Genomic DNA, 72,089 nt, shown 5'->3' with positions numbered 1-72,089 from the left:
TAAATTTTAAAGTAGAATTTGTTCCTTAATCTAAAAAGGCATAATTTCTCTCGATTCACATATCTTACCAGACATATTGACATCCAAATGAATTTTGGAACAACACCAACCAATGAAATTTTCATTTTTAATAGGTCGTCATTGCCCAACATTGTAGTTGCTTCAACTTTACTATTGACTTCTGAATATTTGAGAGTGGAGCAAAAATCCGTAACTCCAATAATTTCAAAGATACTTCACGTGTATTAGGCTCATGTGTTATAATTAATTTTATTTTAAAGATCAACTAGTTGAATCGCTGAACAAATAAAGATTTGGTTGATAGTTAATATAATGAGATCTAATGGTGGAACAACTCTCAATCGTCTAACAATAGATTTGATGGTGAAGAGTGGTACATACTGGCATCTAGGGGAGTTCATCTCAAAGGGAAACACCTTACAGAGTAATTAAAAACTAATATTTATAAAATATTTTGATTGTGAAATGAGAGATGGATTTAGGCATGTGTTATTGATGAGCCACGGTATTGGCCCATGGTATGGTATGGTTAATAATATCCATGTTAAAGTGGGGTGAGTATATGGTCAAAAGTCTTGTTAATTGTAAGTATTATTTTGATTGTGAAATGAGGGATAGTTTTTGGGCATGTGGTATTGGTGAGCCACCATATTGGACCATGGTATGGCATGGCTAATAATATCCATGGTAAAGTGGCAGTGAATATCCATGGTTAAAGATCATGATTGTAAGTATTAAGTTTTTTTGTGCTAATTAATGAAATTTAAATATAGCTACAAAATTATTATTTTAATTTATATGATGAAATTGGTCTTAATTTATAGCTACTATTTATATATTATATATTTTCAGGCGATAGAGGTGTAGATATATCTCAAAATTAATTATAATAGGTGTAGATATATATATCAAAAATTATTATAATATTTTTTCTTTTAAATTTAAAAACCAAAAGTTATAAAATTAAATTCAAATAAAATATTTCGAGTGTGAAATGAGAGATGGCTTTTGGACATATTTTATTGATGAGACATGTAATGACCCATGGTACTATAACAAAGTCTATTTACAAGTAATAATATCTATGGAAAAGTGGATATGAATATCCATAGTTAAACATATTGTTATATTGTATGTTTATGTTCTTATTAATTAAATTTAAATATGGTTACATAATCATTATTATATTTTATAAGGTAAGATGGATATTAACTTATTGTTGCTACTGAACTAGAAATATAGGAAGACAAAATTGAATGAGAAAAAAGTGGTAGTCCTCAGGTGAGGAGACCTTGAGGCTTCCCACAATGCTGAAAAATTCATTGAATTAACAACAATCAATTACAACCTTATAAAGATGCATAGGACTAGGATAGTTAGAACTAATTCCTAAAAATTAGGAACTAATCCCTAATTACAACAAACAATTAAACAATTATCTGTTTCTCCATTATTTTCAAGTTTCCCCCTTAATGGAGAAAGGATTGATTTCCAAACCTAGCATCTCTCTAAACAATTCAAATTTTATCTTCCCAAGGGGCTTTGTGAAAATGTCAACAACATTTTCACAAGTATTACAATATTCAATACAAATTTCCTTATATTGTATCTTCTCTCTAATAAAATGAAATTGGGCATCAACATGATTTATCCTTTCATTAAAGAATGGATTATTTTCCAACCTGATTGAGCTATGATTGTCACACTTGATCACTGTAGCCTTCTTTTGTTCTTCTCCAACATCTTGAAGAACTTGCCTCAACCAAACAACTTCATAAGTTGTTGCACACAAATCTTTGTACTTTTCCTTTATAGATGATAAAGATACATTAGGATGATTCTTGCTGCGCCATGAAGTAATCCCATATCCAATACTAAATGCATAACTTGTAGTAGATATTTTATCATCTGGATTACTGACCCAATATGAATCTGAGTAACCAATCAGCTCAACATCAATTGAATTAGTATAGTTAAGAACAAAATCAATTGTACCTTTAAGATACCTAACTACTTCTTTCACTGCTCACTAATGGATTTGTAGAGGTCTAGTCATAATATGACAGCACACTAATTGAATATGCAATGTTAGGTCTAGTGGTAGTAAGATAATTCAGACATCCAACTATCTTTCTATACAATGTACCATCAACCTCTTTTGAAACATCATCAAAATGAAGCTTCAGATTCTGTTGCATAGAAAGAAAAGAGGCTTTACACTTATCCATCTTAAACGTTTTAAGAACTTCTCTGACATACTTACCTTGTGAAAGAAAAGTCTAACCAACATATCACCAAACTTCACGACCTAAATATTAGTGCAACTCACCGAGATCTTTCATCTCAAATACTTGTGACATATGCATCTTAATTTCATTAATTAAATTGAATGAATTTCCTGTAGTGATTAAGTCAACAACATACAAAGAAACCAATACCACATACCTCTTTGCATTAAATTTAGTATACAGTTTCCGATCACTTTGACTTCTGTTGTAGCGGCTACAACCACTCTCAAAAATTTTGCCTCAGCTTCATTTTGGAGCCTCCCTACCAACCTTTCACAACACATTGTCTTACTTCCTCAAGTACACAAGCTTCGGTGTTTTTCTTGCACTAAGGCAGCCTGTCAATCGTAGCTTGATGCATTCCCCTCACAGGCTGTTCATCCGAACTTGGTCTAGCTGCAGGCTAAGTAGATCCTCCAAGAAATTGTGCATTTCTGGAGGGCAACCAGCCTTCCCTCCAGAAATTAAGCAATCATGTTTGGTAGCATGCTGGGCTCCAAAATTGTGCAATTGTTCCAGTCAACCCTCAGAGTGAAAATTGCACAATTTTCACCAGCAGGGCAGCTTAGCCCAGAATTTACACAAATTTAGGCAGCAGTCAGCTACTCTCCTAGAAATTGTGAAAATCTCCTGGGAAAATAGCCTAGCTCCCAACCATAAACATGCATTTCCTTCCAGCATTTGAGCAGATGCATGCATGAGCAGTTCGATTGACCAGTTCCACCCGAGACCAAGGAAACTTGACTTACATGCATGGCTTTCTTTTTCCTAGAACAAAATAGGGACCATGCTAAAGTAATCCCATGATTGAGGGAGCTATTTTTAGTAGTCAGAGGTTACATGCAAAGTTCATTTAGAAACTTCCCTCTAAGTGTCGCTCTTTCCTAGATTTGTGGCATGCGTGTCATGAGCTCAACACTTATTTAGTCGATGCATTAGAGCTCATTATTTCACATCGATCTTGGAGCTATAACATCGCACAACACAATGAGGACTCTTTGACACATTTGGGTAAGCTATTCACGGGTAATTGGCCTCAACTTGGCTTTTTTCAACATTTCTGACGCTTTTTGCGTTTTCACTTGTGTGTGTGTTGTTTGCTTGATTTCTTTGAACACTTGCTATCATTTTCATGTATACTAGCTTGTACTACCACCATTTCAGTTTTCGTTTCTATCTCACTGTTGTTGCATGCATGAAACTGTTTTGCACGAACAATTGTCAATTTGGCGACTCGCTTCACTCACATGCAGGTTGATCTGTTTACTGAATCTTTCATTCATGTTTACATGCGCTATCAATCTCTTCTATTTTCACTTAGTGTCACCATGCATTCACTTTCATATTTGCTTTCAGTTTCCCGTCGGCAAGTCGGGCCAACCTTGTCCCAAACTCTGCCTTCACTAAGACAACATTGCGCAATCCGGGGAAGGAAGGCTCTGTCTTCCTCTCAAGAAATCTGCATTTCTGCCTGACCACTGTCCTCCAGGACCATTTTGTGCATTTCTGAGGGATAGTGATTGTTGGCCTAGAAAATTGTGCAATGCAGTCCCTGAGCCTGTAGTCAGTCCCAGCTAGAATCATGCATTATGCAATCTCAGTAGTCAGCATTAAGCAGCCAGTCTGGATTGCGCATTGCACAAATCCAGCAGCCAGTCTTGCCTAGCAAACAACCCAGACTACCTTTTGCATAGTTCTAGTAGCCAGTCACCCAGCCTCCTGTTGAAGCCCCGAAAATCGGGTCTACAACAAGGGGGATACCCACCCGGTCTGGACCTTGAAAGCAGCTCCTTTTCTGTTTAGATTGGTGTGTTCGACTGGGGATAATGGGACCAGTCTCCCAATTTATGTGTGTGTGTGTGTGTGTTGAGAATTGATATTTCCTTTCTAATAATTTCTAAGTAAAATGCTTTTATTCTAAATCTAATTTAACAACACGCAATTGTATTCTAATGAATAGAAATATCTAATTCTAAAACTAACCCGGGATTTAATCTTACAGTTATGCGATCTAAAATAATTTCTAACAACAATTGGTAATAAAGATCATTCAATCGTTATGAGAAAAGAATTCAATAAAGATAAACCGTTTCATATAAAAATTTAGCCGAAACAATTGTGAAAAGCATATCGCATAATAAGTCACTCATATATTAAGCGTAAATAGAATAGCCATCACCGTACAGAAGTGCCAATAACTCAAGCATTCAAGCATTCATATATAAATAACTGAACATAAATATCACCTTAACACATAAGCAAAAATCGTTAAGAGGTAAAAGTACCATTGATAACAAGTTCTACTCATGAGCTTCAACAATAATGATTTATCTCCTCCTAATTCAACATCTACTAAGAGTACAAAAGTGCAATTTCAGTAGCAGATATTAAACAAAGATATCAATAAATCTTGCTCCATTCATTCATCAAAACCTCCTCGGAGGGTGCAGAAGTGCATGTTCTAAGGAAACATTTTTGACAAATTTCAGGACCCTTCTCTAAATGCATGAGAAGGGTTGAAATACTACTAGCTAAATCTAAAAATAGCTTATTACAAAAATATAGGAGGAGGTTTAAATGACCATCCTCATCTAAGGCAAAAATAAAGAAAAACTAATACTGGATCTGGCGATTAACTATCTATGTATCTGTTCTCTGTGGTCGCAAGCATTTAGCATCAGCTTGAGGAGAGTTGGTTGGCCGACCTTCGACTTAAGTTGCCCTGCGAAAACATAATCGATAAGAGTTGGTGCCATCTTCTCGGTAGAGTTAATGAGGCATTTGAGAATCATGCATTGACTGTGTGGTTTTACCAAGTATCGCCAGCAAGAATCCCAATTCAACTTGGTTAAACTCTTGATAGACTCTGCTCTTTCTTTAGCCTTTTGTCTCCAGCTTGTCTATAGATGTTGTGCATATGATCAGATATTTACATACCACTTTAAGGATATCTCTGATAAATACCACTGGTTTTTAGAGCTCGGGTTTTGCCTTTAGCCTTTAGCACTTTTTCTACAATTTTCTAGGCTTACATGTGACTAATTGATCAGAGGCTTTCCTTCTCAAGGGGTTTTTCCTGACTAAGCGCTAATCGTGCATCGGAAACTTCTTTCGTTTCTTGATCCGGGCGTCCTTGGTGATATTTTTCGCCTCTTGCGCATTTTTGTTAGAGGATATATAAACCTTAAATTTTGTTTAGTGAACGACCCAATGAGTCCTTGGCTCTGAGTCTTAAATTGTCTGTTTGTTATCTTAGCACTATCCAACACCCATTTGACCATGTCCGTGTATGGAAGAATCTTGGGCCTTACCGCTATCCAGTGCAAGAATGAGCATGCTAGTTCTGTAATTGACGCCTCAAACGACCCACGTGAGTCTGCAGTTGTCGTAACCCTCATTACTCTAGGATTTTCTTCCTCAAGTAGACTGTACATGCCTTCCCAAGTAGTAATGCTGACGTCTCTGTTACAGATGGTGTCTGTGTATAATGGCATCATTTCTTTGTCTTCAGAACTTGGAGCTTTTCCCTTCTTTCCCATAATATTCTGAACACTGCTATGTGTACCTCTTTGCTTTTTGCTCTTGCAATTTACAAATAAGGAAAGAGTAATGATAAGAAATAAGGTGACGGGAAAGCTTTAAATGCCGAAATCATATAAAATATATCACCCTACGTGAAATGACTTTTCGATCAGATCCAAACCATATTTCATTAATGATCATCAACTAACTCATTAAATTAACATTAATGTGCATAACTGGGCATCAGTTTACGGAAAAACTTTTCGAACGACGAGCCCTGCAGATCTGCGACAAAGCGATTTTGCGATTTGCTTCGCAATATCGCAGATTGCAATATCAGTAATCCATTGTGTTTGGCAATCATGTATTCCCATATGTTTCTACAAAATACGATTTACGAGATGCGTCATCGCATATTGGCGGCTTGAGGTATTTAACCTTAAGTGATACTTGAGGCATATGAAAACTATGATGCGATGAGTTTCTTCAGTGTGTGATATCGCATCACGATTTCACAATTTTATGTGTTTGTTTATAGGATGTTATCCATTACCTTTTTTGCGATGCAACACTTTATTATTGAGAGAATGGTTTTGTTCGAACTTATCATAAAACTTAAGTATTTTTAGATTTTTGCGGGTATTCTCCTAATTTTATGATAGTAAGAAATATTCAAAAAGGGAATACAAGTACTAATTTATTTTTAAATTTATTTTGATAAAGGGTCCCCACTTATTTAGTATTAGTAACAAAAGTAAATAAGAAGGGGGGTTGTTGTTGGCCACAACACCTCCCAAAAGAATTTATGCAATCTTGCCTATTAGTTCCCTAGGCATGTGCTATGGCATTCCCCGAACTTGCTTTGGTTTTCACTGAAAATTTTCTTGCCACGCATGTTGCTTGTCTCGAGATCTTTCAGGTGTTCATCTGCCTCTTAGCAGTTTAGTATCAATGGCTTCCAAGAGAGCAGGATCAATGGCCAAGCAAGCACGGGAAACTTCCCACATAGTTGGGTGATCGCGCTGGACCAACTGGCTAGAGAAGGAAAACCATGTAACTGGTTCGGCATATTGGCTCATAATCTGAAGGAATGGGTAATGAAGGCTCGAAAATCACCTGGAGATATGCATGCAGATATTTACATGTCCGCCTACATCTTAGATGAAATTTATGCCTGAAATAAGTTCCCAGGCTTGGAGTGGGCATGGTCATCGGCGGAGATTGCTGTGAACACATATGTCAAGCTATCCGAATGTCGCTTCAGAGGAGTAATCACATGATTGACTGATCATTTTTTCACCCCATTCTACAAGATGATATTCAAACAAGATCCACCCTACATGTCAAAGGAAGCAATGGAGGCACTAATAGACATTGCTAATTGGTATGCCTCACTGTCCAGCCTTTCATCTGAATGTTCAGTGCAGAGAAGCCTCTGCATGTTCTACCGAAGTTTTCCTTGGACATACTTGTCATGCAGGAAGTAGCATATCACATCTCGGTAGGATTGACAACTAGACTACACCGGAAGAAGAAGGCACCTTGGCCCACTCTTCCATTACGGATTGGGTTATATGAGATTTGGAGTATCAAGCAAGTGGATGTCGAAGCCAAACTGATGAAGAAGTATCCTCTTGACCTCCAAAGCTACAATCCGTATGACCCACATTGCATTGTGAAGGATCACTGCATGAGAGTACAGTTCAACTGGATCCATGGAGCATTTAGTTGAGCTGAGGAGGACCCATGGAGATATTCCTACAGTTTCTCTCGACCCAATGAACAAGTCAACTTCACTGTGGAGTGGTTAGCGAAGAAACATGAAGCAGCATCATGGAGAGCTCCAGCACCAGCACCACTAGTAATAGTAGAGGCAAGCATACCATTGCGTGACAAAGGTAAGAGGAAGATTGTTGATTGCATGGAGGAGGAGTAAAGCTACAAGTTTCGAGCAGATCCACTTGTGTAGACAACAACTTTGACTATAGAGGCAAAGACGCACCAGCATGACATGCGAATTGCACAAAGGCGGAGGGATAAGAGAAGAATGGAAGAGGTAAAGAAGGAGTTGCATGAGCTGAAGGAGCAACTCTGAAGCAAACAAGAGCTACGCAAACAAGAGAGGGAACCATAGCAGCAAAAGATATAGCAGGGGGCACAACATGTGCAAACAGATGAAACATCGCCCGTACAGGTAGTGGATTCATTAGAGAAGTTGGCATTAGGGAAACCGTGTGAACCCTCGCAAGAGCAGGACTTCACTCAAGAGATAGAGAAAGCACTCGAATAAATGGATATGGAAATGAAGCAGCAGGAGTCAGAGCAGGACATCAGCCTCATGCCTCAACACTAAGAGGTCGACACACCAGCTTCATCACATCCAGCAGATGAGAAATTCTCAAGTGACCAAGGAGGCACTGAGATCCTTGGTGATCAACTGGAAGGAAAAATACACAACATCTCATTTGACAAATCTCAACATAAAGTTGTGCAGTCTCGCAAAGTGTCAACTCAGGAGGATCATACATCTCCTGCACATGTCGAGCAATGAGTGATCGTGACTGATGTGTGAAAAAATCCAATAGCCTTGGCTGATGAAACCAGAGTGCATGTCGAAGCCACTAGCTCAATTTTTCACTTTCTGATAGATGAGAATGAGCAAATGGCGAAGGAACTACAGACGGCCACGAGAGGAGGAGAGTTGGTGACAGCGTCTGCCCAAGCTGAATTAAAGAAGGAAATAGTAGATGAAGTATTGTCCCTTGACACAATTATGTGATTGTTGTATTCCAAGTTTGGTACCGTGCATAAGGCATTCGTCCATATAAATGGATGGTAGTAGCGATGTGCTAGAATATCACGTATCTTGACGAACTTGCATGTTGTTGTTGATGACATGAAAACATGGATGATGAAATACAAGGGAGCCCCATTTCACTTGCCTATGATGATGACGACCAATGTGGTTGAGCTGAAGGCACGTATTCGGAATCAGATTCGAAACTATGAAGAACTCCCGCAGCTCATCACTAGCATACAGGCTTCCCATGCATGAGTATTCAAGAGTATGGATGTTGTGGTGCGCACACATGTGATCCCATCTATTGGGACTCTCACCCAGGTGAAGACAAAGAAACAGATCTGGCTAGAGCTTGACTCATACTTCGATGAGTTGATGTGCATTTCCACCGGCCCAGACTTTCCCATTAGTGCAGACATCATGCACAAGTATATTACTGGTCCGACCACATTGAATATAATGATGCACATGCTTTCAGACGAGTTGGACAGAGGAGCCCAAGCAGTGTACTCAAATGCTATGAAGGCAATATTTAGGTTCCAGACAGATATCACCGCAGAGCACACGGACACCACCAAGGACTACCGATCTTGGCATGAGTATGTTACTATCGATTAGCATGAAGATGTTGAGAAGTTGGACTTCCATGGTTGTCTAAGTTAGAGCGATCTCTAGCATGGCTTGCTTAAGCCATTTCGTTTCACATGGGTACATGTGCATTGTAATGTAATGTCTTTTCAAGTGTAAGTCAAGTGTCAATAGTTGGATGTAACAGTCATAGAGTAGATGAAGAGTCATGAGAGTAGTTGAACAGTCACAAAGGGGAATGTCAAGGGTCACCCCACCCTTTGCTATAAATAGTCCCTCATAACTCATTGTATGGGCTTTTGGTCAGCCAAGATTCTAATAGGAGTATCTAGAGAAAGCTTGGACAGTATTGTAATGAGCCTTGGCTTCTCCACTACGCAGAGCTAGTTCATCTCTTTGGAGGAGCAGGAGGTTGTGGCTGTAACATTCTTCTATTGTAACTAGTGGTTGGACATGGATGTATTGTATGTCTGGAACTTAGGCTTCTTTATATAATAAGAGTCGACATGTTTCATGCATATGTTGTATTATATTCTATGCTATCTGGTTTACTCTAAATGATATATGTATTGGTTTCTTACGCATGCATGTATAGACTATTCTGTATAAGTATGTATCAATCTTTCTTAAATATGTTGTTTGTTTAACCATCACTATAGATTTCTCGCTAAATTTCTTTCCAGCTTGTGATTCGTCTTCGCTCGTGTGTTCCCTTTCAAGCTGAGTACTATTATAGGTTTCCAAGGGGTGCACTCACCTCACCCTCAGTGTGTTAGAACCTCTCATGCACCTTCCTTGACTTACTGCAGCTGTCACACCTTTGCTACCAACAGAGTTATCTTACTTGCCTCTATATGAAATCACGATTAAGGCATTATAGTATGACCCACTGATGGTATTCCTACACCAGACGATCTGAGTTCTAATTGGGACTTCTTACTAGGGAGATCCCCTAACATGTTAACAGGTCCAGCATCGTTAACATTGTCTGGATAATCTTCGGCAAAATCACATAATCAATCATTTGTCGACGCGTTTCGAACCAACCAGTGTGGTTCATCGTCAGGACAAGTTGAAGAACTGATCTGGCTTAGCTTGATTAAATAGCGTGTGCAGAGACTCCAACGGCTAAATTGCAACGGCTAATTTTGACCTGAGGATCAAAGTCAAACCTCTGATTTCTATTAATAGAAGCATATAATTTATTATTATTAGTTAATTGAATAATAAATTTATTGTTTAAAAATAATGTTTATTATTATCCCCAAATTATTTAAATATAAATAAATAGTATTAAATTACTATTATTCTTAGAATTTAGTTACAATGGGTAACTGTGTATTTATTTAATAATAACTGTTTAAATCAAAGGGTCCAAAGGTAAACCAGATATAAGGTTATTAATAAATTATGGTAAACTAAATATAATGGTCATTAATAAATTAAATATTCATATAACCTATATTTATTATTATTCCCAAATTATTTAAATATATTAAATCACTATTATTCTTATAATATAGTTACAATAGGTAACTATGTATATAATAATAATTATTAAAATTCAGGGTCCAAAGGTGAACTAGATCTCCTCTAAAATAAATCATTTTTATTAATTATAATAAGTTCATACCAAAATTTATGTTTATTAAATAATCTATATTTACTTAATAATTTATAATTTTAATCTTAAAAATCGTATTCTAGTTAATCATTATACCATAATTAAAGTACATGTCTATTTAATTTAGTAATTTATAACAATCAATATTTATTACTAAAATTTTTTTAAAATTAACTATGTTATTACTTACAAGGTTTAAAAAAGGGTTCTTTTTTAATTCAATATATAGGAAATCAGTTAAAGGAAATAACTAGGTTAAAAAACAATGCAAAGAATCTAATCTAATTTTAAATTACCCCCTGGGATAAGGATACTACCATAATTGGCCCGAAATTACTTAATAACATATTACTAACGCCTGCATTCCAAGACACATCCGCCAAAAACAGAATATGAGGAGAGGGAAGACAGAAACCCTGAGACCTAACCAAAGGGGAATGAGGAGGCTAGGAAGACAAGGCTGGGACCCAGCAACTGCTAATCTTCCAGCCATCATCCCTATTAAGATTGTTCGGCCTTTTCTCAATCTCCAGGGCCTCTCTAAATTTGCGATGGTGAAACTGCGCAACTTTGGCAATGACTTGAGCATCCTCTATACAAACATGATGCATAGTCTTCCCCGCATGTTCAGCTAGGGCTGAGGACTTGGTTCTACCATGTCTTAAGTCAGCCGAATGCTCGCTAATCCGTTGATTGATAGAGCGACCAGTTTCACCAATATAAGGGGTCCCACAGGAACAGGGAATGACATAGACGCCCTTCATGTCCTTAGGGTCAATAGGGTCTTTCACAGACCTGAGGGAGCTACGGATCATGCGGAGAGGTCTAAAAGTTGCAGGCACATCGTACCTCCTCAGAACCCTCGCAATCCTATCTGTGGTCCCTTGGATGTAAGGAAGGTTCACACCCATAATATGGTCTTTAGGGACACTCCGGATTGAAGGCTCCTTTTTGGCCCTGAGGAAGGATTTTCGACCTAGGTGCCTATTGTAACCATTCTTCTCAAAGACATCTAGGAGATGAGCCTTCTCCGCTTCCAGGCTCTCCTCATCCGAAATTCTTACAGCACGTGTGGCAAGCGTGCTAAGAACCCCTAACTTCTGAGCGGGGAAATGATGCGAAGACGCATGCAAATATTGTTCAGTATACGTCTTCTTTCTAAACACCTGATGAGAAAAGGAACCGTCCACCTTCTTAGATATGAGAACATCCAAGAACGGAAGACAACCATTATCTTCTTTTTCCATTGTGAATTTAATGGCGGTGGACTGGTTATTGAGGTGACTGAAGAAACGATCCAGCTCATCAGGACCATGAGACCAGACAACACCAGTGTCATCAACGAATCTTTTCCAAAGCTTCGGTAAGAGACGAGAGGAGGCCAAAGCCTTGGACTCAAAATCCTCCATGAAGAGATTAGCGACGACAGGGGACAATGGGGAGCCCATGGCAACTCCGCAAGTCTGCTCATAGAATTCTCCCTCGAAGCTGAAAAAGGTGGAGGTAACGCAAAGCTCAACTAACTTAGCCGTATCAGGGTCAGTTAGCTTATTAATTACCTTCATGGCCTCATTGAAAGGAATACAAGTATAAAGAGAGACCACGTCGAAACTTACCAGAATGCCCTCGGGCTCAAGCTTAATTCTCTTAAGATCCTCAATAAAAGAAGCTGAGTCTTTGACAAAGGACTCAGTTTGCCCAACCAAGGGTCTCAACTTTACGGCGAGGAACTTGGCCAGGAGGTAAGTCGGACCACCAATGGTATTGACAATGGGTCTCAGGGGGACCCCATCCTTATGGATTTTAGGAAGACCATAAATCCTAGGAGTGATGGGGTTTCCCTCAATAAGTTTCTGGGCTAGAGGAATCGTGGAATTGCACGACTTGATCGCAAGAGCGATCGCTCTGGAAAATTTTTTGAGGGGATTTTTCGAAAGCTTCTTATAACTCCCACTGTTACAGAGATGGTCAAGCATCTTAGTTCTGTAATCCTTTCTATCCAGGATAACGGCAGCCCCACCTTTATCTGCTTTTAAAACCACAACGTCCCGATTTTCGTTCAAGCTCTTCAGAGCCTCAAACTCAGCCTTGCTAATATTGCTACGGGGAGGTTTAGCCCTCCTCAGGGCAACGGCGCAATCCTGCCTAATTGTGTCTTTAATCTTATCAAGAAGGTTCTTAATGCCATATTCTACATCACAAATGATGTCTTCAACCGGGATTTTTCTGGGAGCTAAGGCAAAATTGAGACCCTTCCTTAAGAGACTAAAAACCGCGGGCGGAAAAGAAAAACTTGACAAATTTACCACCTTATTGTCCTGAGGGAAGGAACTCGAACTCCCCACCGACACACCCTTAATATCACCTTTCCGATTAAGGTTATCAAAACCATCTAACACTTTATTAAAATGACCACTATTATTATTAAATGCTTTATTAAAATCACACCTCGGATTCTCGACTCTATTATTTATATTATTACAATTATTATTTATATGGTTACATTTATATATTGCAGCTTTATTATCGTAAACGCCATTGTTAATGTTACCATAATGTTTATTTTGATATTCAAATTAACGCTAACATCATTAACCCCTCCATTACTTATCAGGTTATTATTTATATTGTTACAATTACATATTACCGCATTATTATCGTAATTATCATGGTTACTAATACCGTGATGCTTATTATGGATATTCGAATTATCGCTTACACCGGAATCGTTAACCGTCCCTCCATTACTTATCAGGTTCTTATTTATATTGTTACCATTACATAATACCGCATTATTATCGTAATTCTCATGGTTACTAATATCGTGATGCTTATTATGGATATTCGAATTATCGCTCACACCGGAAACGTTAACCGGCTGGGGGGCTCCAATATTAATCTGACACTTACACACCGCAGCCTTATTATCATAAAGGTTATCGTTAATAATACCGTAAGGCTCATTATAGAAAATCGAATTACTGCTAATGCCAGAATCGATAACCGGCTGGGGGCTCCAATATTAAACTGGTTACTATCGGTCTTAAATAATTTGGGAATAATAATAAATATAGGTTATATGAATATTAATTTATTAATGATCATTATATTTAGTTTACCATTATTTAGTTTACCATAATTTATTAATAACCTTATATCTGGTTTACCTTTGGACCCTTTGATTTAAACAGTTATTATTAAATAAATACACAGTTACCCATTGTAACTAAATTCTAAGAATAATAGTAATTTAATACTATTTATTTATATTTAAATAATTTGGGGATAATAATAAACATTATTTTTAAACAATAAATTTATTATTCAATTAACTAATAATAATAAATTATATGCTTCTATTAATAGAAATCAGAGGTTTGACTTTGATCCTCAGGTCAAAATTAGCCGTTTCAATTTAGCCGTTGGAGTCTCTGCACACGCTATTTAATCAAGCTAAGCCAGATCAGTTCTTCAACTTGTCCTGACGATGAACCACACTGGTTGGTTCGAAACGCGTCGACAAATGATTGATTATGTGATTTTGCCGAAGATTATCCAGACAATATTATGGATCACAGAAGTCTAAATTCCTTAATCGTTAACATTTCTGGCACTAGAAGGAGGGCCAGATGACAAGCTGTGTCCTCTCATCCTTTTTTGAACCTTTGCATATCTTTCGTGGTTTCTTTCTCTCCTCCCTCTGCGATGCTTTCAAATCATGAAGATGTCACCATCATGAGGGATTTTTTCGATCACTTTTCCACTTACATGTATGATGGTGAAGGTGAAGTGACATGTCCTGAGTACTTACATGACTTTCTTTCCATGCTTCATGAGGAAGATGGGTGTTCTGACAAACATGCTAGCTTGTTGCTTGCATACACACTTCACAAATTCCACTTAGATGGCTGTTGAGCCTACTCGCTGACAGTGTGCACTCACTTGAGCACTTCTATGATCTCATTGAAGACACTTTCTATAATTCTGATCCAGACCATCTTGACCAAAAACTATTACTCTAGAAAATTATATATTACGGAGCAATGGAACACATAAAATATTGCAGAAATATAAACACAGAAAACACATAAAACAAGAGAGAGATAGGTATACGTGGTTCACCCAGTTTGGGCTACGTCCACCCGAACAGCCAGTCCTTCCTTTCTATTATCCAGCAAAATGAAGAGACACAACCTACAGCAAATCTACTGTAATATCCTCTGTTTTCTCTCATAGTCTCACCTCTCTGTTTCTCACTCAGAGAATACACATCTATTACACAGCCTCAAATACAATTCCCTCATATAAATAGAGGTGTTGCCTTCTAGGGTAAAAAACCCTAAACTAAACATAAGTTATACCGTCAAATCATCTGCCTAATGAACGGCCCAAATTGACTAGAAATTACTATATTTTACAAGGCAATTTTACATCTGTTTTTAGATTCTGGGGCGCTGCCCCTGAGCCCTCGTCGGGGGACCGCTGGCCCCCGGACCCCCCTGCCAGGGGGGATCGACCCCCCCCGGACCCCCGGAGGGGGACAAGTCCCCCCCATACCCCCTGCGTGGAGGGGTGTACAAACTTACTGGGGTATACATCCGGCTTAAACAAAGACCTCTGAACAATCATGGTCCACACCCAACAATCTCCCACTTGGAGAATGATTGTAGCAACTCCATTGCTGCTTCATTTTCTGGACAATGACTCCTCTTTGGACCTAGTTGTTTCTCATCTTCATCGTCATCCTTGAAGACTAATTGAAACTGAGCATATTCTCAGTTTCTCCCTGGTTACAACTTTTTTTAGCATATCTACAGGATTCTGGCTAGTGTGTATCTTTTCCAACTTCAACTCTCCATCTTCCAACACTGATTGTATGAAATGGTACTTGAGCTGTATGTGTTTAGTCCTGGAATGAAATGCTGAGTTTTTTGCAAGATGAATGGCACTTTGGCTATCACTATATAATGTGCCCATATCATGCTCCTTACCCAATTCACCCATAAACCTTTGTAACCAAATAATTTCTTTACTAGCCTCTATAGCAGCAACATACTCTGCTTCTGTTGTTGAAAGTGCAACAACACTTTGAATTTTTCAAACCCAACTGACAGCTATTCCACCAATAGTAAATACATATCATGTAGTGCTCCTCCTGTTATCTCTGTCACCTGCCATATCTGCATCAACATATCCCTATAGAGAAATGTTCGAAGCACCAAAGCATAATTCTTGATTTGTGGTACCTTTCAAATATTTGAGAATCCATTTCAGTGCCATCCAAAGTCCCTTTCCTAGATTATTCATGTACCTACTTACAACTCCCACTGCATGTGCAATATCAGGCCTTGTGCAGACCATTGCATACATTAAGCTTCCAACTGTTGATGCATATGGAACTTTAGACATATAATCCATGTCTTCTTGGGTCTTTGGGCACATTTCCTTACTAAGTTTGAAATGGCTAGAAAAAGGTGTACTAACTGGTTTTGCATTGTGCATATTAAATATTTTTAACACCTTTTGTATGTATTAATTCTGAGACAATGTTAATTTACGATTTTTCCTGTCTCTAGTTATTCTCATACCAAGGATTTGTTTTGTAGCTCCCAAATCCTTCATTGCAAATGAATTTGCCAATTTTATTTTGAGCACATTTATTTCCTGCATGTTAGACCTTGCAACAAGCATGTCATCTACATACAATAACAATATAATATAGCTACCATCACCACAACAAAATAAATGGCTAACAAAAATATTGGGATATGATTATGAGATAATTTACAAGAAGGGGTATGACAATGTGGTGGTCGATTCCTTATCACGCCAATTTGAGGAAGAGGACACCCTTTTATCCCTCTGTCTACCCATACTAGATTGGATTGAAGACACCCGTGATGAATGGTTCTCCCACCTCTCTTTATTCCATCTCATTAATATATTATGCGAATATCCTAATTCCTCATAGGAATACTCTTGGAAGGATAAGGTTCTTCACTACAAGGATCGGGTAGTGTTATCCCTAACCTCCACCCTCAAAAACTGCATCTTCGAAGAGATGCACTCCTCTCTAGTTTCTGGACATTCAATATTTTATAAGACTTACACATGAGCATGCCACTCTTTCGTTTGGACTCGCATGAAGAACAACATTCTTACTTTTGTAGCTGAATGTGATGTATGTCAGTGTAACAAAGGGGAAACAATTAAGCTACCGAGAACCTTACAACCATTGCCACTCCCCAACTTCCATCTAGAGAAATGTCTCTATGGATTTCATTAATGGTCTACCAAATTTAGGTAACAAATCAATCATCATGGTGGTTGTTTACTAACTTTATAAATATGCTCATTTTTTCACTCTACCACACCCATTTACCCCAACATTGGTGGCTCAATTTTTCATGGACCAAATATTCAAACTAGATGGCATGTCGACTTCCATTATGTCTGATCAAGACCCCACTTTCACCAACAAATTATGGCAGGAACATTTCAAGCTATAGGGCATGCAACTCCAACTGAGTACAACTTATCCACCCCAAACCGATGGTCAAACAAAAGCAGTGAACAAATGTTTGGAGACTTATATGTGGTGCTTCACATCAGACAAGCAACATCAACGGGTACATTAGATGCCTTTAGCTAAATGGTGGTATAATACTAACTATCATGAAGCCACCAAGATGATGCCATATGAGGCAGTGTATGGCCAACTCCCACCTTCACCAACTTCTTATATCCCTGGATCTTCCAAAGTATAGGCAGCTGATCAGCTCTTGCAGAACCGTGCCACCATGATCGCTCATCTCAAAGATAATCTACATCAAGCTCAGAATAGAATGAAGCAATAGGTCAACCAACACTGTTCAAAGAGGTCATTTCAAGTAGGTGACCAGGTGTTCCTACGACTCCAACCTTATAAGCATACCTCTCTTAAAGAAAATGGTTGCCAAAAACTAACACCAAAATTCTATAAGCCTTATCAGGTACTTTATTATATTGGAGTAGTTTCTTACAAACTGGCCTTGCCGACTACTTCAAAAATCCACCCAGTCTTCCATGTATCCTACCTCAAGCAAGTTGTGGGGAAAAATCACAGGGTTCAAAAAAATATGCCATAATTGGATGAGGAAGGTTCACTTTGGCTCCAATCTGAATAGGGCCTCAATGCTCACAAAAGACATCTTCAGAGCTACACGATCAAGGAAGTCGTCATCAAGTGGAAAGACACCTCTCTAGAAGATGCGACATTGGAACAAACTATTATTCTTCAATAGTTTTCGTAGCGTTAGCCTTGAGGAAAATGATTCTTTTGAAGGGGGAGGGCATGTTAGGGTCCAACCCTAACCCATTTATTTATGTAATACGCCCCAGGGGCCTAGTCAGAGTCATAGTTAGTTAGTTGAGTCAATAAATCTTGTAAGCGGTTATTTGTGTTAATAATAATTGTAAGTGGTTGACCCGCATTATAGAAAAGGGACTAAAATTAGTTATAAATGGGCCATAGTTAATAAATAAAATGGTTAACCCGTATTATGTAAGGGACCACTAGTAGTTAGGTTTTTGGATGGCATAAAGCTATAAATAGTCTTAGCTAGCAAGGAAAGAATCATAGAGTCTTATTGTAATTGAGATCTACTCTATTGGAGGTTTCCCCCGTCAAAGAGGTCAATGAACATCGTATTCTTCTCTTGAATAATAAAACATCTTTGTATCTTGTCTCAATTCTTGTGATATTTTTGTGTTTCTAGCAATATAGTTTCACATATCTAGCATTTTGTTATTCTCGCATGTAAAGTGCATAACACTTTGCAAAGGTGTTTGCCACAAATGTTGGATGGAGACTTATAACAACTAATATCTTTTGGATAGTCGTTGTGTCAAAGAAGTATATCCACTCTCGCACACTTGAAGAATGGATTCACTCCCGAAAAAAAAAATAGGCCATAATTTTTGGTTATCTAAAAAGTTGTCTTATCCACTTTTTCAGTGGTTGAAGAAGGCCTGACATGCAAATTTGGGAATGACAAAAAGGTGAGGATTGGTATTGATCTCTATGTGGGATGTGGAGAAAACTTTCGCTCCCTCATGAGCTGGTAAATTTTCTAAATAAAAATGGAAGGATTACTTTCAACTCGGTAGCCAATAATACTCATACATCTATCTAGGCTTAGGGATGGGAAGATGCCAACCAGCTTAGCCTTCCAATCAACCACTTTTGACAATGACAAAATTACGTTACTACTCTCAACATCTCTCATGTTTGTCTTAGAGACAAGGAACATTCTTCATGCTAGGTGCATTCACCATTTGTGGAATATTCACCAAAATCGAGTTATATGTTTATTATTGATGAAAGGATCTCGAGGGAGTTGGCTTATTGGTTGAGGAAATTATGAGAACTTTGCTTCACGACTAAAGTGTGCTTATTTGATTGGTGCATTTTGGAAAATAAATCCCCCAAAGAGGACAAATGAAAAAAGGAGATGCATGGTTTGGCCCAACTGGTGTGCTTTATTCGAAAGTACTAAGGAGTTCGTGGATCACCTTCTTCTATCGTTCACATTCACTTTGGGAGTTTGGAAATTTGTAAGAAACTACTTGGGAATCAATTCAAATTAGCAAGGTGCATATTTCAATGATGCCAGGAAGCAGTGGTGGGAACAAAAAAATCCAAAAAAGAATAGGGTTTTACCTTCTCTTATTAATTAGGGAATTTGGATCTCAAGGAACAATGAAATATTCCAAGACAAGTCTATTATTCCTGATAGAGTTGTAGCATAGGTCATTACCACTTTCTCTCTCCTATCTATTGCGAAGCACACACATAATTCTCATAATATAGTTGCTATAGTAGATCACTCTTACCCTTAGGAATTCTTTGACAAGCCTTCCTAGTTGGGGGTGAATGTGTTAGGAGGGTGGTGGTTGTTTTATACTTGAAGGGAAATCATTTCTCCAAGCTCTAGGTTGGCCTGGGTAGAGGCTCAATAATTATTCTAAGTTACTCTTTCTCAAGATTCTTCTTTTATTTTGCTATTGAGAAGGGATGTCATCAGTTGTAGATTTTTGGTGACTCTATGATTTTTATAGATTGGTTTAATGAGATTTGGGGATGTCACATGCACACACTTTACCCAATACTTGAAGAGATTTTACATTTAGAACATGCTTTTGATCGGATCTCATGTTTCCATATTTACAAGGAAAGAAAATCCACTACAAACTCATTATCTAAAGTAGTCACTTTACAAGTTTTGGGAAATTCGAAGATCGCTGAGAAGATAGATGATAATGTTTTAAAATATTATCACAATTCTTTTATAGATTCCCTATATATGGAAATTTAACAAGACTCAATATAACTCTATCTATTTTTTATCTCTCTCATAAACTTCCTAGGTGACTAGGAGAATATGTATGTAATGTAGCTTTTATTTTCAATACATAGTTTGTAGATGGATATATTTTATGGACTTGATAAGGAATTTTTTTTTTTTCTCTTAGATAGTTGTTTAACCAACTTTTGAATGCACATCAATGCATATACATAACATTTTTTTTTCATAATAGAAATTACGATAAAAAATAAATAATAAAATTTGACAATCTCTACACATTGGATTCCATACTAATAAGAAATTACATTTCATAAAAAATATCTTCATTTTACATTCTAGTGGGTCTCTAAGTATTTATACTCTACAAAAATTAGGGTTGTGGTGAGTGGCCTTTATTTATTTCAATTTTTTACTTCAATTGTTGATTTAAAACATAGACAATATCTTCATATTGGGAATTGGTCTTGTTACCCACCATTTTGTGGGTGATATCCCTAGGAGAAAAAATTTCTCCAAGATGATCATCAACCAACGGCCCCTTGCAACCATCAACTGGCCCGTTGTTCCATTTCTCCACCATCTAAGCCAGCCATGTGGTCCCTCACCCATCTATTATGATCGTATATTTGGAGGTGGGCCTCCCGAACCTAAAGGTATGCCTCGTCATTGGGTAATTGAGTATTGTAGTTTGCTTATCATGGATACTTCTGGGCATGGATTAATGAGGGTATTTGGTGAAAAGAGTGGGCTAGGTCTGTGCTCTTGTCCCCTAGACCTATTTTGGATGTTAACCTTGGACCTTAGTCCCGTGGGATCTCTTTTACCTATGTTTGGGCTTTAGGGATGGTGCTACATGAGAAACCGTAATTTTGGTTGCATGGTCTTGCTCCCTCATCCAGATATAACACTCCCATTCCACTCATTATAACCCCATTCATCATTTCTGCCACATGGGTCCACATTCATCCACTAGGTCCACATAGGGTTAGCCTTCACCTTCCCCTTGCCCACACCTTCGATCGGGCCTGGAATCATGCCCCCGAGGTTGATATAGCTGAAACAAAATTAAAAGGATAATTAGCCACATTCAATAGGAATACGCACTAAAAAATACAAAATATGGTGAGGACAAATACATTTAGCACGTGGGCAAAAGCCAATACATGAGCTCTACCCCATCATCATGGTCATCACCTTGGTTCCTATAGGCCCTAGATGAGCCTCTTTTATCATTCAGGAAAGCATGATTGTCCCAACCCCTAATAGGAAATAAACTGTTCTACCTTAAAGGGGGTATCCACTCCTATATCTTACACATCATGCTCTTATCCCTTGATCCTGAGCAATCAATTAAAGAAAAAATATAAAAGATAAAAGGCATATAAAGAAGGGTGGAAAAATCAAGGTCGGGGCGCCTCATGTACCACTTTTTCTCCCTCCTATAAATTACATACCTTAGTGTGGGCTTCCATTCATTACCTACCCTTATACCCCAACATGTGGCCCATGGCTGCTACTTTCACTCCCTACTCCACTCATCTCTTTATCACATGCCACCACCCTTTAAGGGATGTACCTTGGACATACTATCCCCTTTAAAAGTAGAAACCACCTAATAGGATACTTGGTTAACCCCATTTGGAGCTTAGAGACATTAGCACATTCCCAAGCCCACTATGGAAGGGCATGCCATTATTGTAATGGAAGGCCAGGGGATGCATTGGATCTTATACAAGATTAAGATGGTCCCCATTTTGGGTTTGGTCTCCCTATATGGAGTCCTAACCCTCCAAATGGATACATTGGCACATGTAGGGTGTGTGTTGAGAGCCATGGGCCTCCACAACAGTAGAAAATACTCCATGGATCCTCAGAGATGCTCAGAGATTGCTCGAGATTCACCTTTTGGACAAGGAAGATGCACCTAGTTCACCATCTCGAGTCAACCCCATAGTTGTACCTGCACCTGGAAAATGAACCAAGGCTTGTATGTTGATGTGGTATCACACACGCCATCATCTGAGCCCTTATAGATGGTTTACAAGCATCTTCGACCTACTTGGAAACCCATGAGGTCACTTGTGTGCCCCCACACCCATTAGAAGCACCACATGTTTATTATTTGGAGAACAAGGGGCCAACCCCTTATCCACTACTTTTGAGAGTCCTATACATCATTGTGGCAGTTATGGACTTCATCAAGCTTCTCAAAAGGCCCAACAACATGTATTGTTGATCATTCGACCACTTGAGAGGCTTATTATTTTGTTTATGAGCTAGTTTAGTGGGATTGTCACCAAAAGTTAGTTATTTGTACATTATTTTTATTTTAGGGGATAATGTAGGCCCAAGTAGCTAAATCAAACCCATTATAAATGTATAAATAGAAGTGATGATGATTCATTTTAGCATCATTACTTGGTTTGGACTTGTATCTCTCTAGAGATTTTCGTTATTCCTTCTTGGTGGATGAAATTTTGGAGCATGGATGAATATTGATGTGTGGATTACCTCTTCTTGTCTTCGAGCTTCTTGATTGGAAATTTTTTTATGGTTGGATATATTCTCTTACAGGTAAGTACAAAATTTAATGCTATTCTTACTTTTACTTTGTCACATGCATTCATGATGGGATTTTTACTATAGTAGGGCTAATTGCTGCATGTATTTACTAAAAAATTGTGGAATTTTGTTTCTAAATAGCATCTCTTTATGTATGGGCCATGTATGTTCAATGCATTTTCCTATGGATAATTCTATGGTTGAATTTGTCTTGATAATCCATCTCATTTTGCAAAATGAAGTATAAAATCTCTTAATGTCACTCTAATTTTCCCTAATTCTAAGAGAAGTTGTCCTTGAAGCCTCCTTGACCTAGAAACGAAGTCCATTCTCATTATTATTCTTAACTCCAATCTCCCCAAAGGATTAGGCACATGTCTACCATAACGTGATCATTTTAAGAACCATTTTTCTTCACCTCTTCTTATTTATTCTAGGTCTAGCCACGTTAGGCTTCTAGGGCATCACTTTTCCAACAAATCACCCATATAAAAACTTTGATCTCTTGGCCTCTTCTGCTTTGATGTGTATCCTAGGTCCCATCCAAATTTGAGGAGATTTTGAAGGTAGGATTGTGAGATATCCCAAGCCCTAGCCTTCAATCCAAATTTTTCTCTAGGTTTTCCAAGCTATTACCTCATAGGGATCATTTTATCACCTTTAAGTAAATATTATTTCTTTTATCCCCTTCTTTTCCTCGTTTAGGTCAAAATCATCATTGGTTGCTAAACCCCTCCTCTTGACCTACCCTAGGTTCCATTAGGGGTCTTTTGAGGTCTAAAATGGGCATCCTAAGAAAAATGTACAACCAAAATAAACTTTATAAGAACCAATAGGATTCAAGATGATGATGTCAACCATGGGGGATGATTCACCACTTTTGGAGTAAAAAAGTAAAATAATAAAATGATAAAACTACTTTTTCAACCCGTATTTTCAACTTATATCCCTAAGGTTTTACTCAAATTTTGAGCGAGAGAACTCGTTGGATGCAAAATTAAATTCCTCATCCAAAGAGTACCCATGTTTCATACTTTTGATGGACCTTGCTACACGAAAAATCAAAAATACATGAGAAACATGACTGTAATCATGTTTTTCATGTATTTCTTAGTTTTCGTATAACAGGGTCCATCAAATGTATGAAACATGGGTACTTCTTGTATTAGGAATCAAATTATATATTCAAGGAGTGTTTTCACTCAAAATTTGAGTAAACCCATAAGGAGATAAGTTGAAAATATGAGTTGAAAAAATAGTTCTTCCTTTTTTCCCTCTAAAATTTGATGATGTCATCTAATCTTATTTTATTATTTCCACTATTATTTTATAATTTCCTTAGGAGGCCCATTTGAGACCTCAAAAATCTCCTAATGCACTTGATCTCGTGTGGTACCATATCTTATCAAAGTCAAATCTTCAAAAACCACTTGGGAAACCAAGTTCCACAAGGATTTTAGGGTTTAGGAAGCTCCTTTACAAGTCACATTCCCTAAGCAAATCCCTCAAATCCATATTCCCCTATCCTATAAAACCTTTCACCTTGCTTAAAAAGAAAGCAAGCCCCACTCTTGAGTCTCTCCTAGGAAAGGATCATCGAGATCACTTCAAATCCATCTTAGTTGATCTATCCTTCATAAGTGATTCTCTATATATCAAGTCTCCTCCCATCGATGAAAGTTCGTAAAGAGTAGGAACCTTTAGCTATGGTGAAAATGGGCTTTAGCTTCATTATTTCTCTTGACCAAACAAGTGCCCCTCTAGGAGCCTCTGCTAGTTTGAGCGGTAACAGGTCTCAAGCACTTTGTTTCTTCTTCTCCCCCTAGTTATCTTCATTCTAGAGAGGAGATTATACCATTAGGGCTTACCCATTCATAACAATACTTTCCATGTGAGAATTGGGTTGTTGTTAAACCTCCCCTATTTAACTAGAAATATTAGCCCATGAGTGTGTTGTGAGGTTTTCCTAAGCATTCACTTTGGAGGTTCTAACATAGTAGTTTGTTTTATCTTCTAAACCAAGTCAACTTTTAGGCTGAGAAGCACACAAGTTGTGAGGATTTTCACATACTTGACCCTCCTCTCATTTCTTGTTCAATATTCATTCATAAAATTGCGGTATTTGTAAAATCAAAGAAGTTCAATGACCCTAATCATGATCATCCCAATGCTTGTCACATGTCTTCCACATCTAGAAAGAAAAGAAAAAATTATTCCTACCTACTCCATTATTCCCTAGAACAAAACTACTATTGGCATAGCCCCAAAATTAGAAGTAATTGTTCAGTTACTCAGAATTCCAACTTCAGAGGTTTACAATACTATGACATAATACAAAATTGACTAAAACATATGCTGACCAATAGTGTCCTCAGATTTAGAAATTTCTCTCTCAAATTAGGGTCATTGGGAAAAGAAAAAAGAGACAATTCAAGTGACCTAGAACCAGATGATTCCCTCTTCAGTGTCCATGTAGATCCCCAAATAACCAATGGAAAATAAACAATTTTAAAGTTTGCAAATATAATTTGTAGATGAGTGGACCATCTAAGATCTATTTGTGGGAAATATTAAGAGAGCACAATTTATAGATGGGTGGAACATATGAGATCTATTTGTGGGAAATATTAAGAGAGCACAATTTCAGATTCATGGAGACAATATTGATGAACTGATTCAAAAACTTCATACATATGGACAAATCCTTAAACAAGATCTCGATCTAAATGAGGCCACCTATCCATATACAAATAATACAACAGAATATCACATTTGATATGGGTGAAAAGGAAATAGGTAAAAATGGATACAATGTGTAAAATGTGATTTCATTCTTGATTTGTTAACAAACCCGTGCTTTCTATGCCAATTTCAACTTCAAGCCCGAGTCTCTAACAATATGAGATAAGGAAAGCATCCAAGCCTGGGCTAGTGACAAATCTATACAATGTAATGCTTCACCATCTTCAAGAGAAAACAACCATAAAAATGGACATGGAAGAACTGAGATAACCTGTTTGAATAATGATAATTATGTCTTTTTTTTTTTTTTTTTTAAATATGCAAATCCAGAGTTGAAAGTCTTTATGCTCTGCTACTTAAGAGTTGTGAAATCACAATTTCGGGAAAGTTGTGAGACGAGAATACTAGTGGACTTGGCCTAAGTTTAAAAGATTAAAAATTAGAGCCGAAAATGTCCCCAATGATAAAGCTACTATAATTTAATTAACAATATCTCAATGTAAGACACAATAAATGCCCATCGCTTTTCATCAACAATACTTGTCATTATCAATATTAATGTGCCAAGATTAAACTTAGAAGGTAGAAAATCACGATCTATTTCTTTATTTATGAAGCATTCCTTTTAGCATAATCAAACAAGGTCTTTAACTTCAACATAGGCCTCATGATTTGTAAGGTTCAAGGAAGAAATATTGCAATAAGATTTCATTGTAGCATGGTGCTTTCATTTTCTTGATATTTTTCTATATTTCAACAGTCAAAGAAGCATTAATTAGTGTTATATGTTATTTCCTTATCTTGTTTCCTTTACAACATCCAGTGCAATTTCTAGATTATATTTGTTCAATCAAGATGGGTAGGAGTAGAATAACAACCATTGAAAAAAATATTTGTTTAATGCAACACTAATTCAAACATATAAGATCGAACTTAGACAATTATTGTGTGTTGAATGCCATGTTGACCAGAAGACAACAAGAAGCAATGAGCTTGTGTGGTCTGAATGTCAGAACCATAAAAGTAAAACAAATTTAACCAAAGGAACTTTATTTCTTAAAGCTTCAAAGGGTAGGACAAATGTATCAAGACCCCAAGAAAGATTAAGATATAACCATTTTCTATTTTGAATTCATGTTTAACTTACAATCATGTTTTTCTTCAGGTATCAATAACAGCTTGAATATATTTCATGTTATAATCATGCATGCACTTAAATAAGGTTTTTTTCTAGAATCCAAAAAATTGGTTTTCTTCCTCCACTCCGCCCCTCTAGCTGTAGCATAAAGGAGCTGGTGAAATTCAACATAAATGCTTCCCAAAAAATATTAGTAATAATAGCTTTAATAATATTTTCTTCGGTAATCTACATGTGTGCATCAAATATATTCACCATAAACCATGGTAGTGAACATTGAAAACAAAGTTCTCAAATTTACCCAAATTATATCATGAGTACATGCTTCACAAGATATTAAAAGCTAGTTCCAGTGTTTCTTAAGTCAAACCCATATTATTATACATCATAAAATAGAACAAATATTAGCTCAAAGCATGCATTATATTCAAATCCTTCTCAAAACATTTTGAAGAAAAAAAAAATCTACAATGTGACAGTTTATCGTCAATGAATCAACTGTCCCATGTGAACTCATAAAAATGTAGGTTGGCAGTCACTTCATGATTATGAAACTTGGTATATTATTTGTATATACAACATAATTTGGTGCATTTTAGGACTTACAAGACATTTAGATCGAATATGAAGTCCAACATATGCAATCTAAACTCACAATATATAAAAGGTCTATCTAGAGATTCACATTAATTACTAACTTAGAGGATACTCCAAATGCAAATATCAAGAGAAGCTCAAATATCTATTGTCTTTGCCAATCAACCTGAACAAGGATTGCCTTTTCTGAAATAAAAAAGATAATGTCAGCATTTCAAGAAATTGCTCCAAAGAAAGATGAACAGAGAATTAACTTCCTACTAGTGCAAAGAGATGGATCACTATTTATGTGCCCCGAGTTGATTGAACTTGTGGCAACAATCTCTTAGTCCTTGGTGATATAGAATTTGGTTTCTCATTAATGTCTCCTTATTATAAGAGTTCCCTTCTCGTGAACATCTCAATTTAACCTTGGAGAATGACCACGAAGATTTGCTTTTGCCAACTCAGTAGCAGTCATGTATGATGTAACTTGGAATCGATGGAGTTCCTTGAAAGGCATGTTCAGCATGCTCAGTTTTAGCACATCCAAATGAACTACGTCTTCTAGTAGGACTTATACTCTACCAAAGGAGTATCTACCTCACTATTGGAGGTTAGGTCTACACTATCATGCTTGGTGGGTTGAAATTCTCCATTTCTGAAGTTATCCTTTGCTGCAACGGGGCATCCTCTCCTAAAATGCTTTCAATTGGACTTGTTGATTGCAGAACTGGAGATATCTCTTGAACAACTGGAACTGTCTCATTCAAAAATACATGTTGAACCGATTCATCATTTCTAGTTATATTCATAGAGGCTCATGTTGTACATTCCATGTTGAGTTGATTAGAAATAGTATCCAAAGTCAGCTTTGAAACCTTTCTCATGTTGTGCTGGGACATCTAAGGTTCCAGATGATGTGATACTAAATCCACTATTGAATTTTAAACGTTTCTCATGTTGCGCTTAATTTTCTCAACCTCTACCTCTACTGAACCCGAAATTTTTCTCAAGCTGCATTTAACCTTCTCCATTTCTACCTCTGGTTGCTCTGACACAGAATGTGGTACCTTACTCAAGTTACTCTTAACCCGTGTCGAGTTTAATCCCCTTCTAAAACTCCCTTTAGGTTTCTCAGTTTTGATCTCAGGGTTGATCAGAGACAAAATCTACTGCTGATTTCAACACCTTTCTCAACCCACACTTTGGTTTCCCAGATTCCATATCAAGCTGATATGAAATATGCTCGTGAATTGGATTGGGGGTACCTTTCTCACACCGCAAATTGGCCTTCCTACCTCACCTTAGTTCACCTTAGTTTAGGGTACACTCTCTCTTATGTTCTTAGAAGATTTGCGCTATTACTCGTTTGCCCACATGAACTCGAAGGTTGAGTACACATCCAACGTTCCAACGGGACCCATCCGAGTCCCATCCGGAATTGGAATCATCAGAATCCCAATGAATTCGTAGAGACTTGGCCATGGGTGCATACTCTAGAGTCTTTGTCATTAAAGTATCAAATAATATTAATATCATTTCAATGCAATTGAATGATATTAGAACAAAGAAAACAAATAATAATAATGCAAATTTAAGTTTCGATTGACGACCAAATGCATTTGCTAACAACTTGTTAGTCTATGAAGAACTACTGACCATAAATTTTTTACAGTGAAAAGATTATCGAATGCTGCACAAATTTCAAGAATGTTCACACCTCATTTGTTGCCACAATTGTTCCACTACTTCCATCCCAGTGCAGTTTGGGAGCATCACGTGGTGTTATACAGACTATTGTGCGTGCATAGCTATAAAATATCGAGCATCTAAGTAATAAAACATCACAAGTGCCACAATTGTTCCACTACTTCCATCCCAGTGCAGTTTGGGGCATGACGTGGCGTTATACAGACTACTGCGGGTGGATAGCTATAAAATATCAAGCATCTCAGTAATAAAACATCACAAGTCTTTCTTATTTCAGGATACTGAATAATAACTACAATATAGGACAATTGCATCCTAATAAACATAAATCATTAAAATGAAAAAGTTTCTTGGAGAATAAAATACACTATTTACAGCAACTTTTAGTTTCTTCATATTCAAATCTGCACATCGCATGACTTTGATGATTTTCATTTATCAAACACAATCCCTGGCAGTTACAAAGACTGTACTCCCTGGCTCAAGCATAATTCTTTCTCTGCCACGCTGGAGGCGATAGCAGCTACAAGAATGTTGAAATATAATTTCAACTGCAGCAAACCGTTTTTCTTTACCTTTGCGATGCGATGAGATCGCAGATCGCAAATCGCATCCTCAGCCTGATTGCCTTTTGTTACAACCTGTGATTTCCCCGATTGCGATGGTGCGATGCGATCCGATCGCATATCGCAGATTGCACCATATGCTTGTGCTCCATTTTTTGTGTTCCGCCAAATGCGATATGTTTTAGCGATGCGATATTATCGCACATCGCTGATCGCTCATCTCTCAACTTGTCTCAGCCTCCCAATAGCCTTCTGCGACGCGATCCAATTGAAGTCAACGATTAAGTATAGGCCTGCAGCATGAATTTTACGTGAAGTAAAAGTTACATTATTGACCGCCGGTAAGTGTCAGTAAAACAGTAAATGCAATTTACTGTGGGTTGGTAAGTTTTGGTGAAGTTTTTAATTTTATTTCAGCGGGAGTATGGGCTCAAGTAATAGTTGGTAAAAGCATTTAATTTTTATTATTTTCTTTACGGAAGCATGGGAAGTGAAAGCGTGAAGTAAGTTCTTATTGTTGATATATATATGTAATGTTTTTTTTTGTTGTGTTGATGAGAGAGGAGAAGGAAGAACGCAGCAGCGCATATGAACATATACACAGCAGTGTAAATAAATTGTAATGCACAACAGTGCAGTGAGTTTTTGTTGTTGTTGAAATGTGAAATGCAGCAGCATGTGAATGTAATGAAAATTTACACACAGCAGTGTAAATCCTTGCAGTGAGAAGACAGAGTAAATTTCCTTTTGTATGGAACTGGAAGTTCCTTGTGAATCCCTCTGAGAGAGAGGAAGACCAATCTTTTGTAACAGCAGTTTTTATTAATGAATAGAAATTTGTGGTGTGTTTGAAAGCTCTGTCTGCTCAGGAATTTTAAAGCTTCCCTGTGCTAAAATCCTGTGGAGAAAATAGAGCATTGTTCTCTGTTCTATGATTTTGTTTTTGGGATTCTACCAGAAAAATCCCCAACAGTGGTATCAGAGCTAGTCTAGGCTCTTTGAAGGAGTCAAAGAAGCTGAAGGAAGGATTCTTACTGCAGCAACTTCTCCAGCAAAGTGAAGTCTCAGGAAAAGAATCCAAGGTATTTCTCTTAAATACTTGACTGTATTTTGAAACATAGTTAAGAGTGCAAGAATGGCTGGCACCAGCACTAGCAATAGCATGGGTATGAAGCTCCCATTATTTGATGGTAAAAACTATGACTATTGGGCAATAACAATGAAAGCCTTGTTTGCTTCCCAAGACTTACGGGAAATAGTTGAATATGGTTTTGAACAACCAGCAGATGAAAATGAGTTTAATGCATTAACTCAAGGAGAGAAAGATCTGTTAAAGAGCTACAAGAAGAAGGACTCAAAAGCCATCTTCTTCTTGTATCAAGCAATGCATGGAAGCGTGTTTCCAAGGTTAGCAGCAGCTAAGACATCCAAAGAAGCATGGCAAACTCTCAAGACAGCCTATCAAGGCATGGAGAAAGTGAAGACAACAAAGCTACAGTTGCTGAGGAAAGATTTTGAGAACCTGTGCATGAAGGAGTCAGAAAATATTGACTCATTCTTCACTCAAGTAATTGGCCTGGTCACACAAATAAGATCTCATGGAGAGATACTTGAAGAAAGGAGGATTGTGGAGAAACTATTGAGGTGCCTACCTTCAAGGTTCCATGTGATTGTCACCACCATAGAAGAGACAAAGGATCTCTCAAACTTTTCAGTTGATGAGCTTCATGCATCACTGATCACACATGAGCAGAGGTTGAGTAGAAATGAAAACTCATCTCTAGATCAAGCCTTCAAGACCCAGATGTCCTTTGGAAGAGGAAGAGGTCAAGGCAGAGGAAACAAGAGAGGAAGAGGCAGAAGCCAGAATAGAGGAGGAAGGAACAATCCAGCAAATTCTCAAGGAAGAGGCAGCAATCCAAATCAGAACCAAGGTCAAGGCAGTAGCGAACAAAGTGGACAACATCATGCTCAAGGACAAAGGTATGAAAAATCCAATGTCCAATGTTATTATCGTAAAAAATATGGGCATTATGCCAGTGATGTAGGAAGAAGCAGCATGATGTGAGTAATAGATCTAATGCAAATATTACTAGAGAAAATATCAGCCAAGATAATGTATTGTTGGCTTGTAATATGGCTGAAACAAATAGTGAAGATATATGGTTTCTAGACTCTGGTTGCAGCAACCATATGACAAGAAACATAGCTTTGTTTTCTGCTTTAGATCAAAGTGTGAAGTCACAAGTCACACTTGGAACCGATAGCAAAATTTCTGTTATGGGTAAAGGAGAAGTTAAAATATTTACAAAGCAAGGTGAAAGGAAAACCATAACAGATGTCTATTATGTTCCTAGAATGAGATGTAACCTTTTGAGTATTGGACAGCTTGTCCAAAAAGGTTACAATGTTTTCTTTGAGAATGATGTATGCACCATCATGGATATAGCACCCAGCAAAAGATGCATTGCTGAAGTGAAGATGACAAGGAACAGAATGTTCCCGCTCAGAATAAGGGCAGATTTGAAAAACAAAGATGCAATGGCAGCAGTTACCCAACAGGCTTTCCAAAGCCAACTAAAAGATGAAAATTGGTTGTGGCACTTGAGATTTGGACATCTCAACTTTGGAGGCCTTAATTTGTTGAGCAGAAAAGGAATGGTAAGGGGATTACCATTGATAGAGAAACCGGACAGCCTTTGTGAAGGCTGCATATTGGGAAAACAACACAGAGAAAGTTTTCCTTCAGGGAAAAGCATAAGGGCAAAAGCACCCTTAGAAATTGTCCACTCAGATTTGTGTGGACCGATGCAAAATCAATCTTTAGCAGGCAGCCAATATTTTCTAACATTCATTGATGATTTTACAAGAAAAACTTGGGTTTATTTCTTGAAGAATAAAAGTGAAGTGTTTGAAAAATTCCGAAATTTCAAAGCACTTGTGGAAAATCAAAGTGGGCTGCGCATCAAAGTTTTGAGAACAGATAGAGGAGGTGAGTATATCTCCAAGGAATTCCTACGGTTTTGCAAAGAAAATGGAATTCACAAGCAATTCACAGCAAGGTACACCCCACAGCAAAATGGAGTTGTTGAAAGGAAGAACATAACCATCATGGATATGGCGAGGAGCATGTTGAAGGCAAAGCATTTGCCAAATGATTATTGGGCTGAAGCCATAAACTGTGCAGTATATATTTTGAATAGGTGTCCTACAAAAGCTGTGATGAACAAAGTGCCGGAAGAAGCATGGAGTGGGAGAAAGCAAGAAGTCACCCACATGAAAGTTTTTGGATGTGTGGCTTATGCACACATTCCAGATCAGTTAAGGAGGAAGTTGGACAGCAAAGGGGAGAAATGTATCTTCATTGGATACAGTGAGGAATTCAAAGCTTACAGGTTGTATATCCCATCTACCAAGAAGTTCTTTGTGAGCAAAGATGTTCAGTTTATTGAGGAGGAAGCTTGGGATGGAAGCATAGAGAAAACAGTTAATGTTAAAAACTGTTTGTCTCATGATGAAGATGATGAGGAGATGGTAGAAATACATCCCCAAACAGCATCACCAACACAAGGACAGCAAGGAACACCTTTGAGGAGAAATGAGAGTGCTTCTCCAAGCACACCACAAGGAGGAAATTCAAGTGCATCTTCAAGCACTTGCACACCAAGTGAAAGAGGTAAGAAATTTAGAAATCTAAGTGACATTTATGATGAAGGAATGAATTCCCTATTTTCCTTGTACTGTCATGTTGATGATCCTATTCATTTCGAAGATGCAATTAAAGAGAAGAAATGGATAGAAGCTATGGATGAGGAGATGAAAGCCATAGAGAGAAACAAGACATGGGATTTGGTTGAGCTACCAAAAGGTAAAGAAGTCATTGGAGTCAAATGGGTCTATAAGACCAAATGCAATTCTTAAGGAAAAATTCAAAGACACAAAGCAAGGCTGGTTGTCAAGGGATATAAGCAGCAGTATGGAAGAGACTATGAGGAAACTTTCGCACCGGTTGCAAGAATGGAAACCGTGAGAGCAGTGCTGTCCATAGCAGCACAAAACAAATGGAAAGTCTACCAAATAGACATGAAGTCGGCATTCCTAAATGGAGTGTTAAAGGAGGAGGTTTACATTGAGCAGCCTCTAGGCTATGAGAAGAAAGTCCAAGAGCACAAAGTGTGCAGATTGAAGAAAGCTCTTTATGGGCTGAAGCAAGCGCCAAGAGCGTGGTAAAGTAGGATAGATTCCTATCTACTGGAAAATGAATTTGACAAATGTGAAGGAGAACCCACCATCTACATCAAAGAAAAGGATGGAAAGATTTTAATTGTTGTCTTATATGTTGATGATGTGATTTTTACAGGTAATGATGACTACCTCATTGAAAATTTTAAATCAGTCATGAAAGAAGAATTTGAGATGACTGACATGGGCTTGCTAAGATACTTCTTAGGAATAGAAGTAGATCAAAATGAAAATGGAATTTTTATCTCTCAAGCAAGATACGTAAATGAAGTGTTGGGCAGGTTTAATATGCAAGAGTGCAAAGCAGCAATCACTCCCACGGTAATGGGATTAAAACTCAGCAAAGAGGACAGCAGCAAGGATTTTGATCCTAGCTTATACAAGAGCATAGTTGGCAGCCTTATGTATTTAACTGCAACTAGGCCTGACATAATGTTTGCAGTTAGTTTGATTTCCATATTTATGGAGAGGCCAAAAGAGGCTCATTGGAAGGCAGCAAAAAGAATTCTGAGATATGTCAAAGGTACAAAAAGATTTGGCATTTTGTATACTTTTTCAGAAAGTTCAGATTTAGTTGGATATACTGATAGCGATTGGGCTGGAAGTGTGGATGATTAGAAAAGCACATCCGATTATCTTTTTCACATGGGTTCAGGAGCAATTTCATGGGCTTCCAAGAAACAGCCAATCGTGGCATTTTCTACAGCAGAAGCAGAGTACGTGGTAGCTACAGCAGCAGCGTGTCAAGCAGTTTGGATGAGGAGACTGTTAATAAGTCTATGCCAAGAGCAGGCAACAACAACGGTGATTTTTTGTGACAATAGTTCTGCTATTGCATTGTCCAATAATTCTGTGTTTCACAAACGAACGAAACACATTGATACAAGGTTTCATTACATCAGAGAATTGCTAAGCAATGGAGAAATCCGTTTACAACATTGCAGGACTTAGGAACAGGTTGCGGACATTTTGACCAAGCCTTTGGGACAGAAAAGTTTTGAGTATTTGAGGAAATGTCTGGGTATGATTGATAACCCAGCAGTTGAAATTAAAGGGGAGTGTTGAAATATAATTTCAACTGCAGCAAACCGTTTTTCTTTACCTTTGCGATGCGATGAGATCACAGATCGCAAATCGCATCCTCAGCCTGATTGCCTTTTGTTACAACCTGTGATTTCCCCGATTGTGATGGTGCGATGTGATCCGATCGCATATCGCAGATCGCACCATATGCTTGTGCTCCATTTTTTGTGTTTCGCCAAATGCGATATGTTTTAGCGATGCGATATTATCGCACATCGCTGATCGCTCATCTCTCAACTTGTCTCAGCCTCCCAATAGCCTTCTCTGATGCGATCCAATTGAAGTCAACGATTAAGTACAGGCCTACAGCATGAATTTTACGTGAAGTAAAAGTTACATTATTGACCGCCAGTAAATTTCAGTAAAACAGTAAATGCAATTTACTGTGGGTTGGTAAGTTTTGGTGAAGTTTTTTATTTTATTTCAGCGGGAGTATGGGCTCAAGTAATAGTTGGTAAAAGCATTTAATTTTTATTATTTTCTTTACGGAAGCATGGGAAGTGAAAGCATGAAGTAAGTTCTTATTGTTGATATATATATGTAATGTTTTTTTTTGTTGTGTTGATGAGAGAGGAGAAGGAAGAACGCAGCGACATGTATGAACATATACACAGCAGTGTAAATCCTTGCAGTGAGAAGACAAAGTAAATTTCTTTTTGTATGGAACTGGAAGTTCCTTTTGAATCCCTCTGAGAGAGAGGAAGACCAATCTTTTGTAACAGCAGTTTTTATTAATGAATAGAAATTTGTGGTGTGTTTGAAAGCTCTGTCTGCTCAGAAATTTTAAAGCTTCCCTGTGCTAAAATCCTGTGGAGAAAACAGAGCATTGTTCTCTATTCTGTGATTTTGTTTTTGGGATTTTACCAGAAAAATCCCCAACAAAGAAGACCCTGAGGGCCTACATTTTATCAAGACCAACCTAACACCTGGTGATTGCCCATTAGCATTTGCATACTTGCCTAACATATCTGACTTGGTCTTCATTTTTTATGGCTCTGCATCACTCATATAATTGTTCCAATTGACTTTGATGTGCCACCGGTAAGTTATCAGATATTTGAATTATTTCAAATCTGTCGATGATTAAATTAGAGAAACCCTCCACATCAAGATACTTGAGCTTCTTTAAATCCCTGAAGCTATATGGAAGCCTCTCCAAATTACGGCACCCTGAGAGATCGATGTGTTGGACGTTACTTAAATTAACAAAGGACTCCGGCAGCCTTTCCAAATCATGGTAATTTGAGAGATTGATATACTTGAGGTTCATCAAATCACCAAAGGTAGTCGGCAGGTCCTCCAAATTGTGGCAGCCCTGTAGATCAATGTGTTGGAGATATCTCAATTCACCAAAGGAATCAGGCAGCCTCTGTAGATCGTGGCAACCTGAGAGATTGATATGTCGGAGGTCCCTCAAATCACCAAAGGAATCTGGTATCCTCTCTAAATTATGACAACCCCGCATATCGATGTGTTGGAGGCCGTCTAAATGACAAATAGAATCTGTTATCCTCGCCAAATCATGGAAATCTGATAGATTGATGTGTCGGAGTTGCGATAAGAATATGAAAGAACTCGGCAGCATCTCCAAATTGCAGCAGAATGAAAGATCAATATGTTGGAGCCCACTTAAAAGAGCAAAGAATTCTGGCATTGACTTCATCTTTGAATAGTCTGTTAACACCAAGGTTGTCAACGAATGCAAATGACAAAATTCTTCTGGCAATTTAGTTAGATTAACCTGTCCAGATACAAACTTGCCGACGACAAAGCGTTCTAGGTGCTTCAGCAGCCCTATGGATCTTGGAAGGTTGGAGAGAGGAGCATTAATATCTAACTCCCTCAACTGCAAAGGTGCCTGCAAAAATGTTCACCCGTTGTTTCAATTATAAATACATCGTAATCCCGATACTATGTAAAACTCTTTCTTATCATTCTCACACCGTCTGGTACCATAATAAATTAATAGTGATAAACACACAAACATTGATCCAACAAATGTTTATTTACCTGTGATTCGTCTTCCCACAATGTTTTTAATACACTCCCTGACACTTGTAGAACCCTTAGATTCCTCATGTGGATCCATGAAGGCAGTGAACGCTTGGGACACTTGTTCCACCGTAGCCATATCAGACTTCTTGGGAAGTGCTCCATCGGACTTCTCAAAAGGCGTTCCAAAATAGCATTTTTAGTATCAAGAAGTTGCAAGGTCCTCATATCAATACGGCCGCCAAATTCATAAGAAATTTCCAAGATAATAACAAGATCAACATTATCGTCTAGAACGATTCTAATTCCCCGCGGAGCTGTTACCTGTTTATCGGTTACAGTTGCAACCTGACCATTTCGTACAGTTGTCATGTATTCATCATCAAAGAATGATAGTTACTACATTTCATTTTTTCGAAAATGATAAAGATAAAATTACAAAATTGAATCTTGAAACAGGTTTATTCTTAAAAATTGTTGTTTACTTTTCCTTTCTGGAAAATATAAAATTGCAAAATCAAATCATCTATAAGATCTATGATTAAGTGTTATGAAACCAGCTCACAAAAAGATAGAAAAGAGAGATCCACGCCTTAGAATTCAGCCTCTTCGAGGGGGCAACCTCCTTTACATTACATAAATGAACAATTCTTGGATGACACAAATGACAAAACCTCCTTTCTATATATAGGAGTCTAAGGAGTCACAATATAATCCAGCCGACCTAACAATAATAATATAAAGCCACAAAAATAACAATAGAGGGATTCTATGGGGCACAGAAATAATAATATGGGGGTAATAGGGGCACAACAATATAAATAAGGGGTATAACTACAATAGTAATGGGGTAATCACTAGTATTATAGGGACCCAACATGCCCCTCTCCTTCAAAAAAGTGTTGTCCTCAACGCTTGAGTAGTTATGGATACTTCTGCATAAAATTCTCATCCTCCCATGTGGAATCTTCAGCGGATAAGTTCTTCCACTTGATAAGATATTCTGAAATTGATCGATTTCATAGCTGTCGAGTTCTTGTTTCTGTGACTGCTTCCGGTTCCAATATAATTTTTCCTTCCTCGTCAAGTTCTGGCAATATTGTTTGAACTGGGAGCTTGTCGCCTATAACCTTCTTTAAACATGAAACATGGAAAACTGGGTGCAATCGAGAAGCTGCAGGAAGCTCCAATTTGTATGCCATAGTACCAATCTTTTCCAACACCTTGTATGGACCATAATACTTTGGTGATAATTTATTATCCTTCTTAGCTTGCTTTAGGGACATTTGCTTATATGGTTGTAGCTGTAGGAATACCCAATCACCTACATCAAAACTTCTTTCACTGCGATGTTGATCTTCCTGTTGTTTCATTCTATTTTGTGCCAACACGAGGTTATCCTTTAAGAGTTGGAGGACTTGTTGTTGATGCTCGATGTGATGTTCCACTGCTTGAACCTTAGAATTTTCTCTTAAATATGATGTGATTGATGGTGGTTGGTACCCATAAAGTGCCATAAATGGGGTCATTTTTGTTGCTGTATGGAAGGAAGTGTTATACCACCATTCAGCCAGAGGCAACCATTTGACCCATTGTGTCTGTTTATCAGATACAAAGCAACGAAGATATCCTTCCAAACATTTTTTTACTATCTCAGTTTTCCCATCAGATTGAGGATGATAAGATGAGCTATGAGCTAACTGAGTACCCAGACAAGAAAATAATTCTGTCCAAAAATTTCCAGTGAAAATGTGATCTCTGTCACTTACAATAATCTTTGGGTTTCCATGTAGCTTTTGAACTGTTTCCATAAATGCAGTAGAAACTGTACTGGCTTTAAATGGATGTGATAATGCACAAAAGTGTGCATACTTGGTAAGTCTGTCAACTACCACCATGATGACACTCTTTCCCTCAGACTTGGGTAAACCTGTGATAAAATCCATTGAAACCTCCTCCCAACGTTGGCTTGGAATGGATAAAGGTTTTAATAGACCCGGTGTCTTAATTGTTTCAACTTTATTTTGTTGGCAAACCAAACATTCCGCCACAAACTTTTGAATATCTGATTTAAGGCCATCCCAAAAAAATTCCTTCTTAACCCTGTGGTAAGTTTTTAAAAATCCTGAGTGCCCTCCTAAGGGAGAAGTGGGCAATTCCATAAGAATCTTTTGTTTTAGCTGGGAATTCTTACAGAGGTATAAGCGATCTTTGTACCATAACGAATCATTTTGCCAGCTAAATGTATCAGAAGTACTGGAATCTTGTTGTAGCTTTCGAATAAGTGCCCACACTTCTTCGTCATTCTTCCATTCCTCCTTTGCTTCGTTTATCCAATCTGGTTGGATAATAGAAATGGCACACAACAATGCTTCCATATCCTCATCCTTTCTTGAGAGTGCATCTGCCACCACATTTTTCTTCCCTTTTTTGTAGATGATTTCAAAGTCATAACCCAACATCTTTGTGACCCGCTTTTGTTGCTCTTCAGAGGATAATCTTTGTTCTAAAAAGTATTTAAGGCTATCATGATCCGTTTTTACCTTGAAGTGTCTTCCCATTAGGTAGGGTCGCCATTTCATAAGTGCATGGAGTATTGCCAACATTTCCTTCTCATAAATAGCTTTGCTTAAAAACTTTCCCTTGATTGGACGACTTTCAAAAGCAATGGGTCTTTCATCTTGCATTAGAACAGCACCATTTCCATTTCCTGAAGCATCACATTCCACAATAAAGGTTTTTGTGAAGTCCGGTTGTTGTGGGGAAAAATGCCTATGCAGGACGATCCTATCCACCTAAGGTGTGACAGTGCCTTAGCAACAAAACAGAGACAGCTATTCTAGTATTCTTCCTTTATGAATTAAGAATGAAGAGAGATGGATGGACTCACCAGTGTCTTCCGTTTGTCCCTCGATCCGATTTCTCTTCTCTTTGGGAGTTCCCAGCTACTTGCCTTCTCGCTCGCCCAGCTTCAAGAGGTTTCTGCAAGATCACAAGAAGAGAACACTACAAAGACATGGATTCATATTCATAAATAGTTATGGATTAGCAATAAACTAAACACACTAATGCAATCATACATCAAGAATACATCAGCATATAGGAGGAACCAAGATAGCTTTATTGATGAATAACAAGGTTCAGGAAGAGATACAACCCAAAGGGCTCCAATCCAGCACCTCCTTCCCAGCAAATGAAATTCCTATCTTCACCCCCTTCAAAGCATTAAGCACCCAATGATTCAAATCTCAAACTAGCAGCAATTCTTTGCAATCACAACATTCCAGCCTCTAGATCTCATGGAGGAGAGATCCATATATAGATATTTGGAGAGAGGATGAGTCAGCTTGAGATCTGACTAGTGTCCTCTCCCTCTGTCAGTTCTTGATTCCACTCGGAGGTTCTTGCTTCCACTTGGAGATTTGGAACCTCTTACTCATCACCAGTCGAATTCCCTGAGGCAAGTGTCATTTTGGAAGCTTCCTGGGTTCTGACACCTTGAGAAATGAACTTGCCACATGTCCACTCTCGCTCAGCGCAGGTAGCCAGTGTTGCCTTTGACATTCAACGCAGGTAGCCAGTGTTGGCTTTGACATTCAGCGCAAACAGCTAGTGGAGCCACTGAAATGATCCTGAATTGACTTGTTTTTGAGCAGTTTCTGGTGGAGAACTTCTGTGAATTGATGTGGTTTGTTAGCCTTGTTCCTCTAGGGGTAGGAACAACATGTTTAGGGACTTTGGATCCCTTAGATTATGGGCATTTCATGCTCAATGATGTAAGGCACAAAAATGTCTATAACAGTTGGCCCCTAAAGTATGAGGCTGTTTATCGGGCGAAATGCTTTATCAGGGGTATCCGAAGTTCATTCATTGCTGGGAGGAGACCTGTAATACAATACAATACAATACATTATTTTTCATATTGCTTTCATGATCTAGCTGAGGCGGGCATTCCCATGCTCAGCTTTATAAATTCATTTTTCTGTACATAGAACAGACAATCGTCTGATGGTAGACTGATGATTCTGACGAAATCATCATCCTTTTTTGTAGGATGATTATCTGCTGCAATGTTGTACATGTCAATGTCTTTATTTCCTGAATATATATCGCAGCCCGGATGGATGAAACTAGATCCGGGGTCTTCAATCTCGTCCGATCTTCACTCGATGTACAAGTCGATCCATGTGAGAATTTTCTGAAGTCGAACATGGAAAGACATCGCTTGATTACCAGTCAATGATGTAAATTGTTAACAAGCGCGAGAGGAATCACCGATAAGGATGATGACCCTCAAGGTGCTGCAGTACAATTCACGTGGTGTGAATAAAGGACTTGGCGTCGAACACCATGCAAAATCTTTCGGTCGAAGGTCATTGATGTATACCTGTCGCCGGAAGTGAGAAACTTGCCATTGAGGCATGCAAGCTTCAAAGTACTGAAGGGTTTGTTCCTAGATCAACTTCTTGGATAATGAGCTGATGTCGACAAGAAGCGATCCGTCAAAGGAGGGCCTTAATGAATCCCACATCAGTGACACAGAATGGAGCTAATGATTTTGATGGAGGTGAAAACGATCTGTGACATATGATTCAGGGTGGCGGTCATGAAAGGATGGAGGATAATGTATGGCAGTGGATGGGACACGGTTGACTCTTCTGAACGACTTCTCTTGAACATATGGCGACACTAATATGATGGATCGGTAGCATTACCCCAAATATGGATGGTATGGCGAGACCATGGTGATGTGACCAGTGAATGAAACAACCCAACCCGATTGTGGTACGGAGGAAAAGTGTCATGTTCAAGAGCGACTTGCTACCATCAAAGTTTTCTTGTTTCTCCCAATTTTTCCCCAGTCATTGCTGACCAGTACCTCTTTATTTTTGTCAAGCTTGAGGAGGATAACATATGCTTGTTCTATAACCTGCCCTTCGGGCAAGCCCATCGCTATGTTTTAACGAGCCTAGCGATAGGGAAACTTGTTCTCGTCTAAAGACAAGTTTGTCGCTATTTATGCTTTTAACGAGTCTAACGACAAGGATAACTCAGTCCTTTTCATTTTTAGAGAGTCTGAAAAGGTACATAAATTTAACTCCGAAAGTCCTTTTTCGTCATCTAATCCCTTAAGTCCGAAAAAGTATAAAACAATACAGAAGGGATGAACTTTCGATAGTTTTAACGAGCCGAACTAAACAAGCGCTCGATCTTTTTGTGCAATAATCCCTCAGGTCCAAAAAGATTAAAATCTAGAGGAGGGATAGCTCTTCCGGTCGTTTAACGAGCTGGTAGGCCAAAACTCGGCAATCTTTTCATATTTTACGAGTCAGTTGAAAAGAGCTTAAAGAAGACTCGTCTTTTGAGGAACGAGTTATAAACAGGGCAGCAGCAGATTCCAGGTACGGCTTGGAATGTTCCAATCACGGCAGTGTCACAAGGATGGCTTAGTGAAGTCACTCTTCGCAGCTGTTCCTCAAAATGGGTAAACAATCAAATGGAGGTGAATGATCGGCCAATAGAAAAGTGGAGGTGACGGTGCAAACACGACCAAGGCTTTAATGGCTGATAATTTTACTTTCGCAGTGGTTATTTACCGGGTAGTTCATTTTTTAACGAGCTTAAACACGGGTTGAAACACTTGCTCGATCTTATGTTTATTTTTTAACGAGCATGAACTATGCGCTAAAACTGCTCGGATCTTGCGTTTATTTTTTAACGAGCATGAACTGTGTGCTAAAACTGCTCGAATCTTTGCGTTTATTTTTTAACGAGCATGAACTGTGTGCTAAAACTGCTCGAATCTTTGCGTTTATTTTTTAACGAGCATGAACTGTGTGCTAAAACTGCTCGATGATAAGTTTGCATGCCCCCAGCATAACAACGCAAATCGAGGTGCATGCCCCCCAAGCTTCATTGCATTCAACTTGGTGGTTGGAATGAAGGTTTACCTTTGAGATTTGGAAAGGGGATTTGTTTCATTTTTTAATGAGGTTGACACAAGATAAGAACCATCCTCGACTCCTTGTTTCATTTTTTAACGAGGTTGACACGAGATAAGAACCGTCTTCGGAGTCCAAATCCATTAGATATAGAAGGTTTCATATTCCACTGTGGCCACTTCCACCAGATTACTTGTAGGCGGAAGGGCAAAAGTACCCATTAAGGCAGGGTCTTTTAGGAGACATACTCCGATATTTTGGAGCAAATGATTGCTTCCATGGATCATTGGAATGCTTCCCGTAACTTGTGAACTGTTGGGGAGAAATGTTTGTTGGTCGATGATTGTAATTCCTCCTTGGAAGGGAAATGCAATCTTCCTGAAGTAGGTCGACACAACTGCGGCCATGGCATATATCCAGGGTCTTCCCAGTAGGATGTTGTAATCAAGGTTTCCGTCGATTACTTCAACATCAATTTCTACTGTTTTGCCCCCCAGTTCAACTTGCAAGTTACTTAAAATCCCGTATGGAGTGTATGATCGTCCATCAAATGCTTTTAATGTCGTCGAAGATCGCGACAAGGTTGGAGATCCTAAAGTTTTCCAGCAACTCATCGACATAATACATGTAGATGCCCCCTCATCAATAATTGTTCGATGAACGGTTTTGTTGAGGGCTTTCACTTGAACAAGGAAAGCTAGTTGAGCTGGTAACTGAGGATCGTATCCTTTGTAATCAAAGGCCACAAGATTGGAATCCATTGGGTCAGTCCCACCTATTGCTTATAATAAAGCTTGCTCTTGGGAGAGGCAATTTTGTGGTACCGCAAGTGTCGACATAGCGGACGGCGATTGGGCCAGGTCCTCTATTATATTATAATTCCGTGCTTTTTTTGCACGAGGATTAAATGTCGATTTGTGTACTACTCCCTTTGGCGACTTTATCATTTGTTCAGGCATGATGGGTGGCACAACTTTGGTCAAAGTTGTTGTCGAACTACTAGGTTGTTCATTAGCCTTGTTATTTGACAGCTGTGGATTCCCGTAATCTTTATTCCTTGTCAAAGCATCACTTTGCTGCTTTGAGATAGACAACATAAGCACTTGGGATCGGGAAGCATTTTGATTAGCAACCAGTTTGGTTCCCGGGTTTGGAAACGGATCAGTCAATACTGCTGAGGTTTTTGAACTCTTAAAGAGTTTCTTAACTTCAGCTATATGTGGACAATCTCTCGTCCAATGATCCTCATCGCATATATGACACCCCGCAGGGGGTTTCCTTTTTCTCCCTTTCTTTTTCTTCTTGCCCCCTGGTTGCTTCAGTTGTTTGCCCTTGTCGGTCGACACGACATTTACTTCCGAGGCAAGAAGTTCCTCATTTGCATTTTGACTAGAAATCTTACGGGCCTTTTTAGATGTAGCCTTTGTCGATTTCGCGTTTGTCATGCCAATCACGCCATCGATGGCATGAGAGTCATTGTTTGATTTAGGAGGAGGAGGAATTGAGAATTCCGGTCTAGGGGCGTCAGGTATTTTGTCGTAGAGCGTGCCAGACTGAGTATAGACCAAGTCTAGATATTGCGCACGAGCGATAACTTGCTCTTCCGTTACGACTCCCCCCTTTGCCACATCTTCCGTTATGGCAGGAAGTAATGACTTGATAAACCATTCAGCTAAAATCTGATCAGGAACATACGTTTTTACCATTCTACAACGACGTCGCCACTCATGTATATGATCAAATATGTGAGTGGCTGTCGTTTGTTTGAAGTTGGTAAGGAGTTCCATTCCCGTTTCATACCTTATCGGTAATTGAAAATGGGTTAAAAAGGTTGTGGCTAAGGTACTGAAGTTGTCGAATGAAGCTCTAGGCAGTTCGATGTACCATTTTGCCGCCAGACCCGTTAACGTCCTCTAAAAGAGGCGAAGCCTTATCGAATCATCATTTAGGGTGTTTGATGAACACCACAGATGAAATGTCATCACATGATTCGACGGATCTTCACCCGGATTTCCATTAAATTTAGGAATATCTGACGGAAGTTTATGCGGAATCGCTGGCCACCAAGGGGCATAAGCAATTGGATCATTCGTCAGCCGGTTTAGATCTGGTAATTCTAGAGTTGCTACAAAGGCCAACTGTTGATTCAGGTTAGGCGAAGCATACCCAGGATAAGATGGAATCGCCTGAGCAATGGGTCTTTTCATACCAGCATAATGTATTTGATGCTGGCAACTTTGACAAGGTTGATGGGCATAACCATTATAATATGGTTGTTGGTAACCGCTTTGTAAATGCGATTGCCCATTACTTACAAAGACTTGTTGCTCAGGTCCTCGATATGATTGCTGGAATGGGGGTTGATGAGTTTGAACCAGCTCTGGTTGTTAGACCATTTGCTGTTGACCAATACTGGATGATTGACCAAGATGAGGAGTCACAGTACTTGTTTGAACCTGAGTCGCTCCAGATAAGGAGGCATTAACCGGAGGTTGTGATTGAGTTGTCGAGACAAGAGGCTGTTGTATGTCAAGAGGCTGTTGACATACAACAGGTATCGCTTGTACTTGCGACGCAATCACCATACCAGGTATAGTGGCAACATTCGACACAGGGTGGACTGGTTGCATTGAATATGCAACCCTTGGTTGCTGAGGCAGTATTGGTACCCATCCGCTGGATGTAATTCCAGTTTGACCTGAACTTTGTTGTAAACTCTCACATGGTTGTTCTCTGGGAGGGAACAATGAAAAGGCATACTGCCCTCCATATGGTGGCAATCCAGTACTTAAAGGGTGGATTGGCCTTTGAAGACACATTGGATTGATTTGTTGAGTTTCAACATAAGAAATACCAGATGATAATCCGGATGAAGAAATAGGAACTAACCATGTCGTTGTCCCTGATTGGACTCCGGCTTGTTGTTGATAACTTGCCGGGACAGATGGTATACCATCGAACATCGTTGGAGTAGCAGTAGGAGGCTGTTCCACTGCTGTATCGGACGACACAGTCCTGGATGTTGACGGTTGTTCAGACATATCTATTCTATCCAAAATATTTTCTAGCGATTCTACAAGAACTTGCGATGAAGTGAGACTAACTTCGAAGATCAACGAGGGAAAGGTGATGATTATTCCGCTTAAAATAAATTTTAACGACGCTTAGACACAACTTGCTTTTTCAATTTTAAAGAGTCGAGAAAAAGCTAAAGATGACTCTAGTCTCCTTCGATGTTTTAACGAGCCCGAAGTGACAAATGCTTGGATGGACTTTTTCCGTTATAGAGTCTGAAAAAGGCCAAAAGGAACTGCTCTGGAGTTCTAGGTAGAGGGTGTGCCAAACTTTTCGCAAAACCGCAGAATACTTGTTAAGGTACGGGCGGTCAATCTTCGCGAATGCTGTGTTCAGTGCATTGCGATCAGTAGGGCGACCGACACAGCTTCCTATGGATAAAGGCTTTATTCCTATAGGGGTCTCCCAATATATACGCGACGGTACGTGGGAGCACAATCCGTACTGATACTTATCGCTTCACCGTGGAGGAATCACCCAACCACTCAACGGTAAGATACCAGGTTTTACGACGCCGGAACACGTCTCTAGCCTAGACCTCTATGTTGTGCGTTATGTTACAAAGCGTTGTTAAGTTCATTCAATTTATTTTAGGTTGATCTTTTTTAGAAGTTTTCCTTTATGGATCACCACGAGATGTATGGTACAACTTCCTAAATGCAGTCTAAAGATGATAAGCAAGCTTTATATATCTTTTCAACAGATGAAAATCCTAGCTACAAAGGGAAAAGAAAGACACCATCTTTTCTCAAAGAGCAATCAACACACTCTAATGCACTTTTCCTAAATCAAACATGCAAACTATCAAAATGCAATATGCACAATGCAGGTGTTTGTTTTCCGCTTTCTTAGTATTGATGCCTACCAAGCAAGCTTTTTGTACAACTTTGAATTTGCTTTTAAATGACAAATACAAACAAGTTTACTTTTTGAAATCAAAGAGGGTAGAAGAGATTACAACACTTAAAGATTTCTAAAATGAATACTTGTTTTGACACTTAAAAGAGACAAACTCAAACCACAAGCAAAAGTAAATGTATAATCAATCTGCAAACAGCCAATGAACTCTCTCCTAAGATCACAATCAACAGATCTGAATCAAGGGCTACAGGATGATTATCTCACTCTTGCAAAGGAAAACTATGAACGAAGTCACAAACACATAAAAACACTCATAGTCTTTTTGCACAAAAGGAGGCGGAATGTAAGCAGAGAAAAGGAGTTATCAGATTAGTACCTATGCTGGTTACAGGCTGCAAAAATCAGAGATCAAAACAAGGCAAAACAGAGCAGAGAACCCCAGCTGCACAAGGCCTAGCTGGATCAACGCACCCTCAACACAGGGGTTTTGACATTCAGCGCAGGTATCCCTCTCGGGAACTGCGTTGAAATGCAGAATCCCTTCACAGGGTCTGCGCTGAAGGAGAAACTCTCGTTTCTCACTGGGTTCTGGGTCACAGATTGCTATTTAATCTACTGTTTCAGGCCAAATAAAAGCAACAAGCAAGGTGTAATCAAAGGGATGCTTTGAGGGAGTACTAAGATCTATCACAAAGGATCATCAAATCATTTGTGAGTCTATTGTTCAGATCATAGACAAATCCAAAGATTGGATCAAGGCAGCAACTGTCTACTTTGCAATCTGAGAAAAGCAGATGCAGTTCGATTGTTGCTGTTGAGTCTATGAAACAAACAATGATAGAGACACAAATAAAATGACTAAACAGATCTCCCGAGTGGAGTCGCCAGTTTGTTGTGGGGAAAAATGCCTATGCAAGACGATCCTATCCACCTAAGGTGTGACAGTGCCTTAGCAACAAAACAGAGACAACTATTCTAGTATTCTTCCTTTATGAATTAAGAATGAAGAGAGATGGATGGACTCATTGGTGTCTTCCGTTTGTCCCTCGATCCGGTTTCTCTTCTCTTTGGGAGTTCCCAGCTACTTGCCTTCTCGCTCGCCCAGCTTCAAGAGGTTTCTGCAAGATCACAAGAAGAGAGCACTACAAAGACATGGATTCATATTCATAAATAGTTATGGATTAGCAATAAACTAAACACACTAATGCAATCATACATCAAGAATACATCAGCATATAGGAGGAACCAAGATAGCTTTATTGATGAATAACAAGGTTCAGGAAGAGATACAACCCAAAGGGCTCCAATCCAGCACCTCCTTCCCAGCAAATGAAATTCCTATCTTCACCCCCTTCAAAGCATTAAGCACCCAATGATTCAAATCTCAAACTAGCAGCAATTCTTTGCAATCACAACATTCCAGCCTCTAGATCTCATGGAGGAGAGATCCATATATAGATATTTGGAGAGAGGATGAGTCAGCTTGAGATCTGACTAGTGTCCTCTCCCTCTGTCAGTTCTTGATTCCACTTGGAGGTTCTTGCTTCCACTTGGAGATTTGGAACCTCTTACTCATCACCAGTCGAATTCCCTGAGGCAAGTGTCATTTTGGAAGCTTCCTGGGTTCTGACACCTTGAGAAATGAACTTGCCACATGTCCACTCTCGCTCAGCACAGGTAGCCAGTGTTGCCTTTGACATTCAACACAGGTAGCCAGTGTTGGCTTTGACATTCAACGCAAACAACTAGTGGAGCCACTGAAATGATCCTGAATTGACTTGTTTTTGAGCAGTTTCTGGTGGAGAACTTCTGTGAATTGCTGTGGTTTGTTAGCCTTGTTCCTCTAGGGGTAGGAACAACATGTTTAGGGACTTTGGATCCCTTAGATTATGGACATTTCATGCTCAATGCTGTAAGGCACAAAAATGTCTATAACACCGGTGTAGCTAAGATCGGTGCTTGGCACATTGCCTCTTTAAGATGTTTGAAGGCCTTTGTTGCTTCCGGAGTCCATGAAAATGAATCTTTCTTCAATAATGTTGTTAGAGGTGCTGCTATTCTCCCATAATTCTTAACGAACTTGCGATAATACCCTGTCAACCCAAGAAATCCTCGCAGATGCTTTATGGATGTGGGGATTTTCCATTCCTTAATGGCTTTAATTTTGCTAGGGTCTACCTTAACTCCTTCATGAGATACAATATGACCCAAATATTCCACCTCCTGGACTCCAAAGAAACATTTGGATCTTTTTGCATATAATTGTTTCCCCTCCAATAGTTGTAGCACCTTGTCAACATGTTCAACATGATCCTTCCAAGACTTGCTGTAGATTAGTATATCATCAAAAAATACTAACACAAATTTTCTAAGGAATGGTTTGAAAATTGAATTCATCAAACCTTGAAATGTTGAAGGTGCATTGGTAAGGCCAAAAGGCATGACCAAAAATTCATAATGACCCTCATGAGTTCTAAATGCCGTTTTCGGAATGTCTTCAATCTTCATTCTGATTTGATGATATCCCGAACGAAGATCCAACTTGGTGAAGTAAATTGATCCATGCAATTCATCCAGTAATTCATCAATGACAGGAATGGGGAACTTATCTTTAATAGTGAGCTTGTTGAGCTCCCTATAATCTAGACACATGCGCCATGATCCATCCTTCTTGTGCACCAATACTACTGGAGCTGAGAAAGAACTTTGACTCGGTTGAATTATACCAACCTCTAGCATTTCTGCAACCATACGTTCAATTTCACTTTTTTGGACATATGGATATCTGTACGGCCTGATGTTTGGAGGAACACTTCCTGGAATCAGATGAATAGCATGATCATGATCACGCATAGGTGGGAGACCTTTGGGAGTCTCAAATACCTTGGAATGATTGTCCAGGACTTTTTGGAGATCTGGAGAAATAGATGATTCCAATGTGGAAACATCTAGCGAACATAATTGTGCAATTACACCTCTTTGCTCCTTTTTTAGAAGCTTTGTCATGCCATTAGAGCTGATTATCTTTCCTGGTTTCCCTGCAATACCCCTTAATTCAACTTCCTTTCCTTCCACAGAAAATTTCATGAAAAGTTCTTGAAAATTAAAAGCTATTGTACCCAAGGATTGTAGCCATTGGACTCCTAGTACAACATCAGCACCTCCCATTGGAATGGAAAGCATTGGGCTAGTCAATACATATTCTCCCATGGATAGCTTGATATTATGGCACTTTCCAGAACAATTTATTGTTCCTCCATTTGCAATCATCACTTGACACTCTGGTGCTGGATATAGGAAGCAATTCAATTCTTTTGCTACCCTACAATGAATAAAATTGTGGGTGCTTCCTGAATCAATCAACACTATTACCTTTTTCTTCTTGATTTGTCCTTCTATCTTGATGGTTTGAGGAGTGGTAATTCCCGCCAATGCATTACAAGATATGGTCGGATTTATTTGTTCTTCATCTAGGCTTTGTTCCTGGAATATATTCTCTTCTTTTGACCTTTCTTGCTCCTTTTCTTCTTCCTCTTCACAATCTATGTAGAATAATTTCTTCTCAGCACACTTATGACCTTTTGTGTATTTGCTATCACAATTGTAACAAAGCCCTTTTGCTCTTTTTTCTTCCAATTGTTGTGGTGTCAACCTTGTAGGTTGTGGAAGACTATGGGCAACAACACTTCCGTCTTTATAGTTGTGAATGGTATGCTTCCTAGTTGCCATAATTTTGCTTTCCATTTTTCTTGCTAACCTGAATGCCTTCTCTAATGAATCAGGTTCCCAAAGGCGCACATCATGTTGGATATTATCCTTTAAAGACCCTATGAACACATCAATCCTATGCTCCTCTGGAATATCTTTTACCCTTATGTTCAATTTTTGGAACTCCTCAATGTGCTCCATTATTGAACCCTTTTGTTTGAGACTTATCAATTGGCTAAAAAAAGTGTTGCTTTTTGTATCCTCATAATGTGCTATCAATTCTTCCGTAAAAATTGCCCAAGTGATAAATTGTTTACGAGAACAAAGCCATTGATACCATACAAACTGATTTGGTTCCAAATATAAAGTTGCCATACGTACCTTTTGTGTGTTTTGCACATTATTGAGATCGAAGAATTGCTCCATCTGTAATATCCATGTGGCGGGATCCTTGCCATCAAACTTCCTCATATCGATTTTTGGAATGTGGTGATTCTTCGATCCAACATTAGTGTCTATGGAATCATGATTAACATTTCTTTTGTTCTCATCATGAGTTTCCTTTACTACCTTTTCACCATTAGTAAGTATTTCTTGTAGAAAATTAGTCAAATCTGTCTTCAAATCTGTCATGCCTGTCTTCAAATTTGTGTTCAAATCTATCTTCAAATTGTCCATCTCAGCTTCCATTCCATTCATCTTAGCTTCCACGCCATTCATCTTAGCTTCCACGCCATTTATCTTAGCTTCCACGCCATTTATCTTAGCATCTTTTAACTTTTGTGAGCGTGACATTTGTTGCACTTGTTCTTGTAATTTTGATATATCATGTAGCATTTCTTCCTCTTCTTCATGAGTCATGCTAGAGCTTTCAGGTTCCTTACTAGGTGTTTGCATTTTCTTTCCTCGGGGCATCAGTTACCGATAATAATGCTCTACTATGCCCTTTGAATTCCTTCAAAATAAATTTTCAAACCAAGCTTAAGCAAAAATTTAAAAAAATCTACACACCTTTTTTCACTTTGTAGGAGCTCGATATTGCCTCTGATGTATCTCTGTACTTTTCAGTCATCTAGTTTTGAAATTGTGATCTGTAGTAGCTATCTGTGTTCTCTTTCCAATGCCACAAGTCTGACCCAAATTGGATTCTCCAAGGAAGAGTTATGCGAAATCTCCCACAGTGACTTGATTATAGACTAGTTCAGTAGAGCTAACTTGTACGACGTGCCACGAGTCATTGTTTCGACCTTTGGATCTACAAAATACCCACAAGACACTACAGTCCGTCCTCTTTCTGTACCTTTTTACGAAATTTCAATCCTATCCTCAGAGAGAAAGTTATGACGATTTTCCCCAGGTCACCTGTTTTAAATGTAATTCAGGAGTCTGCAAAAAGACCAACTTCCTCAGATCATATCTCCGAAAATGTCGCGCGAAAAGCTCTGAAATTTGGACCCAAGGTTCAGCGCCAATTCTTCTCAAATGGGTGTTTTTTGCGACTTCTGAAACGTCACAGAAAAAACGTTATAGCGAAAATGCCACGATGACCTTTTTGGAGCAGCGAAACCCTAGAATCCAAAGCTCAGATACCAAATGTTATGAAACCAGCTCACAAAAAGATAGAAAAGAGAGATCCACGCCTTAGAATTCAGCCTCTTCGAGGGGGCAACCTCCTTTACATTACATAAATGAACAATTCTTGGATGATACAAATGACAAAACCTCCTTTCTATATATAGGAGTCTAAGGAGTCACAATATAATCCAGCCGACCTAACAATAATAATATAAAGCCACAAAAATAACAATAGAGGGATTCTATGGGGCACAAAAATAATAATATGGGGGTAATAGGGGCACAACAATATAAATAAGGGGTATAACTATAATAGTAATGGGGTAATCACTAGTATTATAGGGACCCAACATTAAGCACTTACAGATAATTGCTCCAACATATCTTTATAATGCATAAGATGACCAAGCGACGAAGTATGAGAAACAGCTCTGCCGAAATCCCTAAGGTGATCGTGCATTTCTATATTATTTTCTTCGTCCACTACCAAAAGGCATCTGTCCTCTAGAGTACCAAACCCCAAACGACCATTCCACCCAGATCCCTCTCATATTCTTATGGCAGTATCCCTTTTTTGTCCTATGAAAAAACATGCGTTGTCTAGGAATATCTGTTGTTCCTCCCAGTTGAGGGTCTGATAACTAATTTGAAGTTTTTCTTGTGCCTCACCCGGAAGTACTTGTTGAAGTTTATCCAATAGGTATTTCCAAATAGATTGGTCATCTTTATCACTGAGGAGTGCTCGAAACACTCTTAGAAATAAAGGCAACCCTTCAAGGACTTCTAAAAAGTTATCTACCAAAGATGCAAATCCTGGACGTGGATGGGGCCGGTTGAAGGCAAAGATCCAGAAAAGCTCTCGGGAGTATTGATGATTAAGTCTAGTTAAATAATAAATTGATGCATTCTCAACTCCTGAGCTTGTGATCACCCCTTCATCTCAAGATGTAATCAGTACTAAGCTATCTGAGAGGAGATGAGTTCGAATAGGCAAAAGAGCATCAATCTGATCCAGGTGATCTACATAATCTAAAACCATCAAAACACGACAAGATGAGAGATTTTTCTTAAGCGCCTCTTTACCTTCACCAATACTGTTCATCTGCGCATCCGTTCCAGTCAAGCTTTTAAGAAGTTGCTTTTGCAAAGAATTTAAAAGGCCTAGCCTTGCTTTTTCTCTCACATTAGGTAAAAAACAATGTTTCCTATAATTTACCTTCTTCTGATGGAAGAGTTCTTTTGCTAGGGTTGTCTTTCCTACTCCGCCGATGCCAACAATCCCCACAACTTGAGGATTTGCACAAAGTACTTTATTTTCGAATTCTGCCACTTTTTCATGCAAACCTACTCCATATTTTGCTGCATTTTCATGCAAACCTACTCCATATTTTTTTGCATTTTCATGCAAACCTACTCCATATTTTGCTTCATTTTCATGCAAACCTACTCCATATTTTTCTGCAGTACTCCGACCCTCATATGCTGCAGTACTCCATCCCTCTGTCTTTGCCCTCCTCAACACTTCTTGAACAACCTGGTCTAACAATTCCCCCTCGTCGCTGGTTATTTGGAAGAAAATAATACAACTAGTGAGAAACAAACATCTAGGCATGTCAATCCAAAAATAATAATCTAATGCAATCCCCAAAGAGAAGGTTTAGCTCTTACCGATTGAACGCATCCAGTTCGAAACCGCTGATGTCTGCAACTAGAGAAAGTGCATTGCACAACTTTCTAACAGTGTCGGGAGCACACCTTTCCTTGTCTTCATGTTCGAGTAGAGATTGAAAATAGCATCCTGTGCCCCTTACTGCATATCTAAGATCAGTGGGCTTTACACCGTAAAACACTGGAATGATTGGAGCCCCGGTGTCACGCCCCTACACCTGCGGTAGTCTTCCAACCGCTTGTAGCGAGGTGCGGCACCACCGAACGCTTTCTTTTTAACAATACTAACATTCGTGGACTACGCCTACTCCAACATTAACATACTTAGTTTGTGTTTCGCAACCAAGTAAAAGCATTATCCTTTATACTTTAATGAATCCCATACTCATTCATTATCCATATGAAATTAACCGAGAACATCAACAATTGCAAACAAGTATAAAGGGAGGGGCAACTCCCGAACAGTCTGCCCAACAATTTTATTAAGAATATCATATTTTTACAACAAGTGTGTCTTGGCTGAACCAAGTCTCACACTTAACCAATTTTTACAAAAGACAGGCCACCTGCCTTTTACAACTTCTTTTGCACCCTTGCACGAAGGGAGGTGCTCACCCGAGCCACCCAAGACCCTTTGCCAAGTCCTGCATAAAACCGTACATCAGAACCTCCCCAAACCGTGGCACACTTGCCAACCTTCCACCAAGTCAATTTCCGCAATCTCCCAAGCCTAATGCGCATGAGATGTGCGCATTCTCTTACCCAAGACTACGCACTTTCCTTGTCTTATGTGAAGGCTTTTGAGCGAAGTCTTCGTTGGTGATTATGAGCTCCCACGCTTGTCTTATTTATATGCTTGCTACGTGAGATTATATGGGGGTGTCAGCCCCATGGCCGACCCCACAATCTACTAATGTATGCCCACACATAACTCTTTTACATGTCGGCTTTACATCTTTAATCCATCGCATATATGTGTATTGTTCTAACACTTAGTTGCATAAGTGTTTTCTCCCGTCGCACATATATCGTTGCATATTATGTCGCAGCTCATTGCACAAACATCGCATGTCTTCCCGCACACCGTCGCACGCCCGTTCAGCACGCGCCCGTCGTGCACCCACGCGCCCTCGTGCACGCCTTCGCCCGGCGCCTGTCGCACCCGCAACCAGAGGTCCTTACATCCTCCTCCACCTGAAATCGTTGTCGTCCTCGACAACATACCATCCTGGTAGCTCTCCACCAAGATCATCATCATCCAGGATGTTGACCTTTCTACACAAGGCAAACATCCTTGCAACATATGTAGAGACTCTTTCTCCACTATGTCTCGGCCTAGTGACCACTGCCACCAAGCTCACCATACCAAAGTATGTATCTTCATCAGATGTCATCTCGATCCATGATTACCGACCTCTTGTCCTCATCATGTGTCCTCATGTGAACTGCTGCCATGATACTCCAACACGATGCCCACATCAGTTGTTTCTCAAAACATCCTGTCACATCCTTGACTCATCAAGAATCTATCTCCATAATCCATGCTCAGGTCCATGGAAACTCCATCCATCTCATCTGCAACATGTTGTCCATATGTGTGTCTCCTCCATGTGAAGAGACCATCTCCTCAAACCAACTCTCGATGTGCCCCATTCAGGTCCATGAAGCCTCTTCATCATCTGCAATGTGCCATCCCTCAAGTCTCCATTGAAACAAGTATGCACTTGTCTCACCTATCCATGTGTAAAAAGTAGTTGAGTCTCGGCTCAACCCATGCCCAAGTCAAGGCATCATCATCATCGTAACTTCATCACTTCAAGGTGCCTCATACCGATCCTCTACATCAAGTCACTCTTCCAAGCCATGCCCATACATGTACTTTGAAAGTATGCATCCCATACTGCATCAAAGTCACCTGACCTCAGCTCCTCAATGCATTAGATCCTCTGAGTCCACCGTACATGAAGTCCCTAAAAGTCACAACAATCTCATGTCATCATGAGCTCCATAAACCATCCCCAACCAACACCTCAGCAAGCATACAAGATGCCTCAGATCCCCGTGTGGTAGGAATGCTCCATAGCTGCTCACAAGTCCAACCAAGTCCATGGCCTTGTTGTAAAAGAGTGCACAACCCCTCCATAGGTTCATAAGTAATAAGTCTCCATGTCACATCAGCAAATCCATCTGCACAACATTCCTGCCTTGGCACTCCTCCTTGGATGTCCATGACACCTCTACAAGTGCTCCCACACAATGTCCCTGCATAAGACTACCATGCTCCATGCCTCCAACCTGATGTCCATGACTAAGTTGTCCATGTAGTCCAACCAAGTAGACCCATCACAACAATCGGTCATCCTCATCCAAGTTTACAATCTTCGGTCTAGTGAACTCGGTCACCCAACCATATCATCATGTCATGAGTCCCTCCATCATAGCTCCTCCACCAAAGTGTCCACCAAGACTATCTCTTGGTCTCGGCCATGAGAAGTCCACCCAAAACATCACAAGTGTGTGCCCTCTTCAACTGTCCATGAGTCATGCCAGGCACTTAGCCAATTCTCCATGTGGCTAAAGCATGACCCAATCCTCCACAATGATCATCATGTTCCTCCCTTGTCAAGGGCCTTTGCACCTTCTACCATAAGGTCACAAGCAGCCCCAACAAGTCCTGCAACAATCGACAATCCTTGCTTCTCCATACAAGGTTCCATCATAGTCATCCATGGTAAGATCCTCCCTAGCATTGGCAAACTGGCTTTGCCCTTCCCTGCATACGGTCCATCTACCAAATGTCCAAATGAAACACAAGTATCAATACTTACTTCATCATCATGAGGCTCTTCCTCATTCATCCATGTCCACAAACTGCACGATCCTGGTCCAACTTGATCATCCTCAAGTTCATCCTCCATCATGGTCATGTCTGCAACATCTTCAACTATCACGGCTTCCTCTTCCTTGATAGCACAATCTGCAACTTCACCTTGCTCCATTGTCCAACCAAGTCGAAGAAGCTCTCCTTCAACATTCTTTTCCAAGGCTTCAAGTTCTTCACGGATACGGGGCTTCTCTTCCTTCAACCTCTTCAACCTGTCCAAGGTAAACAAGAGCTTCCTTCCACCTTCTTCCAAACTCGCCATGTCTTGTTGTCAACTGTCACGAGCAACCTTGCTCACCAGCTCCAACCGAGCTCTGATACCAACTGTCATGCCCCTACACCTGCGGTAGTCTTCCAACCGCTTGTAGCGAGGTGCGGCACCACCGAACGCTTTCTTTTTAACAATACTAACATTCGTGGACTACGCCTACTCCAACATTAACATACTTAGTTTGTGTTTCGCAACCAAGTAAAAGCATTATCCTTTATACTTTAATGAAGCCCATACTCATTCATTATCCATATGCAATTAACCGAGAACATCAACAATTGCAAACAAGTATAAAGGGAGGGGCAACTCCCGAACAGTCTGCCCAACAATTTTATTAAGAATATCAGATTTTTACAACAAGTGTGTCTTGGCTGAACCAAGTCTCACACTTAACCAATTTTTACAAAAGACAGGCCACCTGCCTTTTACAACTTGTTCTGCACCCTTGCACGAAGGGAGGTGCTCACCCGAGCCACCCAAGACCCTTTGCCAAGTCCTGCATAAAACCGTACATCAGAACCTCCCCAAACCGTGGCACACTTGCCAACCTTCCACCAAGTCAATCTGCGCAATCTCCCAAGCCTAATGCGCATGAGATGTGCACATTCTCTTACCCAAGACTACGCACTTTCCTTGTCTTATGCGAAGGCTTTTGAGCGAAGTCTTCGTTGGTGATTATGAGCTCCCACGCTTGTCTTATTTATATGCTTGCTATGTGAGATTATATGGGGGTGTTAGCCCCATGGCCGACCCCACAATCTAATAATGTATGCCCACACATAACTCTTTTACATGTCGGCTTTACATCTTTAATCCATCGCATATATGTGTATTGTTCTAACACTTAGTCGCATAAGTGTTTTCTCCCGTCGCACATATATCGTCGCATATTATGTCGCAGCTTGTCGCACAAACGTCGCATGTCTGCCCGCACACCGTCGCATGCCTGTTCAGCACGCACCCGTCGTGCGCTCGCGCACCCTCGTGCACGCCTTCGCCCGGCGCCAGTCGCACCCACAACCGGAGGTCCTTACACCTGGACTCCAACATGAGCACCAGCTCCTTTAAACGCCAATATGAATTCGCATATCCGGGAGAAAAAATTGCAACATAGACAGAGGCGGTTCTAATAGCGCGATCAATTTGAGCAACGAAAGAACCTCCCAGTAGCAGTTCCTCATTGTCTAGAAAAACTCGCAGTCCATAGGAAATGAGCTTGCGGTACAGAGGACGGGCGAAGGTCTCCCCCACGTCTAGAGGTCTATAGTTGATAAACACATCGTACCTATCATTGTTGTTGGAATGAGCAAAAGTGTAAGCAGCCATTGCCAAACGAAAAATAGAAACAGAAATGGGAGGAGGGCTTCAGATGGTCAAAGAGATGGAGGGCTTCAGAGCTCGATTGGAGGACCTTTATTAAGAATTTAGAAAGGCAGATAAAATCGAGGGGGGATTGTAGTGTGAAAAACCTATGTTGTGAAGCGAGATATAAAAACACAATAAACAGGTGGGCGTCTTGGACTCTCGACCTCAAACCTTATGTTTGGACTCGTGTTTACTTTAATTAATTAATGACACAGATTCGTCTACATGTCACTTTTGCACGGCGTGACACCTCGAGAAGATCTTTTAACGCATACGAACTTTGCGTGGGTGAAATATCAAGGGGAATTTGGAACATCGAAGTGATTATTCTTTATTTTTTATTATTATTTATATAAACTCTAGATAAAAACAATGTTTAAACGGTCAATAATATATATATATATATATATATATATATATATATATATATATATATATATATATATATATATATATATATATATATATATATTATACAGAATGTATATAGAATGTTAGGTCTAAAATACCTCAAATCTAATAGCTTTCAAATACTCTACCAGATTATAGAACATATAAAAATTGTTAAATCTGAAACATACCAGATCTAATAACCTTTATATACTATCCAACAACATTTACGAATCTATATCTAGCACCGCATTCATAAATCTGCCTCAGTGTGCTTAGGCGCTGCCACACATACAGAAATTTCACTGTACAACACATATTGTACCATATTCTACATGTGTGTGTGGGCTCCACAAGGAATTGAAATGTATGTTTCACTACATGTGGTTTACAAGTTGAAGATGTTGTTTGAAATGTGTGGTTTACAAGTTGAAGATGTTGTTTGAAATGTATGTTTCACTACATGTGGTTTACAAGTTGAGGAAGCTGTCATGTGGTTTACAAGTTGAAGATGCTCTACAGCTTAGATTAAACCAAAAATGTTACAAATGGCTAACAATAATTTTGTTGTTTTATATGGTGAGAAAATTTATCATAACTTAGTTATCAAACCAATATTGAGGACCCTACCCTCTCATAACTCAATTGTCAGACGAACAGTGAGGACAACCATCTATTATTGCTATCTGAGAATATAGGCTTACTCATCACTGTTATTCAAGGAAAACCACGCCACCTAAATACCCTCCTTAAAAGATAAGCTTTCACTTCTACCAAATACCAACAACAATTTTGTTATCAACACCTCTTCCACTTTTATATCACACTTCAAAAATTAATATTTCTTCAATATACAACGGTTATTGACATTCCTACCAAATACCAACAATCTTGTTATCAACACATTCTCCACTTTTATATCACACTTCATAAATTAATATTTCTTCAATATCCAAAGTTTATTGACATTTTAAAACTTCAAGAGAGAGCTAATATGTTCCATATGTTTGGCTCTTGCTTTGAAATATTTTCTAATATAAAATTTAGGTTTGAAGCTAGCTAACATGTTCCATATGCTCGACTCTTGGTTTAATTAATATGCTCTATATACACCCGGTAACTAAGACTTCCGGAAAGGTCACCCATCCTAACTAGCCGCTGGCTCAAGCACCTTTAATTGTGGAGTTTTCTCTATAAACAAACCCACTTAGCTTGCTACCCTATTTGTAAGAATTTAAGTAATATTATACCTCATGAACAAAAAAACAAAAAAAAAAGAAATTAGTAAAATATTCAAATAAATAATTTAACAAATTTGATGTGTAACAAAATAATTTAACCTTAAATTATGACCCACAATGAATTGAGTGTATTCCTAGATAGCATCGAAGAAAGTTTAATAAGAACATTCCACCAAGTATATTTAAGCATCAATTCTCATCGTAACATAATGCTCTATGGAAAACTATCTTAATATTAATTATTTTAAATATACTAATTTTTTTTGAGTGCAAAATCTTAATAAAAATGTTTGCATCGCTAGAGAATTGATTCCTCTAAATGTTTCCTATTTTTTTCACTCACATTTCCTGATGGCTAGGCCTTAGTGATGTTATTTAAGTCTATAACCAATATATATTACCATGCTACTCATTATCTAGAACCTTATAGAATTCAATTTAGATTTTTCTAAGAATTTTTTATATAATTAAAAAATAATTCGTGGAAACGAAATTTTCTTTATAAAATTTATGTAATAATTAAAAATTGGTACTAGAAGGTGTCATATGCCTTAGAGATACTCGTTTGCTATCTAATAATACCTACATCACCTTAGTACCCCTTTTTGAGAAAATGTAATTTTTCCTCATGAAAATTAGTTATTCACTCACACATGTGAATACTTTAACATTTTATTTAGTTAACAGGTTTTTTTTTTTTTTGGGTAAAAAGTTCTTTTTTTTTTTCTAAGTTAAAGAGTTTCCTCTTTTCCTAGTTAAAATATTTTTTTCTTTTCTAACTCAAAGAGTTTCGTCGTTTTCTAAGTGAGAGTTTTCTCTTTTTCTAGTCGAAGAGTTTTTTGGAAACTCCTTTCTTTTGGTCTATAACACAAAGCTATCTCCATTTGAAAAGAGAGTTAGCATTGGATTGGAAGAATCCTTTCTTACATTTGTATTGCACTCGTCATTGGTAAAAAAGGGCTTTGGAGGCAAATAATGGTGTACAAGTTTTCTTGGATACTTGATTTTAATAAATGAGGTAATAGTGCTTTGCTTTAATTTTCTTTCCATCTTTGTGGATTGGAAGAATACTTGCTTGCATTTGATTGGAAGAATCATTTCTTACATTTGTATTGCACTCGTCATTGGTAAAAAAAGGGCTTTGGAGGCAAATAATGGTGTACAAGTTTTCTTGGATACTTGATTTTAATAAATGAGGTAACAGTGCTTTGTTTTAATTTTCTTTCCATCTTTGTGGATTGGAAGAATACTTGCTTGCATTTTTTATTTCACTCGTCATTGGTAAAAAAAAGGGAGCTTTGGAGGCAAATAATGGTGTAAAATCTTTGTGTACATACTTGATTATAACTAACATTGCTTTGTTTTAATTTTCTTTCAAGCCTTGTTTATAGGTCTTTGAATGGGTATTTTTACCCAGTAGGAGTAGTCTATTTGTTTTCTTGCATTTAGAAATCAAAGGTTATATGTACTTCTTGGTGATTGGAATATTTTCTAGGTTTCTTACATAAGAAGTACCTATATTTAATAGAGTTTCTTGGCAAGCATTTTTCAAATTTTTAGGTACCTCGATTTGAAGACATGGATCACTTTGGTTGAATGCTTCATGAAATTCAAACTATAAGAAGAAAAATCCCACCATGCTCTAACAAATACTCCATTGCCCAAGGATTCCATTTACAATCTATCTACTTTTTTTACTTTAATTTTTTTTTTTTTTAAATCTTTCCAGTCACTTTATTCTAATTTATCAATTGATTTATTTGGAAGATCTGATTTCCATTTATTTGTTACGTAAACAATGGATAAAAGAGAGTTAAATAAACTAGATTTAGTTAGCTCTTTCTTATTTTCTCATATTAGCTTTTCAATAAATTTCCATTTGGAATTTTTTTTATTGGATTTTATATTAACCTTTTTGATGTTCCCAAAGTGATACGGGGCATATTTTACGATGAATATCTCATTGATTATGTAGGTTTAGTGAACAAACAAAGGGAAGTGTTGCCCAATTTTTGGTGATTTAGACTATCCAAGGCCTTGAAAAGCACCCATATTCTTCCCTTTTATTGAAAAAGGGACAACAAACCTTTCCCTTTATTTCAAAGGGTTGTAAACCTTCCTAAGCAAACATTGTAAGCTAAAGGGAGCTAGTGGGTGTCTCCTAGGCATCCCATCCACCTACCTTAGGAGATTTGTGTTTTGTCTCATTTTGTGGTTTGTTTATTTAGTTTTACTCTGGTTCTGTTAAAAATAACTAAAATAAAATAAAATAAAACCCAAGTGTTATCACTAAGAAATATCCTCTTGGATGTGAAAGAGGAAGACCTAAGGTAACATTTTCAAACCAGGCTTGTATATTGAAGCCTAGCCCCTTAAATCGAGAGAGGGATCTCTCTAAGAACCTAATCACTAAGCTTAGCAATTGGTTGTATCTTCAAACAATGGTTTTATCACGGCGTATGATATGCTGTCAAGATCGAGCAGAAGTTTAAACAAAAGAAGCAATACTTTGGATCTGCGAATTTGAAGAAAAAAGGACAAAGCCAAGGCGGAGTGACCCAAGACAACCCTTCAAAGTAGCAAGGAAAGAACAACACCACGAAGTCAAAGAAGGACACAAGAAATATGGGGCTTCACTTAATGAACCTCTGACATATCACATGCGTTTGTGGCATATTAAACAATACCCTTAATTTTACTAAATATTGGAATTTAAATGTCTCTAAAAATCACATTATTTAACCCCTATAAATATGAACCCAATACATCGTCCCAATTTAAAAACCACTACTTTCACCACATATTTTAGGTATCCATTTTTTCATTAACATTTTTTATACCCATTTATATTTTTTCATTAACTTTGGGATCCATTTTTTATTCCTGCCAATATAAAAACCCTCTACCACTTATATATCCCTCAATCTATTATTGCATTTTTTTCTCAATAAATATCCCCCAATATGAACCCACGTGATATGGTATTTCTCCCCCAGTGAAGCCCCCATGATAGGAAAGTGGTGTGAGTTCCATAAGAGCCCCACTCATAACACAAGTGAGTGTCATACCAAGCAGTCGTTGGTGGCCAAGTTAAAGGCTTCCGAATCAGATGCATGTTCCGACCCTGAGTCAGAACCCAACAAAGGGAATGACAAAGGGAAGAAAATCATTGATGTGGAGCCCAGCGCTATTGTTGCCACCACCAAGGTACAAAAGAATGAGCCTGAAGATATAGAGGAGGGGGAGCATCTTTTCCACTCACAGATGTGGGTGAAGGGTTCGTTGCTGCAATTCATTGTTGATAGTGGGAGCCAAAAGAACCTCATTTCAGCAAAGGTCATGAAGTGGTTGGGCTTACCGAATACACCACACCTGAAGTTGTACAGTATCGGGTGGCTTCACCAAGGACGAGATCTCCGAGTCCACCAGCAATATCGCCTTCCCTATAGCATCAAGCCCCTCACATATGAGGTATTGTGTGACGTTGCACCTCTTGATGTTTGTGATGTACTATTAGGCCAACCATACTTATGGAGGTGACATGTTGTGTATGAGTCAAGGCCTTGCTCTGTTATTATTTCTTTGGGTAATTCATTATACACGATACCAAAGGTAGCTCCACCTATCGCCGCCTCTTTTATCTATGCTAAGAAATGCAGCAAGATCATCTCCCACACTAGGAAATTCATTTTCTATCTAGTTCACTCCCAAAGGAAGGGGAATATCATTGCCACATCCATGACCCCTGTGAAGGGTTTCTACACGCAACAGCAGCAACAGATGGATACGGTCATGAAAGAATACATGAACATCTTCTCCTCACCCACAAGGGCATTGTTGAACCGTCAAGTCAAGCATTAATTCGATCTGACTCATAGAGCACCTCTACCCAATGGGTCGACATATCGCAGCTCCATTCTATAAAATGCCAAGTACAAGCAGCGACATGATTAGCGTCAGGTACCACACAAGTTTCAAGTGGGCGACAAATTCTGGTTGCATCTGCAAAAAGAAAGCCTTACCAAAACCCATCAGAAGCTCAAACCACTCCGACATGGTCCTTACACCATTACCAAGGTTGTGGGAAACAATGCTTTCCCCCATTCCTTCGCCTACACTGAGTGTTCAATATGGACCACCCTTGACCATTACTAGACACATTAGAGGTTGCAGAACAACTCACCAGGGACCAAGTTCAACAAAAGTTTCCTCATCCCATGGAGGAACTCAACGCAATGGGGACCATTGTTTCCTAAGGAGGGAGGAATGATCCAAGTGGATATTGGTGGCGAGCCACCTATCCCACTTGGACCCCCACAACTGTCTCTTTCATTTTTTCAGTTTCCTTAATTGTAGCATAATTTACTATTTTTAGCAGTTTTTCAGGTCCTGAACTTCTAAAGCGGTTTTGAGGCCCTAAAAAACGTTTTTTGGGAAACCTAGGAGTAGCATGGGTCCATGGACGAATGATTCTCTTCCCAAAACTGTAGTCCTTAGATAGGTCTTTCTAACGAGGTCTTTTCCGTGTCAAATAGAGATCATATGCAAAAGTTACGACCTCGGGAAGTTGATGTACCGATTTACCCAAACGGGGCCCACAGTTTGGCGTTTCATCTCGTAGGGTTAGGTTTTTGGATGTTTAGTGTTTTCCATTGTTTCTGAACAATAAATAGGCCTTCGAGCCTCATTGTAACAAAGTTCAAAGGCATGTATCCTCCACATATCTTCTCAGAGATAAGCTACCATCGCCCTAGCTTGTTTATTTCCATTTCTATTTGTAAGCATATTTCAGTGTTTTACATCAATGAAATGAAGTATTATTTTTGCTGCATCTCTGTATTTATGGTTATATCTATAATTTGTTGCATTCCTGATTAAGTTTGGATCAGTGGTATCAGAGCGGTCTACTCTTTCTTTGTTTTTCTTTGCATGTCCCCAACGAGCTCAGGATATAAGGAGTTAGGGCTTGAACTGGTCAAACCTTTGCAAGACAAGCCTCGCAAATCTCGACGGCCTCCCATGGCGGATGAAAAGAAAGACGAGGGGCCAGGCAATCCTATCAAAATATTGCTCCCTTTTGTTTGAGACTTATCAATTGGCTAAAAAAAGTGTTTCTTTTTGTATCCTCATAATGTGCTATCAATTCTTCCGTAAAAATTACCCAAGTGATAAATTGTTTACGAGAACAAAGCCATTGATACCATACAAATTGATTTGGTTCCAAATATAAAGTTGCCATATGTACCTTTTGTGTGTTTTGCACATTATTGAGATCGAAGAATTGCTCCATCTGTAATATCCATGTGGCGGGATCCTTGCCATCAAACTTCCTCATATCGATTTTTGGAATGTGGTGATTCTTCGATCCAACATTAGCGTCTATGGAATCATGATTAACATTTCTTTTGTTCTCTACATGAGTTTCCTTTACTACCTTTTCACCATTAGTAAGTATTTCTTGTAGAAAATTAGTCAAATCTGTCTTCAAATCTTACATGCCTGTCTTCAAATTTGTGTTCAAATCTATCTTCAAATTGTCCATCTCAGCTTCCATTCCATTCATCTTAGCTTCCACGCCATTCATCTTAGCTTCCACGCCATTTATCTTAGCTTCCACGCCATTTATCTTAGCATCTTTTAACTTTTGTGAGCGTGACATTTGTTGCACTTGTTCTTGTAATTTTGATATATCATGTAGCATTTCTTCCTCTTCTTCATGAGTCATGCTAGAGCTTTCAGGTTCCTTACTAGGTGTTTGCATTTTCTTTCCTCGGGGCATCAGTTACCGATAATAATGCTCTACTATGCCCTTTGAATTCCTTCAAAATAAATTTTCAAACCAAGCTTAAGCAAAAATTTAAAAAAATCTACACACCTTTTTTCACTTTGTAGGAGCTCGATATTGCCTCTGATGTATCTCTGTACTTTTCATTCATCTAGTTTTGAAATTGTGATCTGTAGTAGCTATATGTGTTCTCTTTCCAATGCCACAAGTCTGACCCAAATTGGATTCTCCAAGGAAGAGTTATGCGAAATCTCCCACAGTGACTCGATTATAGACTAGTTCAGTAGAGCTAACTTGTACGACGTGTTGCGAGTCACTGTTTCGACCTTTGGATCTACAAAATACCCACAAGACACTACAGTCCGTCCTCTTTCTGTACCTTTTTACGAAATTTCAATCCTATCCTCAGAGAGAAAGTTATGACGATTTTCCCCAGGTCACCTGTTTTAAATGTAATTCAGGAGTCTGCAAAAAGACCAACTTCCTCAGATCATATCTCCGAAAATGTCGCGCGCAAAGCTCTGAAATTTGGACCCAAGGTTCAGCGCCAATTCTTCTCAAATGGGTGTTTTTTGCGACTTCTGAAACGTCACAGAAAAAACGTTATAGCGAAAATGCCACGATGACCTTTTTGGAGCAGCGAAACCCTAGAATCCAAAGCTCAGATACCAAATGTTATGAAACCAGCTCACAAAAAGATAGAAAAGAGAGATCCACGCCTTAGAATTCAGCCTCTTCGAGGGGGCAACCTCCTTTACATTACATAAATGAACAATTCTTGGATGATACAAATGACAAAACCTCCTTTCTATATATAGGAGTCTAAGGAGTCACAATATAATCCAGCCGACCTAACAATAATAATATAAAGCCACAAAAATAACAATAGAGGGATTCTATGGGGCACAAAAATAATAATATGGGGGTAATAGGGGCACAACAATATAAATAAGGGGTATAACTATAATAGTAATGGGGTAATCACTAGTATTATAGGGACCCAACATTAAGCACTTACAGATAATTGCTCCAACATATCTTTATAATGCATAAGATGACCAAGCGACGAAGTATGAGCAACAGCTCTGCCGAAATCCCTAAGGTGATCGTGCATTTCTATATTATTTTCTTCGTCCACTACCAAAAGGCATCTGTCCTCTAGAGTACCAAACCCCAAACGACCATTCCACCCAGATCCCTCCCATATTCTTATGGCAGTATCCCTTTTTTGTCCTATGAAAAAACATGCGTTGTCTAGGAATATATGTTGTTCCTCCCAGTTGAGGGTCTGATAACTAATTTGAAGTTTTTCTTGTGCCTCACCCGGAAGTACTTGTTGAAGTTTATCCAATAGGTATTTCCAAATAGATTGGTCATCTTTATCACTGAGGAGTGCTCGAAACACTCTTAGAAATAAAGGCAACCCTTCAAGGACTTCTAAAAAGTTATCTACCAAAGATGCAAATCCTGGACGTGGATGGGGCCGGTTGAAGGCAAAGATCCAGAAAAGCTCTCGGGAGTATTGATGATTAAGTCTAGTTAAATAATAAATTGATGCATTCTCAACTCCTGAGCTTGTGATCACCCCTTCATCTCAAGATGTAATCAGTACTAAGCTATCTGAGAGGAGATGAGTTCGAATAGGCAAAAGAGCATCAATCTGATCCAGGTGATCTACATAATCTAAAACCATCAAAACACGACAAGCTGAGAGATTTTTCTTAAGCGCCTTTTTACCTTCACCAATATTGTTCATCTGCGCATCCGTTCCAGTCAAGCTTTTAAGAAGTTGCTTTTGCAAAGAATTTAAAAGGCCTAGCCTTGCTTTTTCTCTCACATTAGGTAAAAAACAATATTTCCTATAATTTACCTTCTTCTGATGGAAGAGTTCTTTTGCTAGGGTTGTCTTTCCTACTCCGCCGATGCCAACAATCCCCACAACTTGAGGATTTGCACAAAGTACTTTATTTTCGAATTCTGCCACTTTTTCATGCAAACCTACTCCATATTTTGCTGCATTTTCATGCAAACCTACTCCATATTTTTTTGCATTTTCATGCAAACCTACTCCATATTTTGCTGCATTTTCATGCAAACCTACTCCATATTTTTCTGCAGTACTCCGACCCTCATATGCTGCAGTACTCCATCCCTCTGTCTTTGCCCTCCTCAACACTTCTTGAACAACCTGGTCTAACAATTCCCCCTCGTCGCTGGTTATTTGGAAGAAAATAATACAACTAGTGAGAAACAAACATCTAGGCATGTCAATCCAAAAATAATAATCTAATGCAATCCCCAAAGAGAAGGTTTAGCTCTTACCGATTGAACGCATCCAGTTCGAAACCGCTGATGTCTGCAACTAGAGAAAGTGCATTGCACAACTTTCTAACAGTGTCGGGAGCACACCTTTCCTTGTCTTCATGTTCGAGTAGAGATTGAAAATAGCATCCTGTGCCCCTTACTGCATATCTAAGATCAGTGGGCTTTACACCGTAAAACACTGGAATGATTGGAGCCCCGGTGTCACGCCCCTACACCTGCGGTAGTCTTCCAACCGCTTGTAGCGAGGTGCGGCACCACCGAACGCTTTCTTTTTAACAATACTAACATTCGTGGACTACGCCTACTCCAACATTAACATACTTAGTTTGTGTTTCGCAACCAAGTAAAAGCATTATCCTTTATACTTTAATGAATCCCATACTCATTCATTATCCATATGAAATTAACCGAGAACATCAACAATTGCAAACAAGTATAAAGGGAGGGGCAACTCCCGAACAGTCTGCCCAACAATTTTATTAAGAATATCAGATTTTTACAACAAGTGTGTCTTGGCTGAACCAAGTCTCACACTTAACCAATTTTTACAAAAGACAGGCCACCTGCCTTTTACAACTTCTTCTGCACCCTTGCACGAAGGGAGGTTCTCACCCGAGCCACCCAAGACCCTTTGCCAAGTCCTGCATAAAACCGTACATCAGAACCTCCCCAAACCGTGGCACACTTGCCAACCTTCCACCAAGTCAATTTGCGCAATCTCCCAAGCCTAATGCGCATGAGATGTGCGCATTCTCTTACCCAAGACTACGCACTTTCCTTGTCTTATGTGAAGGCTTTTGAGCGAAGTCTTCGTTGGTGATTATGAGCTCCCACGCTTGTCTTATTTATATGCTCGCTACGTGAGATTATATGGGGGTGTCAGCCCCATGGCCGACCCCACAATCTACTAATGTATGCCCACACATAACTCTTTTACATGTCGGCTTTACATCTTTAATCCATCGCATATATGTGTATTGTTCTAACACTTAGTTGCATAAGTGTTTTCTCCCGTCGCACATATATCGTTGCATATTATGTCGCAGCTCATTGCACAAACATCGCATGTCTTCCCGCACACCGTCGCACGCCCGTTCAGCACGCGCCCGTCGTGCACCCGCGCGCCCTCGTGCACGCCTTCGCCCGGCGCCTGTCGCACCCGCAACCAGAGGTCCTTACATCCTCCTCCACCTGAAATTGTTGTCGTCCTCGACAACATACCATCCTGGTAGCTCTCCACCAAGATCATCATCATCCAGGATGTTGACCTTTCTACACAAGGCAAACATCCTTGCAACATATGTAGAGACTCTTTCTCCACTATGTCTCGGCCTAGTGACCACTGCCACCAAGCTCACCATACCAAAGTATGTATCTTCATCAGATGTCATCTCGATCCATGATTACCGACCTCTTGTCCTCATCATGTGTCCTCATGTGAACTGCTGCCATGATACTCCAACACGATGCCCACATCAGTTGTTTCTCAAAACATCCTGTCACATCCTTGACTCATCAAGAATCTATCTCCATAATCCATGCTCAGGTCCATGGAAACTCCATCCATCTCATCTGCAACATGTTGTCCATATGTGTGTCTCCTCCATGTGAAGAGACCATCTCCTCAAACCAACTCTCGATGTGCCCCATTCAGGTCCATGAAGCCTCTTCATCATCTGCAATGTGCCATCCCTCAAGTCTCCATTGAAACAAGTATGCACTTGTCTCACCTATCCATGTGTAAAAAGTAGTTGAGTCTCGGCTCAACCCATGCCCAAGTCAAGGCATCATCATCATCGTAACTTCATCACTTCAAGGTGCCTCATACTGATCCTCTACATCAAGTCACTCTTCCAAGCCATGCCCATACATGTACTTTGAAAGTATGCATCCCATACTGCATCAAAGTCACCTGACCTCAGCTCCTTAATGCATTAGATCCTCTGAGTCCATCGTACATGAAGTCCCTAAAAGTCACAACAATCTCATGTCATCATGAGCTCCATAAACCATCCCCAACCAACACCTCAGCAAGCATACAAGATGCCTCAGATCCCCGTGTGGTAGGAATGCTCCATAGCTGCTCACAAGTCCAACCAAGTCCATGGCCTTGTTGTAAAAGAGTGCACAACCCCTCCATAGGTTCATAAGTAATAAGTCTCCATGTCACATCAGCAAATCCATCTGCACAACATTCCTGCCTTGGCACTCCTCCTTGGATGTCCATGACACCTCTACAAGTGCTCCCACACAATGTCCCTGCATAAGACTACCATGCTCCATGCCTCCAACCTGATGTCCATGACTAAGTTGTCCATGTAGTCCAACCAAGTAGACCCATCACAACAATCGGTCATCCTCATCCAAGTTTCCAATCTTCGGTCTAGTGAACTCAGTCACCCAACCATATCATCATGTCATGAGTCCCTCCATCATAGCTCCTCCACCAAAGTGTCCACCAAGACTATCTCTTGGTCTCGGCCATGAGAAGTCCACCCAAAACATCACAACTGTGTGCCCTCTTCAACTGTCCATGAGTCATGCTAGGCACTTAGCCAATTCTCCATATGGCTAAAGCATGACCCAATCTTCCACAATGATCATCATGTTCCTCCCTTGTCAAGGGCCTTTGCACCTTCTACCATAAGGTCACAAGCAGCCCCAACAAGTCCTGCAACAATCGATAATCCTTGCTTCTCCATACAAGGTTCCATCATAGTCATCCATGGTAAGATCCTCCCTAGCATTGGCAAACTGGCTTTGCCCTTCCCTGCATACGGTCCATCTACCAAATGTCCAAATGAAACAAAAGTATCAATACTTACTTCATCATCATCATCATCATGAGGCTCTTCCTCATTCATCCATGTCCACAAACTGCACGATCCTGGTCCAACTTGATCATCCTCAAGTTCATCCTCCATCATGGTCATGTCTGCAACATCTTCAACTATCACGGCTTCCTCTTCCTTGATAGCACAATCTGCAACTTCACCTTGCCCCATTGTCCAACCAAGTCGAAGAAGCTCTCCTTCAACATTCTTTTCCAAGGCTTCAAGTTCTTCACGGATACGGGGCTTCTCTTCCTTCAACCTCTTCAACCTGTCCAAGGTAAACAAGAGCTTCCTTCCACCTTCTTCCAAACTCGCCATGTCTTGTTGTCAACTGTCACGAGCAACCTTTCTCACCAGCTCCAACGGAGCTCTGATACCATCTGTCATGCCCCTACACCTGCGGTAGTCTTCCAACCGCTTGTAGCGAGGTGCGGCACCACCGAACGCTTTCTTTTTAACAATACTAACATTCGTGGACTACGCCTACTCCAACATTAACATACTTAGTTTGTGTTTCGCAACCAAGTAAAAGCATTATCCTTTATACTTTAATGAAGCCCATACTCATTCATTATCCATATGCAATTAACCGAGAACATCAACAATTGCAAACAAGTATAAAGGGAGGGGAAACTCCCGAACAGTCTGCCCAACAATTTTATTAAGAATATCAGATTTTTACAACAAGTGTGTCTTGGCTTAACCAAGTCTCACACTTAACCAATTTTTACAAAAGACAGGCCACCTGCCTTTTACAACTTGTTCTGCACCCTTGCACGAAGGGAGGTGCTCACCCGAGCCACCCAAGACCCTTTGCCAAGTCCTGCATAAAACCGTACATCAGAACCTCCCCAAACCGTGGCACACTTGCCAACCTTCCACCAAGTCAATCTGCACAATCTCCCAAGCCTAATGCGCATGAGATGTGCGCATTCTCTTACCCAAGACTACGCACTTTCCTTGTCTTATGCGAAGGCTTTTGAGCGAAGTCTTCGTTGGTGATTATGAGCTCCCACGCTTGTCTTATTTATATGCTTGCTATGTGAGATTATATGGGGGTGTTAGCCCCATGGCCGACCCCACAATCTAATAATGTATGCCCACACATAACTCTTTTACATGTCGGCTTTACATCTTTAATCCATCGCATATATGTGTATTGTTCTAACACTTAGTCGCATAAGTGTTTTCTCCCGTCGCACATATATCGTCGCATATTATGTCGCAGCTTGTCGCACAAACGTCGCATGTCTGCCCGCACACCGTCGCATGCCTGTTCAGCACGCACCCGTCGTGCGCTCGCGCACCCTCGTGCACGCCTTCGCCCGGCGCCAGTCGCACCCACAACCGGAGGTCCTTAC

General features: G+C 39.3%; 1 protein-coding gene and 2 pseudogenes across 1 annotated transcript in view; all 3 read right to left on the bottom strand.

Annotated features, from left to right (window-relative positions):
* Window positions 1-27,374: 27,374 nt before the first annotated feature.
* LOC149211909 (uncharacterized) lies at window positions 27,375-28,873 on the bottom strand (annotated as a pseudogene).
* Window positions 28,874-35,699: 6,826 nt separating this feature from the next.
* LOC149211908 (disease resistance protein Roq1-like) lies at window positions 35,700-58,114 on the bottom strand (annotated as a pseudogene).
* Window positions 58,115-67,163: 9,049 nt separating this feature from the next.
* The window catches only part of LOC149211907 (disease resistance protein L6-like), a 5,218-nt gene continuing 292 nt past the window's right edge, over window positions 67,164-72,089 (bottom strand). The window contains exons 1-3 of the mRNA XM_089388511.1: window positions 72,002-72,089; window positions 67,892-68,041; window positions 67,164-67,782 (exon numbers count right to left, since the gene is read on the bottom strand). The exon at window positions 72,002-72,089 is cut by the window's right edge and continues 292 nt beyond it. Coding sequence (XP_089244637.1) covers window positions 67,164-67,782; window positions 67,892-68,041; window positions 72,002-72,089 — 857 coding nt within the window. The remainder of the gene's footprint in view (window positions 67,783-67,891; window positions 68,042-72,001) is intronic.

Source organism: Pinus tabuliformis, chromosome 1_1 (genome assembly GCF_031772625.1).
Source record: "Pinus tabuliformis cultivar Carrire ecotype Pingquan chromosome 1_1, CPIR1, whole genome shotgun sequence".
Taxonomy (NCBI): domain Eukaryota; kingdom Viridiplantae; phylum Streptophyta; class Pinopsida; order Pinales; family Pinaceae; genus Pinus; species Pinus tabuliformis.
The sequence above is the reverse complement of the archived record's forward strand: the minus strand, read 5'-3'. Positions and strand labels throughout refer to the sequence as shown.